This window comes from Electrona antarctica (genome assembly GCF_951216825.1).
Source record: "Electrona antarctica genome assembly, chromosome: 14".
NCBI classification, from domain to species: Eukaryota; Metazoa; Chordata; class Actinopteri; order Myctophiformes; family Myctophidae; genus Electrona; species Electrona antarctica.
In genome coordinates, this window is record NC_136795.1 from 30,090,264 (window position 1) to 30,162,352 (window position 72,089).

The window sequence follows — 72,089 nt, forward strand, 5'->3', positions numbered from 1 at the left end:
ACAAAGTTGGCATACAAAGTTATCCACAGATCCGTGCAGTTAGAGGTAAAATCACTTTTCGGCCAGTTATAGCGCCACCATGAGGCTGAGTTTAAAATGTTCACGTGGCATTTCTTCCTCGGCCTAGTGGGAATGTGCGTGCACAATTTCACGGAAATCACACGATGTGTTCATGATTTGCAGCATTTTGTTTGAAACTGAGCACTCCTGCGAACTTTGGAAGCCAATCTTAGCCAATCAGGATGGAGTCTGAGAAATCTGAAAGACCTGTTTCGTTGAATGGCTCTAGAGAGACTGTGTACCAATTTGCGTGATGTTTGGACAAAATCTGTAGGTGTACTGTCCAAAAACTTGTTTTTCACCAAGCGGCCTCCTGGTGGCGCTATAACAGGCCGTTGTGGAAATTTTGGGGCAGAGGTTCATCGTTGGCATCCAGGGAGTGTGTGTGCAAAATTTGGCATCGACCGGGTTAACGGTGGGGGGCTCAGAGTGCGTCCACTAAGGAAAGTAGGCTTTCTATTGACACAACCCGTCTTTGTATTGGTGAGTAGGTCAAACGTTCTTGAGATTTCCACTAAAGAGGAGAGGCTGGTCTGATTTCCATGTGAGATTTAACAGCGATTCATTGATTGATTGATTGAAATATAACAGTTTGCAGAATTACAGTACAATTCAAGCACAACTCAATACAAAGACTGTTAACTGTGAGTGGACGGTGCAGATTCTACCAAGTTCAGAGCTGAGGGCCTTTTCAACCTGCAGTTTGTTCCTGTCCGAGACCAGCAGTGCTGAGTCAAAAGCCCTTTGGAGGTTCAGCATGACCATGCCGCAGTATTTGCCAACATCCACCTCGTGTTTGATGTGGTCGCTCAAATAGAGGATGTGTCAGTGGAGTGGGATGTTCTGAAACCAGATTGGAATTCATACATACATTTTTTCGTGGCAAGATACTTTTCAACCTGTTCATAGACTATTTTTCCCATCACTTTCGAGATGGAGCTAAGAATAGAAATAGGGCGGTAGTTGCCGGGATCTAATTTGCTCCCTTTCTTGCTCCCTTTCAGGGGGGTTACTTTGGCCAGTTTGAAATCTTGGGGGACCTGTCCTTGTTTGATGGAGAGGTTTACTATGTGGGTGATGATGGAGAGGTTTACTGTGTGGGTGATGATGGAGAGGTTTACTGTGTGGGTGATGATGGAGCTACAGAGATGGCCGAGTCTCTGAGAAATTTGGAGGGAATATTGTCATGGCAACAAACCATGTGCAACACAGATTCGGACTAAATGCTCCTATGCCACCAAAATGTGGAACGCCCTAACAACAGTCATTAAGACATGCAAATCTCTTGACTCCTTCAAAACTGCTCTCAAAGGGCACCTACGGACGGCTGCAATTCGAAACTGGCCCCCGTAAATTCTGAATCCCCCACCCACCCCTGTTCCCCCTCACTGTATATGTTTCTTTTCCCTTTTTACCTCCTATGATGATTTCCTTTTTGACTATATAGTTGTGTATATTCGTACGTCTCTAAATGTTTTGATGAATTGAAAATGGTGGGCCCTATTTTAAACAAGTATAATGCTTTATAGTGTCGTCCACTCACTGTTAACAGTTTTTGTATTGAGTTGTACTTGAAATGTACTGTAATTCTGCAAACTGTTAATAAATCAATCAATCAATCAAGAGGACTGCCAATATAGAAAGGACAATGGACACGAAGGGGGCATACACCCGACCAGTGGGAGGCAGTAATGTGCCGGAAGGCATCTAGACTGCCGGAAATTCACAAGAAGAAGGAGCCTGTTTACGGAAGTGAAGACGCAGAGAAATGATTGAAAATAATCCTCATCATCACATGTTTATATTATTGTACTATAATAATGTTCCACGACTTTAACAGCGCTTTTAACATGCTTGTTGTCTAACGATACATTCATCATTCTGAACCAGTGGAAACTGAAGGAAAGCGAAGAGGAGGGAGAATACGTTTTGTGTGTGTGTAAGCTGTAAGGAGACACAGAAAACCACTTGCCCTGTTGGAGAACGACGACAAATTCAATGTAACCGTTTGTAACGGGTTACGGTTACATTGTAGAACACTGGCGACTTGCTGAGTAACAATAGTCATCGTTGCTGGACTAAAGATGGATCCGGAGGTGGATATTATAGAGTTCCAAGTTCCAGTGGAGAACAACAAAACTCTGTTTATCTGGGACATCCAGCCGTCCTTCACCGAGGCTTTCATCTATGTGAGTTCACATAATCTTAACGACTTAATGCGTTTAGGCCTCATTGTTGTAGTTTAACTATAATTTAACTGACTATCCTGGCACTGTCTAGAACAGCTGTATAGAGGTTCCAAACGGAACAGCAAATATTCCTAGCCATGGTTCACATGACGCTCATGGCGAAACTTCAGCCTGTATTTTGGGAAGGCTATATTTACAGAGCAAATGTGTACATACACGTTCAGATTTCAAATATAAAGTACTCACCACGGATGCCACGGGTGTTAGAATTGTCCTGGGGCAGCGATTAGAACTGCTGCATTCCGCGTTGTTTAATAAAAAGCATTTTTATCCGAGCTGTTATTTTTTATCCATAGGCTTTCAACTACGCGCCCCTATCGGTCGTGAGGTGTGTTGCACTCTGATACTGGGTGCGTTCTATATAATATGCACACTGACTGCACTGCCAATACAATAGGCGAGTGCGCTGCCTACCGGTGTGCAACTGTAAATTTCCCGAACGCACCCCGTTTGAGAAAAATAGCCGGGGCGCTTTGATAAAAATGCCAAATTAATATTAGGCCATATTAATATTATTGATTTCAGGCAGCTTGCATTTTTGTGTGCAATGTAAATAAAAGTGTTACACTGAATACAAATTGTCAATAGGCCTATATAATATATTATTACATTTGTGACTATCAGTATTATGGGCTATTTGAGTATATGTAAAGGAATACATGCAATGTATTGTAACGTTTAGCACCCTGAGCTGGAGTCGAAGTCCTCCAACTCAGTAGACAAGGCAAGCAACAAGCCAAGGCAAGAGAGCTAGCTCCCTTGGAGGAGCAAGTTATGGCCGGTGTATGGGTCTTTCGCAGGGTCGTCAGCCATTCTAGGGCTGTTGGACCTAACTGAAAGCTTGAACAGAAACATAAATACGGTCCCTTTATATTTTGTTTCCTACCCTTTTGTTTTTAAACATTTTCAAAAACATTTCTGAAAAAGGTATAATTTTTTTTTGTGCGTAGAGCCCAACCTTCATCATAATGATTCCCTGTGTTATCCAGGAGAGGTTATGGTCGGTCTTTTCGTCCTTCGGTCCGCTGTACCTGCTCAAAGTGTGCCCCAATGCAGCAGTGGCCCGTCCCGGCTTCTACGCCCTGGTCAAGTTCTACTCTGCAGTCCAAGCCTCCAAGGCGCAACGGTCCACGGATAAACGAACACTGTTCCAAAGCACCCCAGTAAAGGTAAAGACTAGAAAACAAATCATGTCGTTCCTTTAGTGTGTGTATTATGTATCATTAGTGTTTCAGAGCCTCTGCCTGATATCTCCCCCGGTCAGGGGGGAATTCCCCTTGAAGCTAGTGGTGAAGATGTTGGCTTTGCACGCGGGAGACCTGGGTTTTATATGTACATGTTCATACATACATGTGCATGATGTCACATCTGTCATTCATTTACTCCTAGCATATCAACCACGGCTCCAGAGTGAAACTATTTTGTTGCATTTTGCCAACCTATTCCAGCAGGAGGTTCCAGTGGCCCTTGCGGAAGAAGTTACTGAGTCTAATGTCCATTGTCATTGTCATGTCCCCCTCAAAAAGAACGATAGGATTCCCCCTTTAAGTGCTGCACAGGGCAAGGGACATAGTAGTTGGGTTTAGGAGAGTTCCCTTGCCCTGGCAAAGGAAAGGGTCCGTTGAAGGGTTATTGGGTGATTTCAGAATTTGGGACAGGGGACCCTTATTAGGGTTAGGGGGGTGCCATCCGGCTCAAGCAACACAACATTTGCACGTTCACTCATAACATTGTGTAATGTGTATGTTTCAGGTCCAGCTGAGCACCAAGCGTAACAACCCCCATTCAAACCCTCACAACATCAAGCCACTAAGTCACTCACGCTGCCAGGAACTAGCCAATCACTGTCTGGGGTTCAACGGATGGTGCACCCGCATCCTGACCGTAAGCCCGTCTTTGCTGATTGACGCTCATCGTCGCTGTTGAGCATAAACCTTGTATCTCCATATTTCATATTATTTAGTTAATGAAAGACATCTAATATCTATGCTATAGATACATTTTAGATTTGCATCTGCAGACACGTTTTGCTCCGCTTAAGAGGGTGGTTCATTCACCCTAATATTTAATAAATTAAAAGAAAGACTAGCGATTATCAGTCCAATGTCATTGTGCTGAAGAGAGGATGTTAAAAGCCAACATGTTATGACTTCTCCATTTCACATTTGTCGTCCTCAGCTGAAGGAGCTGTCAAGTGATCCAGAGGATGACCAGGGCAGAAGCCAGGAGGAGAAGACTCTTCGCTACGGATGTCTGGTGGAACTGTCCTTCCCTCAACATACCCCAGCAACAAGTCGAGGGGTAGCAGTGGTGGAGGAGACCTATAATAACACTGGTAGGCACTGGGCAGAGGGGAAAGCAGGAGACAATAGGAAATAAGTACTGGAGAGGAAGTTTACGTTTTTGAGTGGAAGATCATTTAAAGAGGAGAACAGATGGAGGATATGCGGAGGGATGGATTGCAAATGAGGAGTTAGAGCACGATCAACACATTGGTTTGGCCGATATATCTAGTGTAGTGGTTCCCAAACGTTTTCATGTCAAGGACCCCCAAATTGACACTAATTAGCCTGTGGACCCCCATTTGAAAAGATATGCCAGAGACCCCCATAAAAAGATATTTACGTCTCTAGCAGTGATTCTCAACCCGTTTAATTTCAAGGACCCCCAGTTTGACATGCATATTAGTCTACCGACCCCCATTTAATGGCATTTCTATCTCTGGGACCCCAATTTATATTGTAAAATCAATGTTGTAAAATCAATAACGGGTCCATTTGGTTCCATTTGTACACTCAGAGTTACAGAGCCATAAGTGTCCATTTGGTTCCAAACTATCATTTAGCTGGGGACCCCCTGGAACTCCCTCAAGGACCCCTGGGAGTCCCCGGACCCCACTTTGAGAACCACTGATCTAGTGGATGGGCTTTTTCTTTCATCATTAATTTTCCAAATGACAGTGACAATATAGTAGGACTGGAATCAAGACTACAGGAGGAAATGTTTGATAGAATGTCTAGCAAACTTGACTGATTTGCGTGCTCTGTCTGTCTAGGTCCTGAGATATGTGGCCAGAAGCATAGTAAGCTGCGGAGATGGGTGAGAGATAAGGCCGTTGTCCAGGCTTTCAGCACTGTGCTAGTGATCATGCTAGGTAGTGATATACCACTGTTACTGTACTACTACTACCTCTCACAAACAATTTTGTCACATTTATGCTATATGGAATCATGTGCCAAGGCGTCATGCTAACACGCCGCAAGTGGCAGCTGTGCCCCTTTGCTCTATACAATAGAAGTGTGCGGGGCATGATGGTTTTAGTTGCGCATGTGTGACTGACTGTACCCTGACACAAGGTGTGCTTACTGTAGGTGTAAAGATGGGCAGTGTTTCTGGTGGTTCTATCTGTTATGTCTCCACATTATCTACTTCCGAGTTTAGGTTATTGGGAATAACAGTAACCTGTCCAATGTAGTTGAACAATGGTAGTTTGAAGCAGGTGGTTACCGCTACCATCTCAGTACTGTACTTATAGTCACTGGGACAAAACAATGTGCAACATCTTTGGTCATTACAAAAGACCGATGTGTAGAATCTAGAATTATGTTTTCCTGTGCGATCAAAATAAGCACAGTCAGAGCTGCGCTGCACTCTGGATGGATGTTATGTAATTTTTCACATGTACCACTCGTTATTGGATATAATGATATGATTAAGGTAAGAAAACGGTTAACAATTCTCTGGGTTATAAATTGTGTCTCTCTGTCTCTGTTGCTAGGTAATGGTAAGGTCCTGATTGAGGTGAGAGAGGACAGGGACCAGCTCCAACCTGAAGATAACCCAGAGGGGGAAATTCAGGTCTCTCTCTCTCTTTTTCAGACATATCTCTACATTTTGGGTCATTAAAACCACTTAAAACATATACAGTTTGTTGACCGGAATCCCTAGAGCCATTTTTACCAAATGTTTGCCCTAGAATAAGATTACTAAAGGTTGCTCTCTCGCCACTTCTCACAGGTAAATGAAGTCTCCTGGAGTGATTTGAACCCAGAGCAGGAAGAAGAAGATTGGGAACTGACGGTATCCTGAAGACAGAGACGAGAGATTTTATCTTTATTTATTTTAATCAAAATAGGCTACATCCTTCAGCGGTCTGACACAGGAGCCCTCATAAAGTTTACAAAAGAACCATTGCACTCTGTTTTACGGCATCTCTTGGCTACTTGTTGTAGAACTGCCTTTGAAAATGGGGAATATAATTTAACTGAATTCCAATTGGAATTGCTTATTTTTGTCAGCATTGCTTTTGATCACATTTCAATCTATTGTTTTATTAGAAAGACTAATGTTCATTAGTTTTGTCACAAACATATCTTATCAATTTTATATTTGTATTGTTTTATTTGCAACTTGTTTTCTGTATTACTGCATGCTAGCAGCACCAATGTTCTTCTGCAAATTTAATACCATGCTTTACTGTTATACAGTACTGTAGTGTATAGTTAAGCCTCTTTCCTGAGACAATGGTTTCAAGCAGTGTTCATGTCTGCTTATTATTATGTGACTTTGGGCTTATTTTTCTGGAAGGTTGCTTGTAAATATTGGTAGTTGCCATTTGGTGGTTTAGGGTTTTTGGGCTTTTTTTCCAAAGTTGAGTAGCTTCCTAATGTTTAAACCATGGTTATCAAACATTTTCATATTCTTTTTTTCCCCCCAAGATATTTTTTAAAATGGAAGCAATGGCTTCCTCTGAGATACTGAGTGAGTTGGCAGAAATGGTGCCATAGTGAGGATGGACCAATTCATGAATATAATGTAATTGAAACGGGCAATACAATCTCACCATGTATAAAGAAATGTACATTTACAATAAATGAAGGAAATGTTTTCAATGTCGGAGGTACACCCTTGGGGCTTTTGGCCCCTTCCCATCTGAAAACAAAACAAAAAACATTATTTGTTTTTGTAAATCAGCCACAATCTATATGTTTTGAGGAATGTTGCCCGTGTTCTACAACCTACATGACCTGAACATTGACACAAAGATCACCATCAACATGTCTTCTCTTTCGAGTCTGGACGGAATTCTGCCATATCAACATAATTGACATACCCCAAATCTCTAAATGTTTTAACAGAAATGAATGGAAATTCTACTTTAGCCTGGTCCTGGTGTGTGTGACCGTTGATACGTACTGTATATCATGTTAAAATGGAAATCTGACCTGAACAGATAACTCTAGCGTCTGTCACAGTCAGGTTTTGTCTTTTGACAGTTCCAGACTGGTCTCATTGCCGAAACACTGGATCACAAGAAATGCAGCCTCCATCAAAATGTGTGTAATCAGGAGTGCTCCAAGTAGGCCTGTCACCATTATTACATAATCTAATCTCATTATCTCAATCATTAAAAAAACGGAAATAGCTGATCTACAAGATATTACAGCTATTAAAAATATGTACATATTAAAGTATAAAATTGTTAAATATGTCAGTAATTTCTTTGTATATTTTACTTATTTCTCATATCTGCCCTATGTGAATTGTTTGATTAGGAAGCCTAAAAGGCAAACTGAAAATACATTTGTATTAATATGTTCCAATGTTCAATGCCAAAAACAATTAAATTTGTATGACAATTAATGGTCAACTAACATTTTGTAATTGAGAGTGGTGGTCCTGGCTCTGAGCTGGTCCACAGCCAACCTCTACACACCACCTCAGCATCCTTCAGGTCCCAGGCAGTCATCACACTGCCCCCTGCTGGCCATCAAGATACACTTCCACTAGGCCAGAGAGCACCGGTCATAAGATGGTTTTGGATGAATTGTTGCAACTTTGTTTAACAGTACATGATGAATGGTGTCGCATGCAACAAGAACAAAAAATGAAGAACTAATATTTGACTGTGCGGGTACCAGGCATTCAGTACCATGAATGTACCATGGCGCCTCTAGTGGCTCCAATCAGGATGGGCCATCTTCCTAAATTAACAATATTTGGCTACAGCGAAGAGGAAGTGATGCCCACATTTCACACAAAGGCTCATGGGATACTGGAAACAGGTGGAGACATGACATGCAGGAAGAACCCAGGGTAAGTGATACCCTCTAGAAAACTAGACCCTAGCTGTACCAGAGCCTGCCCCCGAATTTCAGAGGCTGAACCAAGAAGACACGACACCACATACAGTGGAACTTATGAACAGGCAAAGTAGGCACATGGGGCCCAGAGCAATAAGGGGCCTCCAAAGGCTCATTCAAGGTGGTCAGATGAGCCCTATACAGATTTTCTGCACAGGGAAGGTGAGATAAAGTATGCGAAAGTGATATAATGCAAAAAATATTTATGTGAATTTTAAAATACCAATGAAAGCTCTTGACATAGGACCACACATGGTTGAGATTTCTGTTTTCTTTTGGTCAGTTTGTTGTCTGGAAAAGTCTAGTCAAATGATTTGTGGTGTGTCTGAAGGCATCGCTCCAAGTTCCCTTGCATCACCATCTCTGTGCAGTTGTTGGCAATAATGCAAATACTTAAAATACTGATGGCCGCACTTGCCTTTATTTCTTGTATGGTACACAGTAGTATACTGTACATATGACTGAGATTAATTTCCAAGGCTGGAGCAGTCTTGTCAAATGTTTGTGGTTTGTCATAAAGTTCCCTTTCTCCACCATCACTGACACATTCCTAAATTATTATTTCACTGATGTCCATCTCATTAGTTGTAGTTGACAAATATTACTAGCCTCTGTAGCCTGGTAGCCAATGAGCAGGTATCACATTTATGTGTTGATATGCTGCCACGGTCGGTCATTCCTGTACACTGCTGCTCCCCTGATATGATTTGTTGGGGTTCATATTCAAACCTTGTTAACTTGAGTATGAGGTGTAAGATATGAATGGATTGTATATTGGAATGTATATTGCTCCACAAACGACCGAAAAGCTCCTCATGATGGTTGCCCAGATGGCCACGTCTGCACATGTCAGGTCACTGCAGTACGGCCTGATGAATTAGGAGTCAGGCTTTAAAACACCTTAGCATGTCATTATTATCTAACTGTTACCCAGAAGTTCTATGCTATGGTTGTTGAAGATCCTGTGTCCATTTTGCACCATGCAAGTGCAGGAGGTCCTTCACGTCAGTGTGTGTGTGTGTGTGTGTGTGTGTGTGTGTGTGTGTGTGTGTGTGTGTGTGTGTGTGTGTGTGTGTGTGTGTGTGTGTGTGTGTGTGTGTGTGTGTGTGTGTGTGTGTGTGTGTGTGTGTGTGTGTGTGTGTGTGTTATTCCGTTTGGCTGTTAGAACAACTTTTCCTTGCCAATGTCTATCACAATGCCATGCTTTTGGCTACATAACACATGCAGCCTAAAGTGAATCCCACTTGCACTATTATAGCAGACCATCCTGCTCGGCAAGAAATATATACTTGCAACGCAGACTGTGCTGATTGAGCTCACTAGCCTTTAGGTCTAAAACTATTCAAATTCAGAATACAGACACATTTTCTCATTGCACAGTGTGTGTAAAGTACAATGACTGGACAACCTGTCAACTTTCACATCATCATCACCTTTTCTTCTATAAGTTAACATAATCCTCTTCCTCATCCTCATCTTCTATATTGACGTAGTTCTCTTCCTCCTCCTCCTCGTCCTCCCCCACTTCATCCTTCTCATCATCATGTAGATTAACATAATCCTCCTCTTCCTCCTCCATGTTTTCTGTATTGGTGTAGTTCTCTTCCTCCTCATCTTCTAAATTGATGTAGCTCTCCTCCTGTTCCCCCTCCTTATTGTCTATATTGATGTAGTCCTCCTCCTCCTCGTCTTCCTCCCACTCCTCCTCCTCCACTTCATCCTTCTCATCATCTAGATTAACATAATCTTCTTCTTCCTCCTCCTCATCTTCTATATTGATGTAGTTTTCCTCCTCCTCCTCATCATCATCATTTTCTATATTGACGTTTTCCTCCTCATCACCGTCATTGTCTTCTACATTGATGTAGTCCTCCCCCTCAGCTAATACCTTGATGTATTTCTCCTCCTCGTCCTCATCTTCCATATTGATGTAGATCGCTGACGACTCCTCATCCTCCACCACATCTGGCGCCAACTCTCCTTTTAGATGTCCCTCCTTTTTCCGCTCCTTTGTGTTCATGATCACCACTTCTTCATAGCTGCCTTCATAAAAGTCCCTTCCTCTGACGGTCACTGAAATACAAGTGTAAATAAATAAATGTAGTTCGGTTTAGTTTAGTTTAGTATATTTGCACATTTACAACATGTGATGAAACAAAATGGAAAAAGATAGAGCACTACATTTAAATGGAAATAAACACAAATAAAAATCTAAACATGATGTGCTGGAAAGGCAAAAGAAATATTTTAACTGGAACCTCAGAATATGTCTAGCACTGGCATTCATGTTGAAATGTATGAGTCTTGAAACCTGCTAGGCATAAATACACACAGTCTTGTGAAAACTACAGTCAGTCTAGGACTGGACTAATACCCTCACTACAATGTCAGTAGATTCTATAATTCTGAACAGATTTCTGTTTAATATTCAAGGTTGAAATATAAAGTGTTGGGAAGTGTTGGGTTTTTTCTGTTGCCCCACATTCGCTGGATGAGTTCTTCATTATTAGGCAACATGGGTCAGTGCCAGTGGACAGTTCACAGTAGGCTTGTCACTAAATAGACATATCGTTATAATCTTCACAAGAACAATGTTGATGTACCTTAGGGATTTGCTGACATTTTCATTTACATTATTAATAGTGCAACATTTGATGAAGTGTACGGATGTTTGGGGTTGGGTTTTTGAAGCTTATTTAGGCTACTGCACAGTGCACACACAGGCAGACAGACACACAGGCAGACAGTCAATTAGTCAAATAGTCAGCAGCCCCTGATTGAACAGTTCTATAGCACCTATTTCGAAAACGGATGGAATATTTATAGAAAATGACTATATGAAACTAATAAAACTATATATTTGCATATGCAATAATTACTTAGAACCAGACTTTGGGTTTGGTCTTGGTCTTCAACCTGTCTGGTGTGATGTCTTCTCCTGAAGAGCAGATAGATGGCCACCAATGACACCAGGAACAAGGTTGATGTAACCATGGAGACTAACACTGGGACAATGGGACTGGGAGTGGGAGATGTCCTGTTGTCCAGAGATGTCCTGTTGTCCAGAGATGTCCTGTTGTCCAGAGATGTCCTGTTGTCCAGAGATGTCATGCCAGAGATGTCAGGTTGAATGTTAACTGTCACATTGCTCATGTTGTTTGGCATGGATGTGTTCTGTCCTGTGTAGAAGGCAGAATGATGAGCTGCTTTGAGGTCTGGCTTGTCCAGGTTTTGTTCTGTTAAAGGACCACTTCACCACTTTTCAACCTATCTTCATATAATAGGTACTCCTCACTCCTCAGTAATAATCATGGTAAAATGGCACAATGTTTTTTTCTACTCAGTCTGTGTCTCATAGGAGGGCTGTGGGCAGTTCAGAAACCTGTCCACCAGTGACATCATTGATGGGGAATCCAAGCTAATAGAAACTGCAGGCTTTTATAGTCCTGAAAAGTTGCAATGCGAAAATGTAAGCCATCGTTCTCACGATACAATATATATATTTTTTAATATATTGTTAGAAAAAAATCTGCCTAACGATGATGTCACTGGTGGACGGGTTTCTGAACTGCCTACAGCCCTCCTATGAGACAGACTGAGTAGATTTTTTCCATTTTATCATGATTATTAGTGAGGACCTATTATATGAAGAAGTTAGATACATACAGTATGAGCATATTTCCCAAGAATCGCTATTATCACATCTCCTGTTCACTGCACACCATGCCAATCCCCCTGCCCCAAAATAGGGCCCATAGGGCTCCATTTTCGTTCGATCTTTCTAAATACACTGTTTGGGGATTTAGCAGTGGGGAAGGGGTGTTCCCCCACTAAAGTTGGTATTTTGGTTACCTGTCTAAATCCCTAAAACACCTCCATTACCAGTTATATTATGCATAGGTATGGTTTGGGAGTTACAATAATAAAACCAATCACCGGTCCACGTGCCATTGCCTTTAAGAGATCCCATATCCGTTGCCCGTTATGCCCAGTTCTATATTGCTTCATAGCCTTACGGTCTATAGCCCATGGAAGAGTGATGTGTTGCTGCCTTGAAGTCTCACTTGTGCTGCACCGTTGTTGGCAAAACAGATAGCGGGTGACGCTGGATCAAAATACCATTAAGGGACAGAGCAATCTCCTATATTCGTAATTTTCAGGCAGCGGCTGAATTGCGGGCCGCGTCATGGGTAAAGGTGGCGACTTTACTACAGTGTAAGGCCTGACTCACACGTGCAGTCAGATGTATAGCTGATGCATGAGACTTGTTTACTGATGCAAGCTCGCAATGCATTTCCAATGGGAGTCACATGGTTTGACACAACATTTTTTGTTGTATCAGGGGGAGGGGGGCAGTCGAAACACAGCCGAAAGCTGTACAACACAAATGTTGTGTCAAACCATGTGACTTCCATTGGAAATGCATTGGGGCAAACAAACCCTTTGTATACATCTAGCATGAATCAATGTTGTATGCTAGATGTAAAGGTGTGAGTCAGGCCTAAGTGTTCAGGGTTTTGAGTGATGCAAGGCTTTACTACTTAGTTCCTAGTGTGTTGCGAGGCATGTGCAGTACTAGGCAGTTTCTACGCCTATGGTTTAATAGACAGTCAGTATAAGTGTAGCAGGGTGTTGCTAGAAGAAGAAAAAAGATAACCATTTTCTGCTTTTCTTACCATCTGGTATGGTGGTAGCCTCGGTAACCAGGCTTTTATTTTCGTTCGCATTCAATATGGAGGCAAACAGCCCACAAGCTGCAGGAGAAATTAAAATTTGGCAAGTTAAAAAACAATATATATTGTTGATGTTGTTTTAGTGTTTGCATAAAATGAGAAACCAAAAAAGCACATTTGTGCCCACTGCTTGATGCTCTGCTCGATGGAAACTCCAAATGTCACCCAATTCCATGGTTAAACCATGGGGTGTGAACATTTTCACAGGTATTGATATATACGTCTATTCCACTCACAGTGCAATTGTTTGGCTTCAGAATACTTGAACATCACAAATTCATTTTAAGGTCATTATTTTAAGGTCACCATTCACTTAGAGAAAGCTGCTTGTACTGACAATCTCCTTGTGCATAATGGACAAAGATGTTTTTCTAATGGAGGGTGTAACAGTGGTGGAAAAAGTACTCCAATTTACTACTTAAGTAAAAGTATCAATACTGCAATGTAGAAATAGTAAATACAAGTAAAATACAAAAATACCAAAAGTAGAAAGTACGAATGACCCATTTCACAATTTCTTTACAAGCTCACAACATGTTGCATCGCAACTCGTTATTAGCAGGGCGGAAGTGGTTAATGCACGTTTTGTAATATGCCGCCTAGTAAAGTAGTTACAAGTAAAAGAGTAAAAGTAGGTACAATATTTGGATCTAATTTGTAGTGGAGTAGAAGTAAAAGTATTTTTTTAATTATGTACAATACTTGAGTACATGTAGACCTACTTTCCAGTTATTTTCAATTTCCACCACTGGTGAGTACTGCAGATAATGACAGAATTATCTTTTTTTAGGTGAACTAATGTCTTGAAGCAATCATTCAGCATTCAAGTAGTTATAGTTAACTGACAGAATTATAATGACAGAATTATCTTTTTTTAGGTGAACTAATGTCTTGAAGCAATCATTCAGCATTCAAGTAGTTATAGTTAATAGTTATAGTTATAGTTAACTCATTTGAGTCTAATGTTGGAAAAATGATAACACTATAGACTGCATGCATGATGCATCCCTAATATTATTAGTCCTTCAAAAGACTTAGCGAGGCAAAAGATTATTCATATTATCAGCCATGAGCATGACAATGTTAGTTAATCAGTTAGTCCTCTCTATAGGTATACCACTTCCTCTACGGCGCCTACAGAGATCTGTGGTTCACTAGATTGATCCTGTGAGTTCAGCAACTTAGTAATAGTAATATAGGGTTGCAGCGAAGAAGAAAAACGAAAAAACTATATATAATATACAGTAGTCACTTAATGTTCTTATACATTTGGGGACCCATTTAAACTGTATGTATAGACTATACAGTTTAGTAAAGGTTACTGTATGTTTTAGCATACGGTCCTGTTTTTCATGTTCCATTAACCAACAGTTACTGTAAATCCTCTTTAACCAAAACTAACTGTTGTAAGGCACACAAACTCACCATAGATGACTAGGAACAGCAGCGTCTTCATCCTGGACTGATGTGCAGACAGCTAGAGAACACTCACTGCACATGTAGTTCCTGTCACTTATCTGGGTGACACTCTTAAAGCATGGCTGACTGTGTGAACGAATCAAACTTGCTGCTGTTATGTGGGCCGTGCAGGCTGAGAGCATGCTGTGAGCACAACTCAACCACAACCGCTCAATCCTCCATATCAGCTTTAACCAGTGATGGAAAGTCACTTTCCATCACAAAAATGCTGTACTTTTGGTAACGGTGAGTATATTTTGATGCCAATACTTTTGTAGCCTACAACCGGACAGTATTGATACTTTTACTTAAGTAAAAATGCTAGTACCTTTTCCACCACATTTGTTTCTAACTCACAACTAAACAAACAAGTACAAAAGAAAATAAATAAGTTTTTTTCTCAAAATAAAAGATTTTTCAGATTCAGCTGACATATACATCATCCTCATCCTCTCAGGGAGGATATAATACGAGAGAGAGAGAGAGAGGATATGTCCTAGAACAGAAATTATTAACCACCTGTTATTTACGGTATATGTATAGCATATCTCAGAAATCCTGTAATGTCAGTGCTTTAATTTAGATTACATTTCATTTAGCATCAGTGCATGCTCTGAATGCTGTGTTTCTGCACAAAATGTGAGTGGGTGTAAAAGACATTTGAGTGGGTGTTAGGTAAAAGCTACTGTGGAATTATGTTTTTTAAAGCTATATACCACAGGAAGAAGTTGAACGGCGGCAGCTCGTCACTGCTACAAATAGGAAATTGGACTACACACACACACACACACACACACACACACACACACACACACACACACACACACACACACACACACACACACACACACACACACACACACACACACACACAATAACAACAGAGACATGCAGTTAAAAATCACTGAGGTAATTTATTCAGCTTCATTTCTCACATAGTAGCAAAGTGTTGATGTTGGATACATCATGGTTGGATTCAGTTGTGCACTGGGGGGGGGGGGGGGGGGGGGGGGACGACGACGACGACTATCTACTCTAATGGTCCTTTTTTTAGTAAAACAAAACAATATCCGTCTAGAACATTTTGTCACACCGGGAACATTCTGGAACATTCTGGTGTAACACCGAGACATTCAGTGTTGATTTCATCGACTAATACTATGACAAAAAATGTTCGTCGACTACCTTTTTTTTTTTCACTGATAAATTAAATGGAAACTAAATGAAAACTAAGCTACCATGACTAAAACTAAAAATATTGACAATTTCGTCAACAAATTAAAACTAGACTAAAATGTTAGGAAGGGACTAGTGGACAAGAGATCCAGTACAAGTCATTTTACACATGGTTGCATGCTAAAAATAGCAGATCTACAAGTGAGCTTATAGATCGGCTATTTTCATCAAGTGTAAAAAAGTAATTACGACGGCATCAAAGCCCGCCAAAATACATTTTAGTCGACTACATCAACTGTAGATTAAGTCAACTTTAGTCGACTAAAACTAGACTAACACTAAAACATTCCAGGTGACGAAAATGTGACTAAAACTAAATGAAAATTATTCAAGAGACTATGACTAAAACTAAAATCAAAAGTTGCTGTCAAAATCAACACTGGAGACATTCAGGTGTAACACGGGGACATTCTGGAACATCACTGCACCACTGTCTCGAAATGGGACAGTTATAACTATAACAATCCATAAATCCATGGTGAGACCACATTATATTATAATAACACAATGTGAATGAGGGAAAAGCAACAACCCCTACAGGTATTGAGTTGTGTTGTGATTGTGAAATATTATATTACATATTCACACACACACACACACACACACACACACACACACACACACACACACACACACACACACAGTGAGAGTGATTGGTCACACTTGAAACCAAGTGCGGTCAAGTAAACTCGCCATTCAGTTCTTGAAACAGAGTGAGGAAAAGTAACTTGTCAAGTCATGATTCAGTTTTAACTGCATAAAAAACCATCCAGTCTGGTTCATGTGTGTGTAGCACGCACGCACGTACGCGCACACAGCTTCATTCACACGTTGTCTGCATATGGATACACAGCACAATCCAGAGAGTAACACAAAGCATGTCATACATTTGTGATAAGCTGCCACCATGCTCGCGGTTTGCACTTGGAATATTTTGGACGAACTGCATGGATGGCTATCACAGGGAGTGACTTTGACCGCACGTTTAGCCATTTCTGTCATTCGTTGTACAGTTTATTTAAGATGCATATCGTCTGTCGGGTGGATTCATATTTAAAAGCAGCAAAAGTGGCAGATCGACAAGCTCGAGCTTACAGATCCGCTACTTTTGATGCTTTTGAGTGACGCTGTAGTATTATCATTCAAGCAGGCCAGGGCATTAAAAAACACAAAAAGTTTAAATATGGACATGTGAGGTTTCTGCCCAACAACGATATGTAGTTAGTATGTGGCTGGTAGACCAACGCTCACATCCGTCTATGTGTCATGATAGTATAGATGTATTTATATTGAGGCAGTGCTGGTTCTGCTACAGTAATCTGTTACAGTATTGGAGTAGAAACTGTTATACAGTGGCAGTGTTGTTGTTCATATGAAGAGTTTAATTCTAACGTCACATCTCTTCCACTTGGAAGGAACTATTATATACCTAGACTTTAAAAAATAGCTCACAGCACACATTTAAAGCAAATGTCACTTATCTATGTATAAAGATATTAAGTCATTTGAGACATCGGAAGCATGATACAAAACTTTGTAGACTACATCACCCATATTGTAGAAATATTGCATGACAAAGTGTGTGCGTGCGTATGTGTGCGCGTGTTTGCATTTGGTCCAGATGTGGGGTCAAATCACTTTCTGTTCAATCAATTCACAGAGATCTATTTTGCTGGTGTACTGCATATTATTGTCAGTATTCAGTGAAGGCGCTAGTGGAAAGGCCAATAGGCCACAGGGTGACCAAAATCAGTTGGGTTCATCAGCCTCACACAGTGACAGCACCATTGCAATCCAAATCATGTAATTGAGACAGTATGATATCTTGTTTGGGAGTGATGTGCCAGATGGACCAACCAGCACCATCCATGTATCTGCAGCTTCACGTCTAACAGGGCTAAAGAACTGTACTACATGTTATTGGCATAGTCATAGGCTGTTTTTCTATCCAATACCTTTGTTACATTAGTGAGGAAAGCTCAACAGTGTGGTGTCCACAACATAAACCAAGCCCTTCTACAAATTCAACAAGGGATTTTCCATTCTTCTGCACTAGGCAGATTCTCCATTCTACAATGATGGAACACCTAAGACATATTACGGTACGTTATATTTTATTTGAACTAATTTACTAGAGATGTACGGACATGTACCTGAATGCTGTACATTTCCCCTGTCCTTGAGACCTTGACATGAAAAGGTTTGAGAACCACTTTTATAGCAACATATGTTTTCCAGAAAACTACAGATTTAGAAGCCTCAGGTCTTAATATAATAGGTTAACACAATAATGTCCCCAGCAGTACGCTGTGGTTTACAAGACCCACAAACACTGTCACTCTTCATTGGGGAATTATCATGCCTGAGTTACACCTAGTTGTGTGTGATTGTGCGAAATGTAAATAGCTGATCTACAAGCTAAAAAAAAACTTGTAGATCGGCTATTTTCAGTAGATTGAATCAGGCTTAGTTTAGGGCCCATGTGACACTCATACCTGGCTGAATAGATCAGCTAGCTCAGCTGTGGTCTGGAGCAGTGTTTCTCAACCTGCGGTCCCAGACACCAAATTGTGTGGGGGGTATATGCCAAAGATCACAGGCGTGGGCGTGGGGCCTTGTCTGTTTTGAGGTAGACATAAAAAAAAAAATTAAAACACGTTGCACCAAATCACTTTCCTGAAAAGTCCAAAAAAAAAAAAAGAAGAAAAACATCCTCGCTTTCATCCACCATCACTAATGTGATATAATTAGTCCAACTCCTCATACAGTCATTGCAAAGTACAGTAATAACATGTGTTGTTTAATTGTCTGAGAAACGTGTGCGTGTGTCCGTGCGTGCATGCTGTGTGTGTGTGTGTGTGGGGGGGGGGGGTCTCAGCTGTTGGCAGGTGTAAGAAGGCGGACTCCAAGGACAAAAGATTGGGAAGCACTGGTCTGGAGACCCAATGAACGATTACTATACTAACACGAAACTATCTGTGATCTGATCTGGGTCTTCGGGATGGGTGTTGAGAACCACTTGTGAAGAGTAAACATGTCACTTGCACATTTTGTTAACACATTTCGGTGAACAACACTGGAGACATGTGAGTGATGCCCTTTGTGCAGCGTGCTAAGTGTGTTCGTAAAAGGCAGAAGTAAGAAAGATAAACCGACTTGTCGGTTTGGTGATCAAAAACCACAAAGAGAGCTAATCAAAACAGACAGTTTCACGACTCCAGCTGCGTGTGCGAGTTGTGTCTCCAAATAATTGCTTTCACTTTGACAAGAGGTGACAAGATGCGCTTTTGTCTGTGTGCACAAACTGAATCTATATAAATTGTAATATCTATTCAACTGGACAGAACAACAACAAAACAACCCATTGTGAAGAGAGGAGAGAATAACATAATTAGAAGGCACCTAGTCTCTCGAGCCAGACTGTTGGCTCACACAACTTTAAAAGGCTTACAGTCTGAAGCAACGGAAGGGCCGAAAATGAGACCGGAGTGAAGCGGATGTCTACTGTACCACCACCTCCGTGTAATATTTGCAGTAGCGCAAATGTGTCCTAATGTGAATCAAATTAGTTGAAGCCTATACGGCTCGCTGCTTAGTAGAAAAATACATTCAAAAATATATTTTTTAAGTTTTGAGCACTACTACGGTAATATAGCAACCCGTTTTTCAGAAAACTGTTCATTTTTAGAAGACATCTTTTAAGAATTGGCCTCAGGTCTTCTTAATGGGTTAAAGATGTTTTAAAATATATTTTAGTGAACACAAATGACGGACAGGTGACGGCTTCCGCCATCTGCCTTCAGGGAGACCAGATGATTATAGTTACAGACTCTTGTGTAGCATTCAGAGATTATGAAATGGTGGTCTGGCTTGAGAGACTAGAAGGCACCTAAACCATGGAGGTGAGCTACCTGATGGACTTACTTGTAACAAGTGAATGAAATGTATACATACTGTATTGTACTGTGCATTTGGGCCATGGCCTTGTTTTTCCCCATATATACAATATATTTCACGTTCTCATATACTTTACATGTTTTGTTTATTTCATAATTTCTTTTTTCTTCTTTTTTTAAATTGGAAACGAAACCTTTGAGTAAAAGTAGAGGAATGTTGTTTCCGACAACGAAGCTGTCCGTCATTCCTCTTCTAGACAACATCCATTCACTGACTGTATGAGGCCTGGTTTATGTTTGGCTGCGTGCTGTGCAAGCAGGCACACAAAAAAATAGCGGATATACAAGCCCAAAATTCTAGTGGCCTTGTAGATCATCTATTTTTCCGCGTATCACTGCGGCCGGCACGCGACCAAGTATAACAGGGCTTTAACTATGTACAATTCTGTATGCGCAGAAACTGTTCCACTTAAACGCCACGTGCAGGGGCCTTCCAGCTCTCCGTCGAACTGACCAGTACAACCAGTCCTTGAGGTCACAATGGGAGCACTCAACCAACCCAGTGCAGTGCTCGGTCCACCTCAAACAGGACTGTGGCCATTTGGGTTCTGGAGTTTATCAGCAAGGTGGGAATGAGCTTGGAAAACCGCCACTTTTTCCCCCACTATCCACACACACACACACACCTCATGGATTTACCAGCCACTTGTTTGATATGTGACCATCTTTAACGGTGATCTTGTACCGTAACCGTGAAGGGATCTCCACATTGTAGACGGTAAAAAGTTTGAACACACTTTATGGACTAAACTGGGGTCTGGAAAACGATCCACCCAGGTTCAGAACAATTGACACGTCGATCCCAGAGAATCGTCACTTTACTCCGGCTTCTAGTCAGGTGCTGTATATGAGGTTGAGATCATGACACGTCCAGCGCACGTCCCGGCTGTCAGAATAAACGCCAATGAGAGAATCAGTCGACTGTGGAATTGTTCAAGCACGACCGTTTCCAGTGTCACAGTTTCAACGTGTATAGCATCAACAGTATTTTGAAGTAGGGTTGAAATCAACCCTTTCCGGAGGTGCAAGTCCCTGGTTCTCCCTGACTGTGAGCCCGCTCCGGATTCTGGTCCAGTTTTCATTTCATTTTTTTCCAGTGCCACGTGTCTTCCAGACTGCAGGTCGTATGGGGGACAACTTATTGGTTCTAGTTCAGTTCAGCCCAGGGCTGCGTCTGGGCTGGTGCTCTGGAGCAGGGTTACATGTGTTTGTGCGTGCGTGCGTGCGTGCGTGCGTGTGTGTGTGTGTGTGTGTGCGTGTGTATGTATGTGTGTGTGTGGTTGTGTGTGTGTGTGTGTGTGTGTGTGTTTCAGGTGGATGATGACGGGGTGGTGGAAGGAGAGGGCGAGCAGGGCACCGAGCTGGGGCTGGGCGAGGAGGAAACGGGTCCGGGCGACGGGCTGGAGTGGCGGTTTCCGGACTTGGTCTTTTCGTGTTCTCCTCTCGCTCCCTCCTCCTTTTTTCCTGCTCCCTCCCCTCCTCCTCCTCCTCCTTCCCCCTTCCCAGCCTTCCCGCCCTTCCCCCCGCCAGCCCCCTGCCCCTCCAGGCCCTCCGAGTTCTCCAGCATCTCCTGGATGAGAGGAGGCATGGAGCCTGGGATCTCCATCTTCAGCGTGATCACCCGCTCCGCTCCTGGACCAACGACGGAACCAATGGAGACGGAAAAGAAAGTTATTAAACATAAATGGGTGACTGTGTGTACTGTCAATATGTGTGCGTGCGTGCGTGCGTGCATGTTATAACCCCATTGGCTACAACAGTACAACGCTGTCAGCTCTGCAAAACTTGTTCACGGAAGTGAAGACGCAGAGAAATGATTGAAATCCCCATGCATATCTCACCCTTCACGCTGATGCTTCTGAGGTCGGTAATCTTCATCAGCATCTTAGGAAACATGCTGGGTTTGTCAGGCCTCCGCCTCCTCACGTAGATCTGCACAGATACATATTATTAGCTGTTAGAACATTGAACATGGCCTGGGCCGTGGCTCAGCGTTCCAGGCACCTTGGCTGGTAATCCAGTCTGGCAGTGTGCCGCGGGTTCGACTCCCGATCCCGACGGCCTTTACTGCATGTCATCCCCCCCATCTCTCTCCCCATTTCCTGTCAGCCTACTGTCTGTCCCTCCATAAAAAAATATAAAATAAAGGCGAAAGCCACAAAAAAAACCTGCCTGGGTTCAGTCATAGTGTCCTTTGGAAACAAGTGCTCTTCAGTGTAACAGGTAGGTATACATAGAAGCAAAACAATAAATAATAATAAAATTAAATAAAGGAAGTTCTACTCGTTCTACTTGAGTGTGGAAACGTGTCGGTCATCCTCTGTTGCCTTGCTGAAAGAAATAGATTGCATTTTTCACCTAAAGACGGAGGAGGAGTGCCTAAGTTACTGTTTTCCCTATACAGTCTGACTCACCAAAAGCAGAACATCATTATTTGTTTGCTTCTATCAACATCTTCTTTAGAGATTTAGTCTATCGATCACTTTTTCTAATAATCAGATAATCGATATGTTTAAAATTGCTAATTTGGAATGTAATCATGCCAAAGAGTTGATAGCACAAGAGCAAAAACAGGTAACTTCAGGGATCGATTCACAACAATAATGCTGTTTTCTAGACTAATAAACATTTTCACATTTTTCCGATTCGACAAAAAACTCTGTCCGACCTTCAGGGCTTCCAACAACGGCTCCTGTAGAACGTCCACCTTGTCTGACTCCTCCAGGTCTTGACGGTCTGCACGAGCACACACACACACACACACACACACACACACACACACACACACACACACACACACACACACACACACACACACACACACACACACACACACACACACACACACACACACACACACACACACACACACACACACACACACACACACACATTTTAGTATTATGAAAAACAACGTCATGGCATTCAATATCGTGCTAGAAGTAGCGTAGCATCTCAGTGCAGAAATGACCAGGTCTGTTCTCACACACCACCATATTGTGATAAGTTGCAGTGCAGATAGAGCAGTTTGAAACCAAGTTATTGAAAATAAGAACTTAGGGAATTTATGCATGAACATAGTTCACCTGTATGTGCAATTTCCTAAAGATAACCTGATGAAGGATCTAGAGCGGTGCCCGTTGGGGCCTCTACAGCGGTGCCCGTTGGTCACTGGCCTACTTGGAACGATGCAAGTTGGAAATGCATGGCCCACCCAGATATTATGTCTGTGTCCCTTTTATGCCCATATATGGAGTTCTTTGTCAGGCATGCCCAAATATGGAGTCTATGCAAACGTCAGAATGATGTCAGAACAGGCCAGCTCCATATATGTACAGGGCAGGGGCGTACAGACGTACGTACACACACACACAGAGACTTGGTGCATTTATAGTTAGATTAGACAGCTGGTAAAATCCCAATTCTTTTTTTTATGACATTGCCAATTTGTCAGCCAGGTTGCAGTACCTCCGCAGAGCAGGCAGATGGCGCTGAGCAGTCCCGTCTCGGCGTCGTCCATCTCCAGAGGCAGCAGCTGGTTGGCGAAGGAGAACACCAGGTCTGTGAGCGGGCCGAAGCCTGCGTTATGCATCTGGGTCCGGTTCAGGGTCAGGCCGTCCGAGAAGGTCATGGTGTCCTGGTCCGGGGTGTAGCGGGTACAGATCCGCAGGATCTGGGATGGGGACGACAAGGGACAGAGTAGAATCAGTGTTGCAGATTCTGTGCGGAAAAACAAGCAACCTTAACCCATTTAGACCTGAGGACGATTCTACAAAAATGTCTTCTAAATACTAAAAGTTTTCTGAAACCTATGTTTCTATGTCAGTGGTTCTCAAACATTTTCATGTCAAGGACCCCAGAAATCGGCTGCCGGCCCCCCATCTGAAAATGTGTTGTTCCAGGGACCCCCCCCCCCCCCCCCCCCCAGAAGCAAAGATTTGAGTTAAAATCTAATATAATAGTTAGACCTACAAGTCTTTTCAAAAGTATTTCAAAAGTCGGCCTCCTGGTGGCGCTATAACAGGCCGTTCTGGAAGATTTGGGGCAGAGGTTCATCGTTGGCATCCAGGGATTGTGTGTGCAAAATTTGGCCACCGGGCTGGTAACAGACGGACGGACGGACGGACGGATGGACGGACACACACACACACACACACACACACACACACACACAGAGACAGAGTGCAAAACATACTCTCTCCCTATGCCTTCGGGCTGGTGGAGACAGTAAATACAGAAAACAGATATTATTAAGGAAAGTTTATGCATGCACTATGTGAGTGTACTATGTAAACTCTAAATTTCCATTTTCCAGCCATTCAGTTGCAATAATAATAATTTGGGGGTCGCGACCCCCATGTAGAGAACCCCTGCACTAGGACACGTTAGGCACTTATGGATGGCTTGGGTTAAGTGCAATTACACACATACTGTACACATCACACATACTGTACACATCACACAACACACATACTGTACACATCACACAACACACATACTGTACACATCACACATACTGTACACATCACACATACTGTACACATCACACATACTGTACACATCACACATACTGTACACATCACACAACACACATACTGTACACAACACACATACTGTACACATCACACAACACACATACTGTACACATCACACAACACACATACTGTACACATCACACATACTGTACACATCACACATACTGTACACATCACACAACACACATACTGTACACATCACACAACACAACAAGACACATTTGAAAATGGTTTCAACCATAATGGAAAAATAAATAAATAAAATAAATTCAGAAACAAGCCCAATAACCTGCAACCCACAAATACAATTTACAAAAAGCAACTTTAAGCCTGATGGAGGGGAAAGGAACTGGTTGGAATAACGTGTTCCTTCCACGTGCTACGTCCAACCAGGGAAACTCCCCCCTGTCAGGCATGAAGGAAGCATGAGTTCAAGTCCGTTGCTCTCCCCATGTCCCCCATATATGGGGACTAGGTTGGCGGAGGGTGTGTAGAGCCCAGGATCACATTAGATAATTGACACAGGGGTGAAAAATGGGTTACAAAATCGTGGGATAAAGATTATAAAAGTAAAAAAAGCAACTTTACAAAAAAACAAGCCCAAAGGCGCTCATAATAAGCAGACATGGCAACACTGAATAGAATATGTGTTCCATGTAGAGGAGGAACCCTTTTAAATAAGTAAACAGAACCAAACATAACATAAACATTGTCATTCTTGGTTCTATGGCCTTGAGTTACAACAGGACCATAATGGCAAGGCATATAACGGATACAGATCAGTAATCATGTGTGCATAAGTAACTATGTATATACAGTATACTTTATGTGTTGTATAACCTAAGTCATCTATTATTGATCCATGTCAGGCAGAGATGCACATATAGTGTATGTGTGCACGTGGCTGACTGTGATCAATAAAATATGACTTATATCCCTTATATTTCACTTACAAACATGTTTTGGGGTCATTTCAATGTCTTCTACACAGGCTTTTGTGAGCACCCACCAAACCCACCAGTTTTTAAGTTGCTTGATTCCGTATTTAGAGATTCGATTTTTGATATTTAGGCTATTTTTTTTATCAGGCACGCCCCACCTTCCTATACAAACCCACTGTACCTTAAAAGTTAAAACTCAATTTTAAACATGTTAGATTCATTGAAAACACACGTCCTTGGTTCTGGTGGCATATATTGCCCTTCCAATATGTCAGAGGGTGTTTTTTCCAATTACTTTTTTAAGCATGTGTGCGTGCGTGTAGGTGTAAAGTACACCTACCACCAGGGTGTACTGTCGAGGCAGGCTGCTTTGAGCAGGGTGATCTGGTGTGTGTGTGTGCGTGTGCGTGTGCGTGTGTGTGTGTGTAAACCACTCACCAGTATGTCGAGGCAGGCTGCTTTGAACAGGGTGATCTGGTGTGTGTGTGTGTGTGTATGTGTGTGTGTGTGTGTGTGTGTGTGTGTAAACCACTCACCAGTATGTCTAGGCAGGCTGCTTTGAGCAGGGTGATCTGGTGTGTGTGTGTGTGTGTGTGTGTGTGTGTGTGTGTGTGTGTGTGTGTGTGTGTGTGTGTGTGTGTGTGTGTGTGTGTGTGTGTGTGAACCACTCACCAGTATGTCTAGGCAGGCTGCTTTGAGCAAGGTGATCTGGTGTGTGTGTATATGTGTGTGTGTGTGTGTGTGTGTGTGTGTGTGTGTGTGTGTGTGTGTGTACCACTCACCAGTATGTCTAGGCAGGCTGCTTTGAGCAGGGTGATCTGGTCGGCGATGCTCAGTGTGGTGAAGCCGGGCAGCTGCTTGGCGAACTCCACCGTCTTGATGATGCACTTGGTGGACAGCTCGCTGAACTTGTCCCACAGGCTGTGGTCCAGAGCCACGCGGTGCTCCGAGCTGTTGTTCTGCAACCACCGGACAGAGAGACCATTTATTACTCTTTATACATGTACATGCTGGATGCACCAGGACCATTCAAACCCCTATAGTCTCTCCACTGTGGTGGGGTAGGAAGTTCCTACACCGCAGGGGTAGTTCCTACTATGGAACACGTACAGTATAGTGGAGTTTGACAGTTTTCCTAGTCCTCTCAAGAGAAATTGTTATCTTATGGAATCAATTGGCGTAACAACTAATTTGTGGAGAAAAAGGAGTTTAAAAAAATTAAAATAAACTAGTTTAGTTGACTAGGAATTATCATATAGTAAATACAAACTGCATCCATGCATGTGCATGGATGTGTGTGTGCGTGTGCGTGTGTGCGTGCGGTTGTGTACCGTTGTGTATTTGCCCAGCTGGCAGAGCGAGGGGAAGGTGTCCTGGTGTGCCCGTCTGACTCTCTCTATCATGCCCTCTTCATCGGCTGACAGGACGTAGCTCTCCACCACCTCCACCCTCCGCTCCTCCTTCTTCTTCTTCGCTCGGTCGTTCCGTACGGCTGAGGGTGGACAGAGGAACACATGCAGAAACCTCTTAGCTCCATATTCTAACTTTTAGTGTTTGTTTGCTTTTCTTCATACATTGCCCTATGCTATGTTTGATGTTTTTGAATAATCCTGAAAAGTAACAGTTTATAGTGAGGTTTCCACCCTGCAGAGATGATATATGAATCAAACTTTTTTTTATTAATCATGTATTAATCAAGTAATTGGTGTGTTGTTTTTACATGTTTTTCAAATATTGCATATTGTTTTTAAATATTGAAATATATGTTGACCTTTTTACTAAAGTAGCTATTCTTTGGAAAATCGCTAGTGTGGGTGTAGCTAGTGACCACCAGTAGAGGGAGACAAATATCAATAGTTTAAAATCAGGGGAGTGACAGAGGATGATCAGAAAGTGAGAAAGTGCTTTGAAGTGAGATCTGAGGACTGATGGCATGTGAACACACACACACGCACACGCGCACGCACGCACGCGCACGCACGCACGCACGCACGCACGCACGCACGCACACACACAGACGCACGCACACACAGGTGCACAAACACAGAGGCGCGCACGCACAAACACACACACACACAAATACTCACATTCTTTGGACATGCCAACGTCAAGACATTTCTGCAGCCGACACGACTGGCACCTGTTCCTGGTCACCTTGTTGATGACACAGCCCTTCTCCCTGTGACACGTATACACCATGTTCTTCTGGATGCTACGGCGAAAGAACCCCTGAGAGAGAGAGAGAGAGAGAAATTGTCATACAAATTACTGCGATGAATTCTTTCATTTGTGTTTGTGCCACTAAACCTTATCGTCGGGCAGAAGCCTCTTATCTCCACATTTGAACTTTTTTCACCAGTTTACTTGATCATGCTATAGCGTCACGCAAAACTATCAACAGCAGCACACCACTCAACAAATAATCACCATCATCATAATGGACTAAATATACAACATCGCTGTCTCCATATTCTAATCTTTTCAGTTTTTTAACGTCCTACTTGATCATACTACAGCATCACACAAAGGTATCAAAAGTAGCAGATCTGCAAGCTCAACGCGTTTGGTGCTTGTAGTTCTTTTTTTGCAATTTTTTTTATTTGAATCCTGACAAGTTAACCATTTTGGACATATGAGGTTTCCACCCGACAGAGACGACGTGCAGTAAATAGCCTTTGTAAACACAAATTGCACAAGGCAGATAAGACAATCACTTTAAATATACAATGATATAAAAGACAACAATGGCCAAAATAAACATAGTACAACATAAATAATGTACTATGGCCAAAACGGGCCATAAGACAACAAGCTATACATACAAGGTATTTTGGGAAAAAGTTTGAATGAAAAGTGTTCTGACATTGTGCTGTTCGACTCTGGCCTCTCCTTTACTCCCTAAAATTCCTGTCACCCATGGACTTAGAAAAGGTAATTCATGCTTTTATTTCTTCTCGTTTAGATTACTGCAGATTAAATTTTACTCATGACTTTTAAAGCCCTGAATGGCCAGGCTCCTAGCTACGTCTCCGACATGCTGAAACCCTACAGGCCTGTGCGCCCACTCAGGTCCTCAGACAAGGCCCTCCTGGAGACCCCTACAGCTCAGCTTGTCACTAAGGGCGGCAGGGCCTTTGCAACCAGGGCCCCCATACTCTGGAATGCCCTACCTACTGACCTAAGATGCGCAAAATCATTATCCACATTTAAAACTCTGCTGAAAATCCACCTTTATCTTAAAGCCTTTTCCTAACTGTCATTATTGTATTATGTATGTTTTGTATTTTTATGCCGGCCATTGCATGGATTGATCTTTTATTGTTCTTTTGATGTAAAGCACTTTGTGACTTTGTCTAGAAAATGTGCTATATAAATAAATTCATTATCATTATCATCATTTCTCGAACTGTTTAAACCCCAGCATCCGTATTGTGGGGAAAGCGGAAAAGCAGAAAATAGCAGATCGACAAGCTCACAATGCTTCACGATGTGACGTCTTGTGAGCTGCTATTAAAACGCTTTCCCCCCCAATACTAGAAAACAGAAAACAATATACAGAAAAATATAGCCCTGACGGACACCGAATTCAACCATATATGGGGGTTTAAGCAGTTAACGCTTAGACAGCCAGCATTTTTTTATAAACTGTGATATAATTCACGCCAGCATTTTTCCCTGTTCAGCTCTTATTTTGAAGAGCCAAAAATCCAGACCGGATGTTATGATCTTATGTTGGGGTGTGCGATGATATTTTAGCAGCCCCGGTTGGTAAACAGGGTCGAGTGATGATGCATCATGGAGGGCATCACAGCGTCGGCTCTGGGCCGTGGAATAAACCTTGTTTTGACCAAAAATGCCATCTGGGACAAGGAATAGGAGATACAGGCAATTGAAAGAAACAGATAATGGGTGTTTATGGGCACGGCGATCAAGATGGCACGATCCAGTGTTATTGACAACACCAGCTAGCAACCCGATGCTAACGTGAGTAGCATTATGACGTGATCAATCAAAAGCACTATAAAAGACCAATTGCCGCACATCAACGGCATTGGCATTAAGCGTAACATTTATTTATTAATTGCTTTTAATTGACGTAGATCTATGCCAATGGCGGACTAAGTGTTAATGGATTTGCCCTATTTGTTCCAAAATAGTGACACTAGGTTGAAAGTGGGTCGAAAGAGCATAGACAACGACGTGGAAACAACGAGGGAAAATGAAATTAATGGAAACGATTATAGCGATTATGCAAAACATATTTGCAATTAGCTCAAATAATTGGGATCAGGCGATTATGTAATAACTGTGACAGAGAGAGAGAGAGAGAGAGACATAGGAGACAGAGACGGGGGGGTAGCAGGAAAGTAATGAATTGGGTTGTGACATTGTTACAGTGTGACTCTTGTACACCATGTTCTTTTGCACCAGAAACCATATTTTAACTTTTAGGTTTTTTTCCGTAAATTAGCGCACTCTACTTGACTACAGCACCAACGAAAAGCATCAAAAAGTATTATTACATTTTCTATTGTGAACGGGAATCCCTTGGTGTTTTAAGCATTATGTTATACTTTAGCTTTTGAAAAATAGCAGATCTACAAATAGCAGCAAGCTCATAGCTTGTAGATCTGCTGTGTTTGGGGAAACATAACATTTCAAAAGTTATGAATCACTGACGTTTCTGAATGTTATCTGGTTTGGTGGGTGTGTAACAGTCCTGACTCATACATCCTCTTTAACGGTTACCAGGAGATGCGTGGCGTTTCTTCTAGCGCCATCCCCTCACACGGATGCCAACCGCTGTTTAGGAATAACATCAGAACCAATTCGTTGCTGTTGGGCAGAAACCTCTTATCTCCATAACTTTAACTTTGTTTTTGTTTTTCTTCATAAATGAATACCCTACTAAGTACCTACTTAGTGCCCTACTTACATCATACTACAGCATCACAGAAAATAATCAAAAGTAACAGATCTACAAGAACGTGTCGGTCGGCTACTTTTGCTATTTCTGAACTTGAATCCGGGCTGAAAAGTAACAGTTTTGGACAGACATATGAGGTTTCCACCCGGCAGAGGCGAAAAGTGTCATAATCGCCACGAATGTCACTGGGGCAGACATTCTTTCCCATTGTCATCGCTAGACTTGCATCTCTTGCCAACGGGAGAGCACAGACGGACAGAAGTTCTTGTTTATTGGTGGTCATAGAGACAGTGATAAACATGATGGGATAGTGTGGATACGGTAACTCACTGAGAGACAGAGCATGTACGCCAATGAGGAGCTTTATTACTAGAAGTAGAACACATGACTTAATTACCCATTATGAATATGAAAAACAGATTGACACACCACTCTCCACCACAGCATACACACGTCAATTGAGCAATATAACTCATATGACAGGTTGTGTGTGTGTGTGTGTGTGTGGTATACTTTTTTTTAGATATTGCGGTTAGGACTGGGCAATATAGCATATTGTTATTATATCGATATCGTGATACGAGACCAAATACCGTCTGGGATTTTGCATATGATAATGTTGTGAATGACAAAAAATATATATTTTCCTTGTTTTAATACATTTTTGGATAAACAGCAAATCTCTATAAGCTCACAGTGCATATGTAGACAGGTTATTATTTCCTATTTCCTATGCCCTAGTTGTGCTATATTTTGATTTGCGTAGGACTGAGCAATAGCCCTTAGCTGTGTGATATAATCAGGATTCGAGATTTTATTCCCACAACAATGATTGATTGCTAGGACTTTGTTTTCGTACATACTGACAAGACAGATAACATTAGCAAAACAAAGCCAGTGCATGTCATCCTTCTACGTGCAAAACTACCCGCAGCAACTTCATATAAAGTCAAAGGTGTGCACTGTGCAGGAGGCAAAGATTCATCAAGATTTTGGGAAAAGCGAGTCAAAGCAAAAAAGGCATGTTTCAGATGACCTGAAAGGCTTGTCAAGTCAGGTTACAGATCGGTTCCGACAATATAGCAATATATGGTTAGATACAGTACTTAAGTCCCATTTTGAACATCTCTAAAGGTTTTGACATCTTTTTCTGAAAAGTGTCTGTTGTCTGTTGACATGGCCAAAATAGGGACCAGAGTTAAAGCTAATAGCGAACTTGTGCCTATTTGGCAGAACATAAAATACAACGACCACTTAAGACATTTCTAAGACAGTACAGTAGGCGACAAGGGGATTTCTGTGCAACTTTCACATTTAGATTATTATTTTCAAGTTTGTCAATTTCATCTTTCCGCAGCTTAGAAAATAAAATGAGGCCCGGGCGGTTAGCTCAACCGTCTGGGCACCTAGGCTGTCAAGCCAGCCGGACGGCGTGCTGCGGGTTCTACTCCCGAGCCCGACGGCCTTTGCCACGTATCACTCCCCATCTCTCTTTGCCCCTTTCCTGTCTGACTACTGTTCACTATCAATAAAGGCATTATAAAAGCCCCAAAACAAATCTTTAAAAGATAATAATAATAATAATTAAAATGACACATGCACTGCTTCACTCCTTCATAGTTATACAGGCAGATGCAAAGATACAAAGATTCACAGCATATTTGTAGCTTTGTAGCTTTTGTAGCAGCTACAAACGTCGGATTTGCTTTGTAGCTTTACGTCGCTGGCTTCCATTGAAAATGAATGGTAGACTGTATCTTTGTATCAGCCCCTGTGAACACAGGATTCCTCAACAGAGGTTGAAGTTAACCTTACATGTTATCATCTTGTCCATGATTGTTGTTTCTAACATGTGCCATTTGGACAGTTTGTATTTTTCTTAGCTGTGGGTGGATATAAAACTGTGCAAAGGCATTAGATTTCATAGCTGTGGTATACTTTTTTAGATTATACCACCGCTAATTGACTCACCTGAAGAGCGCATACACCCATTAACACATTCCGTCCGTAGGACGTGTGGAAACGTCATAGGGAATCGAACAGAGGGGTGCATACGACGTCTGTAGACGTCCTAGCGCATCCTCAATGATACCGGGCGAGAGAGGAATATTCTGCATTTTTTATTTGTCAGTTCGCCTTTCGGCTACCGTATGCTACGCTCTGGGCTCATGTTAGCTTACCGTTGACTTAGCTGTTAGCGCGGCAGAAAGAATGACTCGTCTCTCCTAATCCAGGGTGCTCTCCGTGGTTTTGAACTGATCGATATACTAGCGCTTCATTTCTGCTCCTCATCCGTCTCTCCCGCAAAATATGAACGCTTTTTGGATCATATATCGTATAAATTAAAACGATAGAAATGTAAGCTAGCAATGTAAAGCAAACTTTTTTAGCAGATTGTTTCCGGGTCGTGGGTTTCAGAGTAAAAGCGGCCATGTCTTTCCGGCACCCCAGAGCTCCCATTTTGAAGGAATCCCGGCACCGAAAAAACAGATTAAATAAAAAAACAATAATGAAGCTTGCACACTAATCTCTAAAGAGTTTTGCAGTAATAATCCACTGACCTGATTTGGTAATAATATTCCTTCTTCTGGGTGTAATTTTTCACCAGGTCATATTATACCTCTACTCTCAAAACAACTTTAAATCATTAGCATGATTATTTCACACCTTTGCCTCGATTACAATTGGTAAAATTATTATAAAGAATAATGTGAGAATAGCAGATCTACAACTTCACAATGTGTCATGCGTAGTGAGCTTGTAAATCAGCAATTTTCACTATTTTTGCGATTGTCAATTATAAAACCCACAATTTCATTGTCAAACGTTTTACGCCCCCCAAAAGACTAACCCTGCACACACGTTAATTCGATTAACCTACATTCATTTGGTTACTGGTTCAAAATGTCTGTTTCGATATATTTCCGTTTAATTACCCAGCCCCTACCAACCCAACCACTAACATTGTGTGTGATTGGAGCTACCTACTTCATAAAGGGACAACAGACAACTCAATATATACAGTCCAATTACAAATACCAGGCCGATATGACCTTTGTGTATAGAAAACTAGTCCTATACAGCCAACAACAAGCTCTTGCACACACATTGACAAATGTCCACTGACACAGAATGCAGCACACACACATACACACACACACATACACAATCGACATATTCACACACAAAAACATGAACATAGTCACTCACACGCACACACGCAATTTGTTTACGCATGCACGTCCCTGCATTGACATCATCAGCGTGTGTGCGAGTGATCATGTGTCTATGTTTGTGTGCATCGATGTGTGTGCGTGTGTGCGTGTGTGTGCGTGTGTGCATTCATGCGTGTAAATGCAAATGCGTGAGAGCAGTGTGTGTGCAGGATTATGTGAACTGCAAAGAGGCTTACAAAGCCTAGGGGAAGTGTAAAGGTTGTGACCTGCTGGTCACTCCATCGCTCTGCTGTTTCTCATGGAATGTTTCTCTCTCTACTGTTCGCTCTATTCTGTTTCTCATGGAATGTTTCTCTCTCTACTGTTCGCTTTATTGTTTCTCATGGAATGTTTCTCTCTCTACTGTTCGCTTTATTCTGTTTCTCATGGAATGTTTCTCTCTCTACTGTTCGCTCTATTCTGTTTCTCATGGAATGTTTCTCTCTACTGTTCGCTTTATTCTGTTTCTCATGGAATGTTTCTCTCTCTACTGTTCCCTCTATTCTGTTTCTCATGGAATGTTTCTCTCTCTACTGTTCGCTTTATTCTGTTTCTCATGGAATGTTTCTCTACCGTTCGCTCTATTCTGTTTCTCATGGAATGTTTCTCTCTCTACTGTTCGCTCTATTCTGTTTCTCATGGAATGTTTCCCGCAATTTCATCGCATAAAATCACGTAAATACCTGCATAGTTCATTTCAAAATCAAGGATTTTAGGCCGCATAATCAAGGATTATAAACGGCATAATCAAGGATTTTTGCCCGCATTTTTCTGGAGGGTCTACATTACACACAATAAAGAAGATAATCATGTCAATTTAGCTTGAAGTGACATTTTCGGCACACACACACACACACACACACACACACACACACACACACACACACACACACACACACACACACACACACACACACACACACACACACACACACACACACACACACACACACACACACACACACACACACACACACACACACACACACACACACACACACACACACACACACACACACACACACACACTCACACACTCTCTGTGTGAAAAAGTTAAATATTTCCTGCTGTTGCGTGTTTACACTTGGGTGGAAAGTGGAAACCTCATATGCTTGTCAGGATTCTAATTAAAAAATCACACCTGTGTGATGCGAGGGGTGGTCTTATCATCGTACATCATCCATTCATTGTCATTCATTGTCATTGTCAATTTGTGTAGGACATAAATAACCGATTTGCTCGTCCACATATGACGTAAATTCTCCATTCATTGTCAATTTGTGTAAGACGAAAATCTACACTATAGCTGAATATAGGAGGGGCTAGCACCCCTCAAAAACAGAAAAAGTAGCAGATCTACAAGCTCGAAACGTGTCACTTTGTGACGGATTTCTAGCTTATGGATCTTCCACTTTTGATGCTTTTGTGTGACACTGACTGTAGTAAGATCAAGTAGGGCATTCATTTACTAAAACAAAGTGAAATATTTCTTGGTGTTGCATGTTGACGTTGACATTTAATAATGTCCCTCAGAAACAATCACATCACATCCACAATGGTATGTCTCCTTTCTTGTTGCGTTCACACGAGGCATTTGCAAAGATGCAAATATCACAGAATATTTGTCTTTGTATATCTGTTGCTCAGTGATGTCATCAAGTGTGTGTCGTGTCCGTAGTGAGGTGTGTCGGAGGCGCGGCGGCCGACGGGGGAGATTGAGAAAAAAGAACGACAACAAAGCTTTGTAGCTTTGCATCTGGGAGTTGAACCCAGCTCGGCTTCAATGTGTAGCTTTGTATCTGGGAGTTGAACCCAGCTCGGCTTCAATGTGTAGCTTTGCATCTGGGAGTTGAACCCAGCTCGGCTTCAATGTGTAGCTTTGTATCTTTTGCAGCAGCTACAAACATCGGATTTGCTCCACGTCGCTTCCCTTGACAATGAATGGTAGACTGTATCCATCTGCCCATGTGAACGCACCATCTCTGTCTCTCTACTGTATCCATCTGCCCGTGTGAACGCACCATCTCTGTCTCTCTACTGTATCCATCTGCCCGTGTGAACGCACCATCTCTGTCTCTCTGTGAACGCACCATCTCTGTCTCTCTACTGTATCCATCTGCCCATGTGAACGCACCATCTCTGTCTCTCTGTGAACGCACCATCTCTGTCTCTCTACTGTATCCATCTGCCCATGTGAACGCACCATCTCTGTCTCTCTACTCTACTATATCCATCTGCCCATGTGAACGCACCATCTCTGTCTCTCTGCCCATGTTAACGCACCATCTCTGTCTCTCTGCCCATGTGAACGCACCATCTCTGTCTCTCTGCCCATGTGAACGCACCATATCTGTCTCTCTGCCCATGTGAACGCACCATATCTGTCTCTCTCAGTATCTCTCTATGGCTTCCTCTCCCCATTTTCTTTCCGCCACTACTATTACTTTACACACACACGCACATGCGTGTGCGTGGCGCATGTGTGTGTCACTCTATTTTTAGCCAGTAAATCCAGGTCTTCTAGCAGTGACCTGCATCTGCTGGCCTCGGGCCAGCTTAACCAGAATATACTGTATTTGTGTGTGTGTGAGACTGTGTGTGTGTGTGTGTGTGTGTGTGTGTGTGTGTGTGTGTGTGTGTGTGTGTGTGTGTGTGTGTGTGTGTGTGTGTTTCTTTCATGTCTGTCAGACACTGAAATTGCACACGTCTCATTCAAAATCAAGAGTGTCATTGTTGCATGAAGTATATCTAGGTGTGTACTGTATGCAGGTCAGTGTGTGTGTGTGTGTGTGTGTGTGTGTGTGTGTGTGTGTGTGTGTGTGTGTTAGTGTTGATGTGAACGTGTGTGCACTTTTTGTGCGAGTGTTCATATACGTACATTATACTGGTACATACTGTACATATTTACATGTGATCTTGCAGACTTGCATGTACACACACACACACACACACACACACACACTTTGTTGCTGTCAGGCAAAAACCTTGTATCGCCATTCTTCAAAATCACACCCGTGTGAACTGAGTGGTGCAACTCCCCCCCTTGGACATAGAAGGTTTCCACCCGACATTGACGACTTGTATTTGAGCTCATACCTACCCCCTCCACATGGAGATTGTGGAGCAACTGAGCAGGAGGGGAAATGGTTATGTATCCCAAGGGGAAATACCGTATTGTGCCGGTAGCCATGAAGATTTATAATGAGGCACGCCGTTGGCTGCTCAGCTCGTTAAATAGTCTAATTGGCTCTGAAGTAACAACAGCTCATTGCAGTAAGGACAGATCTGACTTGGTTAGCCTACTTGTGTGTATATTTTGTTTCTCTTGTCCTGCATAATGCATACTTTGTTGAGGGTGTATCCTGGAAACCTCATATGTCCAAAACTGTTACTTTTCAGGATTAAGTTTAAAAACAGCTAGAAGTAGCAGAACCACAAGTTCAAATAAATCGCGTTGTGACATGTCATGCTCTTGTGCATCAAAAGACGGTGTAGTATGATCAAGTAGGTCGTTAATTTATGGGGGGGGGGGGGGGAGAAATAAATATGGAGATAAGAGGTTTCTGCCCAACAGCAACAATATTATACAGTTGTATATTTACTCCATTATTGATGGTGCTTCTTTTGTGTGTGATGTACTGCTCTGCTGTACAGTACATGTTCTTGCCCCGAAACTGTATCTTAACTGCTGGACTGCCCATGGTGACTGGATTTCCCTCGCGGGATCAGGAAAGGTCTCGTCCTATCTTATCTCATCTTATCTCACCTTGCAGCCCTCACAGGCGCTGACTCCGTAGTGATAGCCGGACGACTTGTCCTGGCAAACGAAACAGGGCTTGTAGATGCGAGGAGGGGGAGGCGGAGAGGGGGGGCTGGGCACCAACAGGTCCTCCCCCGAGCTGCTGCTTCCTGTCTCGATGGCTGCGAGAGAAGAGGAGAGAGGAGGAGGAGGAGACGTTACTACAGGAAGGAGGTGCCGAACGTCCACGTGAAGACGATCCTTCCTGAGGGAGCTAGCTAGCCACCGTTTGTAATTAGATAGATAGCGACAGACAGACAGACAGACAGACAGACAGACAGACAGACAGACAGACAGACAGACAGACAGACAGACAGACAGACAGACAGACAGACAGACAGACAGACAAATTAAAATATCCAGATATAAAGGGTCGTCTTATGGGATAGCCAAGGAACCACTCAATGTCTCCTCAAATCTATGCCAAATCTAGGATTTGATCAGCCATAGGATGAGATTGTGTCCTGCGCTTCCTACGGTAATGAGATGGAGAAGACCAATATTTCCCCCCCAAAATACCAGAATTACCTAGGAAGCTTCTTTGCAAATATTGCTTGTGCCATTTCTTAAATGTATATTGTTACGGCGACCAGACGTCCTGGATTGGACTAAACTGTTGCGGTTTCAAGCTTGGTGTCACCGAGTCCCGGCCAATATCTATTAAACACAATAATTGTCCCAGTTTTCACCACGGTTAAAATAATAACACTTGCTGCTTAGAGCTAGATGTTTACCATGTTCTGTTGGAAGCTACGGTCACTACTTATAACGGTTCTAAACAAATGTCAAGAAATTGTCAAAGAAATACAAGCGCTTCACTTTGTGCAGCACTGTGAGTTTGTACATCTGCTATTTTTTAAGTGTGCAAACTACTGATTTAGAAGGAATGTTGTAGAATCTTCCTCAGGTCTTGATTAGGGGTCCCAGTTTGGATTTTTGAAAACATGTTCCCCCTCTGTACTTTTGGGGGTTTCTACTTAATTACAACAACGTTAACACACACTGATGTCTCCACACCAATAAAGCTCTCCACGTGAACTCAGGGGAGCAGAAGGACATGAAGAATGGTGACATGGACAGAGTGTCCTGTTTACAAAGAGAGAGAAAGACTGACTGAAGGCAGGGGGGAAGGGAAGGAGAGGCAGAGGAGACACAGTGAACGGACATAAACAGAGAAAGGGAGGTGGGGGTGGAGAGAGAGAGAGAGAGAGAGAGAGAGAGAGGAGGCCAGGTTTTGTAAGCTATTTTTTTTCCCCAAGTTGCAAAGTGACATACAAGTTGCTTTGTCTTTATTTCCTTTACTCGTGCTTACATTTCTTAGTTATGATTGTTATAAGTTGACACTTGCTTTGGCAATGTGAACGTATATTTTCCTATGCCATTGCCAATAAAGCTTCATTGGACTGGATTGAATTGGATTGGAAGGAGGAATGAGACAGAGGTAGTCAGCTGTGCAGATTTAGTACTAACCTGGACAGGGAAATGTGTGCTAGAGCGTGTGTTGGGGAGGGAGAGACTTATGTATGCTATGCAAGTGTAGGGTATGTGTAAGTATGTGTGTGTGCGTGTGTGCGTGTGTGCGTGCGTGCGTGCGTGCGTGCGTGCGTGCGTGCATGCGTGCGTGCGTGCGTGCGTGCCGAAGAAACCATCAATCCCTGATGTAGAGGCCCCCTGCTGAGCCGTATTTTTCTACTAGCACACACACCATCCCTTCTGTAAGCCACCGTTTCTCCTGTTCCCATCACTCCCCCACCACGCGTGCACGGCTGCACGCACGCACGCATGCACGCACGCACACACACACGATAAAATAACACACCAGAGGTGAGGACTTTAGCCTTGTAAACTGTAAAGGACTCACACCTGCAGAGTACAGAATGTGTATAGTGTCAACACTACTACAATGTACAGGGTCAGCAGCACGTTAGTTAAACAATGTGACACACAAGCTTGTATGTCTGCTATATGTTGGAATAGCCAAAGTATAAAATAATGGTTAAAGTGGCTAAACTGTAAAATGACACAGATCCGGCTTTAACGGGTTAAATGCTAACATGAAGCTGCTAATTCACAGCAAGTGGATAATAGCTATGTGTCGATTCACTATGGTATTTCTGAAAGACTGGACGTGACATGGTAGCTCAGAGATGCTGCTGAGGGAAAGATCAAAATGCTTTAAGCACTACTTGACTGGGTTTAGTTTGTCCCCTCCATTTTGTTACCCTACCTACAGTACTTACTGTACTACACCTGTGGTTGTCAACCTGTGGGTCAGGCCCCACTGGTGGGACATGAGGGCCTTTTAAGTGGGGCCCCCAAATATTTGGCAAAACACTACGATTTTAATGATAATATAACATCAATAGAAAAAAAGTGACATAGAGGGTATGCGCATGCATAAAGTGAGTGGCAAATTTAGTGGCAAAGTGAGTGGGAAAGTGATTTTTTTTAATGCAATCAGATGACTTTTCTGTTTGGATGCATGTGCTGTCAAAGCCAGAAAATAGTTCAAAATCTCTCCGTGCCAAAGTAGCCGATCAACAAGCGTCACACAACGTATCGCCGTATGATGCCATGCGTTGTAGATCTGCTATTTTTTGCCAAATGTTCACCTGTTGTGACATGCCCCAGGACGGGGACGGCAGGGTTAACGTGGTTAAGTGAGAGATGAGAGCATGGCCTGTGGATAATTCAGGTCAGGTGTTTTCGATGTGGAAATGGGATCATGGGGTTGTTGAGCTACAGTGTAGCTGCAACTATATCCATTAGCTCTGCTTAGTGATGATTATATTGATGATTGATGACTATGATGACCTTGTCGGATAATCGAGAAGTGTGGATTCTTTATGTTTGCATGTCTTAATATTCTATTCTAACCACTTCAGCGTTCTGTTATACTTTGTCGCACGGCGGTGGTGAGTGGGGAATGGACTTCGCGTTTATGTAAGGACACGCTGTGATTGGCCAATGCACTTGTGCAAGGACACGCTGTGATTGGCCAGTAGGCACTTTGAGTGGCAAACGCAAATGGGTGACAGCCAATCAGATTCGTCTGGAATATGGTGCGTGACATTGAGGGAAGAAAATGTAACACTGAGAGGGACGAGACTAATATCCACGCAGTGATATTAGTATTGCTAGACGAGGCTAGGTGACAGCGCCACCAGGGGGATGGAGGTGAGGGGTATGGTGGCTGTGGTTGATATTAGTATTGCTACACGAGGCTAGGTGACAGCGCCACCAGGGGGATGGAGGTGAGGGGTATGGTGGCTGTGGTTGATATTAGTATTGCTACACGAGGCTAGGTGACAGCGCCACCAGGGGGATGGAGGTGAGGGGTATGGTGGCTGTGGTTGATATTAGTATTGCTACACGAGGCTAGGTGACAGTGCCACCAGGGGGATGGAGGTTAAGGGTATGGTGGCTGTGGTTGATATTAGTATTGCTACACGAGGCTAGGTGACAGCGCCACCAGGGGGATGGAGGTGAGGGGTATGGTGGCTGTGGTTGATATTAGTATTGCTACACGAGGCTAGGTGACAGCGCCACCAGGGGGATGGAGGTGAGGGGTATGGTGGCTGTGGTTGATATTAGTATTGCTAGACGAGGCTAGGTGACAGCGCCACCAGGGGGATGGAGGTGAGGGGTATGGTGGCTGTGGTTGATATTAGTATTGCTAGACGAGGCTAGGTGACAGCGCCACCAGGGGGATGGAGGTGAGGGGTATGGTGGCTGTGGTTGATATTAGTATTGCTACACGAGGCTAGGTGACAGCGCCACCAGGGGGATGGAGGTGAGGGGTATGGTGGCTGTGGTTTTATTCTGGAACAGACATATTCCTCTCACTCTCTGTCGTCGTGTGATGAAAGGAAGGAAGGGACCCTGGAGAAATAATCCCATGACCCACTTTAGAGTCCTCTGTTCAAGGAACCGGGTTCTTAACAGCATCTCTCCATCCGCCGCCGCCCCTCCTCCTCCTCCTCCTCCTCCTCCTCCTCTCTCTCTCTCTCCCCCCTCTCTCTCTCTCCCTCCCTCTCTTCCCCCCCCCCCCCCCCCCCTCTCTCTCCAACCCCTCACCTCTAACCTCACATACATTACACACAGGCAAGACATGCACACGCACGAACACACACACACACACAATACAGGCACGTACGCAAACACAGATCACAGGCACATGAGTGCACGCCACACACGCACACACACACACACACACACACACACACCTCCCTTCCCCCATGTGCTAGTATCCATACCAGACATTCCTCAGTTCAGGAGACTCAGCTCTACTCTACTGCACTCCTCTGTTTAGAGAGAGAGAGAGAGAGAGAAAGAGAGAAAGAGAGAGATAGATAACGAGGGGGTTGAGAGACAAACAGAGAGAGAGAGAGAGAGAGAGAGAGAGAGAGTTGGCTTAGATTTAGTAAATATGGTGTCAGTCGTATAGACTAAGCCTGTCTTTCTCTCTTTCACTATCTCCATTCTCCAATGTATCCTTCTGGTTTGTCATCCATATATCACTGTTCTGCTAAGCCGTCGCTCCCTTGTTCCTTCTCTCCCCCTCCCTCTCTCTCCCCCTGCCTCTCCCCCCCCCCCCCCCCCCCATCCCTCACACACTCTCTCTCTCTCTCCCCATTTCGTACTCTCTCACCCTCCCTCTGTCAGTAGTGGAAGAATTACTATGATTATTTTAAAGTAAAAGTAGCAATACCTAATAATAAAATTGTAGGCTACTTCAGTAAAAGTACAAAAGTATTGGCATCAAAATATCATAATCAGTTTTCAAAATGTGTCATCATGTACATTGGCTATTTTCAAATAGCCGAAGTATAAAATAGGGCTTACCAGTAATTGGTCTAAAGCTGCAAAGTAACCATTATCTAAAGTTCTAAAATTATTGTAGTACAGTCAAAAGTACAATATTTTCCTCTGAGATGTAGTTGAGTAGAAGTATTAAGTATCAGGAAAAGAGATGGACACACTAAAGTAATAGTAAACTATTTTACCCAAGTAAAAGTACCAATACTGCAATGTAGAAGCACTCTGTTAGTTACAAGTACGTAAGTCCGGCAATCAAAATCTACTTTTGATTATTATTATTATTTGTTTGCATATTGTGTCCAATATTTGATTAATTTCTTCTATTTTTGAATATGTATATTTGTATGTGCCTTTTATTTCATTGTTAATGGTACCGGGGTTGTGGCTCTTTCAGAGCGGGAACTCTGGGGGGAGAGAGGGGTAAAGAATTTAACAATTTTTGTATGCTATTTTTGAGTCATATGTGACTTGAAAAATTATTAAAGAGACTTTGATAAAAGAAAATCTACTTTTGAAATCTAGTTAGAAAGTAATGGCATGAAAATATACTTAAAGTACCAAAAGTAAAAGTACTCATTATGCAGAATGCCCCGTTTCAGAAGGTATCATTATGTATAAAATGTATTAAAATCTGTAGAGTGGCTATTTTGAAATAGCCAAAGTTTAAATAGGCCTGAAGTGGTTAATTGCGACCGTAGGTTGCAGTTTACTATGACAACCTGCATTTCATGTCAGTCACACTTCATGTCAGTCAGTCCGTCAGTCACGCCTCGTGACACACTCCATATATGGCCGTCTCCATTATGAAGATCACGACACCGACCTCGTCAAACCCTGGATAGCCATACATGGAGAAGACTGGATCATCACCTAGATCAGCATATATGGAGCCGGCCAGCAACTCTACATCATTCTGACCTCACGGACACCATATTGATCTCCATATATGGGGCTGACCTGTTCTGACATTCCATATGTTTATCCTATCCCACCCGTCCTTCCTCTTCGATGTCTCTCTTTTGACTGATACCTGTCCATTCAAACTCTAGATGCCCCAAAGTCATTAGCGCAGCCACACCCGGCGAAAACTAGAGTTCTCAACAGGCCCGAAAATTAAGGCCTGGCCCTACCTGGGCTGGCCCGAGGCCCCGCTTGGACTAATTAGCACACATTTTACGCCCTATCCGGCCCGAAAAACATAAATAAAAAGAAAAGAAGAAAAAAAAGGTCCATATATGGGCATTCCCAGACCTGTTGTTTTAGCGAGGTCGCTTCTCTCCCTCAGGGCGTCTTACTGGTCTATGTTTTGTGATAGTAATCCAAATCTACAAAGTTGTAGTAGAGTAAAAAAGTACAATATTTGACTCTGAGATGTAGTGGATGAAAAGTAAAAGTAGAAAAAAAAGGGAAATACTCCAGTAAAGTACCTCAGAATTGTACTTAAGTACAGTAGTTAAAGTACAGTTTACTTGCCATCACTGTACTGGAGTACAGTGCTTGAGTAAATGTACTTAGTTACTGTGCATCTCTGTGGTCTGTTCTCACTGACACACTAGAGTAAATGTACTTAGTTACTGTGCGTCTCTGTGGTCTGTTCTCACTGACACACTAGAGTAAATGTACTTAGTTACTGTGCGTCTCTGTGGTCTGTTCTCACTGACACACTAGAGTAAATGTACTTAGTTACTGTGCGTCTCTGTGGTCTGTTCTCACTGACACACTAGTGAGTAAATGTACTTAGTTACTGTGCGTCTCTGTGGTCTGTTCTCACTGACACACTAGAGTAAATGTACTTAGTTACTGTGCGTCTCTGTGGTCTGTTCTCACTGACACACTAGAGTAAATGTACTTAGTTACTGTGCGTCTCTGTGGTCTGTTCTCACTGACACACTAGCCAACAGTTCCCCGAAGCACTGTCTGACCTCATTTATACTCATCTCATCTCACCCCCCTCCATATCATCACTCTTATGATCTCTCTCTCTCTCACACACACACGCGCAATCTCTCTCTCTCTCTCTCTCTCTCTCTCTCTCTCTCTCTCTCTCTCTCTCTCTCTCGATCAGGGGTGGGCAACTGGCGGCCCGGGGGCCACATGCGGCCCCCACCTTTACTTAATGCGGCCCTCAGGTTAATGTCAGAATACTGATATAATATTGGTTTCAGCTGTTACAATTCCACAACATGCCAACATGACCCGCTTTAATTACTTCAGTCTAAATTAGTAGCTCAATGCTCAAAACAAGTATAATTAAAGGCATTTGAAATGACATAAACATGTTAATTTTCAGGATTCAAATTCAAAAATAGCAAAAATTCAAGATTTCAAATATAGCAAAAATTGCCGATCTACAAGCTCAAAACGCGTCGCAGCGCGACGCGTTTTGAGCTTGTAGATCGGCTATTTTTGCTACGACAGTAATATATGGCCCTAGGGAGTGAGTGTGGAAATATAGTGGCCCTCTCCATCGTCAAAGTTGCCCACCCCTGCTCTAGATAGTTTCTCTCTCTCCACCCAAACCGCGACTCTTACCACTTATAAGAAAATAGTAGATCACAACACGTTGCCTGGTATATTGGCCATTTTCACTATTTTATTTTTTAACTTTTTATTTTAAAACACACATTGAATTACGCATATTTTTATCAGGATGGGAGACAATTATTTGTGTGCTTAGCAAGCACACTATAATGACTGCACTTTGCATGATATATATACGTCACAACAAGTACTATTTTCATCGTGGTAAAAACCGGCCGGGACATGCTTAGAAGTGACTGTTGAAAACCGGGACATGTGTTGGGCCTCGGGACACCTTGCTTGAAACAGAGACAGTCCCAGAAAAACTGGGACGTCTGGTCACCGTATCTCTCTCTCTCTCTCTCTCTTTCTCCTCTCGGGTCTCTCCTCTCTGTATTTTGGGTTTGTCCTTCCTGCTTCACTTTGAACTGCTTAGTTTAATATTTCCTCTACCTGATGGGACATGATGAAACATAAAACCACATAGCTCTTGTGAATAATAACTTTGATACATCATTTTTGTTCATCGTCTAAAGCCTGTTGATTCACAACAGAGTGACCCTGGCTCAATTCATAAATTAACCTCAATTAACCACAAAATTAGTAACTTGAACCCCAGCATCTGTATTCTGGGGGAAAATAGGGATTGCCTTGCGACGTGTTGTGAGTGTATAGATCGGCTACTTTTGGTGAAGTCGTTTGGCATCCAGTGATAAAAGGAAAAAAGTACAGTTGCATCTCATCATGTCCGTTTTACTAAGTATAGAGGGTTTAAGTCAGTGGTTAACCACTTAAGCCCTATATACTTTTTGGTACGACAAATAGTAGAGATCTACAAGAAGCTACAGGAGAATATGTTGCAGCTTGATCGTTTGGGGGCTTGCAGATCTGCTATTTTTTAATGAAACATGTTTTATGATATGTTATGTTATCAAACATAACGGCCATGACCAGAAGATGATATTAAAAACAGAGATATGGATACGTCCTGTCCCCCTAGCAAATCAAATGAGTGATTGTCATAACTCATGGAATGAGTATATACATAAATACATTTGAATGCATGCTTGTACATGTTGACTGGGACAACAAGGTTACAGCATTAGCATACAGAGGACACAATGAAAGTGGGACCTGCTTTTGTCTATAATAAAACTTGAGCACTTGCACCTGCAGGGTTTGATGTCAAATTAAGCTTTCATGGCTATATTTATTTAACCCATCCTAGCTAATCATCATCATCATCATAGATTATTTTGGCTGTTATTTTTGATCATTTATCTATATACGCCATCTATCTAGCCGCCGTTCATGTAAAATGCTTTGTAGCCGTTTTAAATAATATTATCATATTACTATTTTTCAAGTCAACAATCAATATCGAAACTGATGGGTAGGTTCATATTTACCCATCGCACACTGTCATTTATTTTAATAGTTCAGAATGTATTTATTAATCCGCCTGACCTCTGTGTAAACAAAGGCCATAGTGGGGCAAAACGCTCCAATTACAGATTAAGCCTTAATCCGTTTAAGGATTAAGACATGCCACTTTTTACCCCCCTTCACCTTTCTGTCTCATTTCATTTATTGCATAACAATTTTATTTCAGCCAGGGGCCGTTTCCATTAACAAGGTTTTGACATTCTGATATGGAGTCCCATTTCCCTTTAAATGACTGAGTCAGAAAGGTCACCTCCTGATGACATCATACGCCTTAGTGAAGCCCAAAGAAGAAGAAGGAGTTGTGACAGAGTGACAGAGTCACAACCACAGAACAGTGGGGGTATTGGTCAGCATGACTGGACCTGTAATGACGGGCAGGTTACAGCTAGAGCTAAAGTGCACTCACTCACATACAAGTCTTTGGGTACGCTTGAACGGAATATGGATGATATGTTAGGGCTGGGAAATATGAATATTGATATTGACATCGATATCGTGACTGATCGTCTGGGATTTGTAATATTGTGAAATGGCAAAAGTGATGCCTTTTGCTGGTTTCAATCATTATTTATATATACTTTCTAAAATTGTTTAAAATTGTCCAAAACTTTTGACATTCATACAAGTATTTGGTCAAACACATGATAGTTGATTTTGCTCATATAGCCCAGGCATATGATAATAAGAAATTAATCAAAAACGCCTTTTAGTCTTTATTATTTGTAATAATTGCAGCAGAACTGTACCATCTCTCACCCATTCTCAAAACAGCAACAGCTGTGAAAACAATGAGCTCTTAAATTGTTCCAGGTAGGCCATATAGGCTTGCATGCTTGCTATGACAACATTTCAAAGGATATCGTTTGACGTTTTGAATTGCATTATTAGTCTGTCCTCAATTTTTTGAATCTAGGTTATTATTCCATCTTGATGAAACCGGCAGCAGCCTGATTCAGCAGCAGCTGTGTGTGAGTTCAAGCGTACTGTAGCTTAGTTTGAATGTAAGGGTAGAGATTATGCTACAGTATAAACCGGTTACACCAGAGTGAGTTCCAATGTAGAGATAAGATATAACGTAAACTTCACATCCACCCTCTACCAAGTATAAAATCATTCCTAAATCAACTGTTGACATATCCAGAACGGTTATACAATGGGGCGGCGCGCCAAAAATAGCTGATCTACAAGCTCTCATTAACTTGTCACAATGCGGTGAGTGGTGACAAGTGTATTTTTATTTTTCATGATTATCAGTGCTTTAAATGAGAAAGACCAGCCTCAAAGTATGTTACTCATTATGAATTGAAAGACTATTAAGGGGACATTCCTAAATTCTTGTAGGCTACTAACACACACTCATACACATACACACACTTACAGAAATATCAAATATTAATAACTGTAATTATAACCCCTTAATTGCATTGCTAGGATAGCAAAGAAGTAGTTAATAACCTGCTACTTGATGTCAAAATGTTTTGACGAGGAGCCCTGGAGAGCCCCTAGCTTCACTTGAGGGCACGAGTTTCATTTTAACCACATGAACCCTAGCGTGACAGCGTCCCAAAATTCTCTGCATGCCATAATGGGAAACAACAGGCAAAAATAGCAGATCTACAAGCTCACAATGCTACACGTTTGCAACGTAAAATAAAGGGGACCAAGTACTGACCCCGGTCATCCAAGTATAGGGTTTAAGCGGATTCAATGCACGCCATTAGCCCACAGACAAAAGGATCATGGCAAGTGACACCATTTTGATTCTAGAGAGTCATTAATGATGGTCCAAGTAAATAACATTACCAAAGGGGCTAGCTATAGTTATTTATCTTAAAAATAATAAGTTACAACCTTTGCTTTAGCGCCGTTGACATAACAACACCCTCCCAAACTTACACATACAGTTGGGTGCCACCGATATTGTCCCTTATCATTTGACCCATTTAGGCCCGACCTCAACATTTAAAAAAAATCCTTCTAAATCCTCCAGTTTTCTGAAATAAATATTTTCACGATTTTTCAAAAATAGCAGACCTACAAGCTCGTAGCGCGCCACTCGGTGGCGCGCTATGAGCTTGTAGATCTGCTATTTTTCAATAGCTAAATTATAACATAATGTTTTGCGCAGATCACGCAAAACTCAGCAAAAAGAAAAGGACAATATCGATGGCCTCCAACTGTACACTACATTGGAACAGGCTGCTGGGTTGGGTCATTGATAACAAGGGTTCTGGTCAACAGGCTGCTGGGTTGGGTCATTGATAACAAGGGTTCTGGTCAACAGGCTGCTGGGTTGGGTCATTGATAACAAGGGTTCTGGTCAACAGGCTGCTGGGTTGGGTCATTGATAACAAGGGTTCTGGTCAACAGGCTGCTGGGTTGGGTCATTGATAACAAGGGTTCTGGTCAACAGGCTGCTGGGTTGGGTCGTTGATAACAAGGGTTCTGGTCAACAGGCTGCTGGGTTGGGTCATTGATAACAAGGGTTCTGGTCAACAGGCTGCTGGGTTGGGTCATTGATAACAAGGGTTCTGGTCAACAGGCTGCTGGGTTGGGTCATTGATAACAAGGGTTCTGGTCAACAGGCTGCTGGGTTGGGTCGTTGATAACAAGGGTTCTGGTCAACAGGCTGCTGGGTTGGGTCATTGATAACAAGGGTTCTGGTCAACAGGCTGCTGGGTTGGGTCGTTGATAACAAGGGTTCTGGTCAACAGGCTGCTGGGTTGGGTCATTGATAACAAGGGTTCTGGTCAACAGGCTGCTGGGTTGGGTCATTGATAACAAGGGTTCTGGTCAACAGGCTGCTGGGTTGGGTCATTGATAACAAGGGTTCTGGTCAACAGGCTGCTGGGTTGGGTCATTGATAACAAGGGTTCTGGTCAACAGGCTGCTGGGTTGGGTCATTGATAACAAGGGTTCTGGTCAACAGGCTGCTGGGTTGGGTCATTGATAACAAGGGTTCTGGTCAACAATGCGGAAGTACACAAACACTGGTGCGCTCAATGGGACCAGCACTCATTACTAATATAACAACCACACATCAAAATCACTGGCAATCACTGCTCACCCCTGTGGTTGCCAGATGGCCACACTGGAGTTGAGGAAACGTGGTCATTGTCTTCGGCTCGGTTTCTAGTAACAACCGTCATCGAATTGAGGAAGTTGTTGGGTAATTCAACAATGTTTCTTTTATTTGGAAATCTTAGAAGATTATCTTAGAAAATACTACATAGGCTAAAGAGTAAAAGACGTCAAAAACATTGTGTAATATAGTGTATCAACTGTACGTTTATACTGCTTTTAAAAGCAGCCTGTCCAGAAATTCAGTTGGTGTTATTCATATTACTGTTCAGAATCACCATTTTAAAGATTAAGTTAGTCAACTATGTTTAGGGCCAAGTCATAATGGTAGAAATTCGTCTCTGTCAGGTGGAAACCTCCAAAACTGTAATTTTTCTGGATTCAACTTCAAAAGCATCAAAAGTGGCAGATCTACAAGCTCAAAGGTCAAAATGTGTCGCTCTGCGTTTCGATCTTGTGGATCTTCTACTTTTGATGCTTTTGTGTGTTGTAGTTGTAGTATGATCAAGTAGGGCGCTAATTTAACACAAAAACTTTAGAATATGGAGAGAAGAGGTTTCTGCCCGACAGTGACAAATTGCTTCTGGTCCAAATCTGGAGTGTTAATTGCAAAGGTGTTATGTTGCGTTTATGTAGCTTTGTAGCTTTTGTCGCTGGCTTCCATTGATAATGAATGGTAGACTGTATCTTTGCATCTGCCCGTGTGAACGCACCATTACGCTGTAGGCCTAGTCTGAGTAATGTCCAACATCACAGAGTCTCGGCTGTCAAGGAGATTTAAGCTTCATGTTTACAAACATTGCCGGGTGCGCACTTTAGGGGGCAAAACCGCTTTGACTGAACCGCACACGACACACTCTAATCAGCTGTGTGTGATTAGAGCCGCCTAGAGCCGTGAGCCGCAGTGCGTGACCACGTGACCTTAAGTACAAGTCTGTCTCTCAGACTAGAAAGATGTGTTCCAGATAACGATGTAAAGACTGCTGCGTTGTGAGTGTGACCCCCCTAGTTGAGCAGGAATCCCAGTGTGATCCCAAATTGCAAAGAAAGCACAACCTGCTTTGTAATATTGCTTTTGTAATATGTGTGTTTGAGAATATCACTGAGGCCGATTGGATACTAGTGTTGGCAATCAGAAATCGTTATTTTCATTTAAGAACGAACAGCACAAGTTATGGTATGTACTGTAGACTCAGACATTCATCTCTAACCCTTTTATCTCTACTAACTAGGCCTAAGATGTATAGTTTAGAGCAGTGGTTTTCAACCCTTTTCATATCAAGGTCCATTACCGGTATTTATTCAGCTTTTGAGCCACGGACCACCCTGATGACATTTAGCCTCTCAGACCCAAAACTAAAGAATATGTTCTTCTCGTTGGATAAGATTTTGTCCACAATTCCATGCTGTATTGCTGTTGGTACCATTAGGAGAGATAACAGGCAAACGTTGATCAAAAGACCAATTCTTCTACATTCTCTTTGTGTAGACTTCTTGTAAATTAAGTAATGCAGATGTTTAACAATAATGTAACTCTTGAGAGCATCGAATGAAACCAAATGGAGCCATAAGGGTCCATTTGGTTTCATTTTACACTCTCAAGAGTTAAAGACTTACAAGGGTCCATTTGGTTATCAACTCAGTCCATCATTTAGCTGGGGACCACCTGGAACCTCCTCAAGGACCACTGGTGGTCCCCGGACCACTGGTTGAAAACCACTGGTTTAGAGTAATGCATTCTTAATGAGAAACAAAATGATTGCATATGTGCAGTGAGATTTTTTTAAAAAGAAAGAAAATTATACATATAACCAACAATATAAGACAGGCGCTCATGTGGTCCCTTTTCACCATGAGGAAAACATCTCTATGCAGAGTTTATGACCTTTTGAGTGCCGAGGAAGGTCTCTTCTTACACGTGTTGATAACATTAGCCCACTCAGAGATAAGACCTTGAGGAACTCAACAAAGCATAGATCTGCCTTGCATTTAAGCCCCAGGCTAAATTTAGCACAGAAAGCAAATTAGCCGGGCTTCCTCGTGCTATCTTTATACCAGTAATTAGTCCATAAATAGATAGCGGCGTGGACGACGCCAACACTACTTACACAAGGGGGAATCTTTCAGTTAAGTTGATGGTAATTATTGATTGTAGTCGGTACTCAAGATTATTGAGGAGGAGGGCTAAAGGTAGATTATTGAGGAGGAGGGCTAAAGGTTGGTTTGAGATTTTGAGTGGACTTGTTTCACCTCTCTATCCCTATCTGTAACATCTGCGTACAGTTGGCAATATCAAATCAGGATTGCAAAACAGGTCGTTTCAGTCCAGGAATCTGAGTGGCCACGATACTCATCTGAAGACGGCATCCAGATAAGGCCTCCGAAGCACTACTATAGCCTTTAGTTGTTGCACGTACTCATATTCATGGAAATCGATAGATAACTTCATTGATCCCGTGGGAGAAATTCAGGCGCTAGAGATAGCACAGCAGTAAAAAGTTACAGATTCAGGGCAAAGAAGTAAAATCACTAGACACGCTCAAACTAATGTGAATAAAGGCCAAGGGTGCTACATCTAATTAGCAATCTATTTTTCTGCTTTCTTTTTTTCAGAAATATTTGTTGTTTGTTTTTTAAACTTTCACCTATTATAACTAGCCCAATTTGCCAAAGAAGAGACAAATACTGAAGAAAAGCTTTTCAGTCGGTGGCCTACACGTGTTGGCGTGTTAGCTGAATACAATCCAAAATACACTTAAGGAGGTTCTTTATTGTTATTATCAGCACACTAGTAACGACAACATATGCACAAAGTAGAGTACTTTGTTCTACTTAAGTAGCACTGGCATGTCAAGAACTTAAACTGCACAACTTAACCACTTGCTTGGTATTGGTTATTTTTGGCTAATGTTAACCGCAGACAACATGGCTGATGGGGTTCAAGTGACATTAGCATTAATTATACAAGTCCACCTAAGCTACAATACGTAAGCTTCATGTCCGTTGTTGTCTCACACTCGCCTGATGATGGAGAGGTGTTTGCAACAATGTCCGAACTACTAATACGGCATATCTAGTGTCGGGAGTGTATCTATGTTCCCCGCTTACCTAACCCTAAACCTAAGGTAATTGGGGAACATAGAACAGGAGGAGCATGGGGATGAGCTGTCTAGTGTCCAGTCTGATGCCTTTGACATGGTCTACATTTCTCAATTGAAGTGTAGGGAGAGAGCGCACCTCCAACCCCACTGCAGATGTTTTTGGTTATGCTGTAAAACATGCTCTATACAGATTGGTTAAAATAACCTTTTATTCATTCATGTTACTTTAAAGTAACTACCCTATTGGCCTGAATATAAGACTACGTTTCTTTCTAATGGAAAGTACAAAAGAAACAGGGTCATATTATAATCGGGGACTAAACTATTTGATATTCAATGTTCTTTTTCCACAAATGAGTCTTGAAAAATGGGAGTCAACTTATAATCAGAGTCGTCTTATAATATTCGGCACAATACGGTATTATCCAAGTATTAAGTACCACTTCATTTGGATTTTTTTTTCCCCACACACACACACACACACACACACACACACACACACACACACACACACACACACACACACACACACACACACACACACACACACACACACACACACACACACACACACACACACACACACACACACACACACACACACACACACACACACACACACACACACACACACACACACACACACACACACACACACACACACACACACACACACACCTTTCCAGAGGACTCTGTCTAGGACATATGAATTAATAAGCAGTTTTCCAGGCCTGCTGTTTTAGCATTTAATTATCTGATGACACTGCAGAGTGTGTAACGCATACAGGTGAATGTACACCAACACACACACACATGCACACACACACACACACATAGAGGCAGCTCCGTTCCCCTTTATACACACTCACTCTCAGGTCAAACTTAGCCAGTAGACCCTGACATTCCCAGACAAAGTGTGTGTTGGTATGTGACAGAAATGTGTGCGTATATGCGTGTGTGTGTGTGTGTGTGTGTGTGTGTGTGAGAGAGAGACAGAGGTCAGTCAGTGTGCAGAACTGATGACTGGGCAGCTGACACTGGAGAGGAGAGGGAGGGAGAGACAGAGATATAGGTCAGTTCCCAAATGTCTGTGAGTCATTGCTCTGGATCACACCCAATCACACACACACTCACGTCGTACACACACACACACACAGCTATCCCCAAACCCACCCCCTGCCTGAATGCCGGTGGAGCAATAGCTGAGTGTGTATGTCCGTCCTGTGTCCATCTGGCCTGTGTGTGTGTGTGTGTGTCTGGGTACATGGAAGGCCTTTTTATTGCAGTTTGACCCTTGAACCTGTTCCACTCTCCATTCCAGTGAGGAGGAGAACGAACACACACACAGTCACACAGTCACACACACACACACACACACACACACACACACACACACACACACACACACACACACACACACACACACACACACACACACACACACACACACACACACACACACACACACACACACACACACACACACACACACACACACACACACACACACACACACACACACACACACTGGGGGGGGGGGGGGTGTCTCCTCTCCCTATCTTTACAACCATAGTTTATGAGCACTCTCCTCTGTGTTTCTGTCTCTATTTAACTTCCTCTCCGTTTCTTTCTCTTCTCTGGCTGTTGAAGGAGGGTCTCTCGCCCAGCTTCCCAGTCCCCCCCCCCCCCCCCCCCCCCTCTCTCTCTCCCAGCTATTTCTTCCTCCCAGACTGATACATTCAAATACGAAGTTACGAACACACATTCGCAAACAAGCAAACAAAACAAACCAAATCAACACAAGAATGGCTTTCTGTCACGCTGCATTTAGCTGAAGCTGAGATTGGGATCAGAACTCTAGATACAACCGGGCCACAGTGTGTGCATGCAGGCCAGGCATGGAGGGCTCAACAAACTAACATGGACACAGCTTTCTTTCACCCTGGTGTGTGTCCCCATTTGATGCAGGTCATTATAGGCAAAAATGTTCAAAACAAAAATAGAAGATCTACAAGCCGCTTTGCCTATACTATATAATCGTCTCTGTCGGGTGGAAACCTCATATGTTCCAAAACTGTTACTTTCCAGGATTCAATTTCATAAAACAGCAAAAGTAACAGATCTACAAGCTCAAAACGCACCGCTTAGCACCGTGTTTCAAACTTGCAGATCTGCTCCTTTGGATGCTTTTGTGTGACGCTGTAGTATTAGGGAGCGTTAATTTAGCAAAAAATAATCACATAAAGTCGAACATGGAGATAAGAGGTTTCTGCCCAACAGCAACAATGATTGTTGATACTTTGCTGCTATACCAGCTGTGTTGTGTGTATATGTGACAATGAACACCTTTCACATTGAAAAGTTCCCATGAACAGACCACAGTTGTGTGATATATGCCGGTAAATGGTGCATTTATATAGCACCTTTATCCAAGGCGCTTTACAGAGATTGTGCATTACATTCACCCATTCACACACACTTTCACACATCGATGCTGGAGGAAACCATGCAAGGCACCAACCTGCACATCGGGAGCAATTAGGGGTTCAGAGTCTTGCTCAAGGACACTTCGACACTAACTCTGGGGGAGCCCAGGTTCGAACTGGGAACCCTGAGCCACTGCCGCTCAGGGGTGTGTATTACATTCACTATGTGTTACACACACACAGTGTAATCCATTGGCTTGTTCCGATGCGGTTTTCATTGGGTTGGTTAGAATCTGTGCGCAAGTTTACAAACAGTGCAAACTATTGTTCTCTCACACTAGTTACCAAGTTAGGCAAATTATAGGCTATGTTGAGATATCGACTGACGCAACCGACGAATGAAATCAAGAGGAAATACAGAGACCGTATAGATAAAAATGTAAACTGGTGTGTGATGTGTGGGACCGGGTTATATCATATGCATACTGTTACACTTCCAAAACATGTTTTGTGATTTATAGGGGAATATAGCCTAGTATAATTTAGTCCGTTAATTGGCATACTTACACTTAAAGCCTGTTTTATACCTGGTGCTGTAATGTAGCAGTGAAGAGACTAAATGCTTCGCCTCTGCCAACAGAGTTTAGCCTGTGTCAACTGGTGGCCCCCCACCATCACTTAATGCGGCAGAATCAGAATACTGATATAGTATTATTTTCTGCTATTACAATTCAAAACATGCAAACATGACCCGCTTTAATTACTTCAGTCTATGTAGCTTAATGGAGTATTCAAAATAGCAAAAAATTATTCAGGATTTGAATTCAAATATAGAAAAAATAGCTGATCTACAAGTTCAAAATGCGTCTCAGTGCGACGCGTTTTGAGCTTGTAGATTTTTGCCACAACAGAAATATGCAATGTGGCCCTCTGGAGTGAGTATGCATATACAGGTATAGTGGCCTTCTGGAGTGAGTGTGGAAATATATTGGCCCTCTGGAGTGAGTGTGGAAATATAGTGTCCCTCTCCATCTTCAAAGTTGCCCACCCCTGAGGTAGGACACCTTCTGGTTGACCATATCAGTACAATAATATTAATAATTACATATATTTGGAGCAGAAGGTGCAACGGAATGGACACTACTGTGAGCTTATACTGCACAGTCTGCACTGCCATCTTTATTCTACTCCATCTGCAGAGGGAGTACCGACATAAAGCATAGTAGCTCTAATGGCCTTATAAAAACAAAATGTGTTTCCAGCAACTGAACAAATAACCAAATCGTGTAATGCCCAACTATTCGACACAGTATTGTTCATTTAACTCTGAGAGTGTACAGTGTTACCAAACCAAACCAAATGGGTCCATTTGGTTCCATTTGTACACTCTCAGAGTTACAGAACCATAAGGGTCCATTTGGTTCCAAATTATCATTTAGCTGGGGACCCCCTGGAACTCCCTCAAGGACCCCTGGGGGTCCCCGGACCCCACTTTGGGAACCACTGGGCTACAAGAACAAGTAAATGTCAAGCCCAGCTGACAGTAGCACACAGACAGCTGTGTAAAGATGTTATGTCACTCCAACGGCATCAACTCAATCAGCCTGTCTCCAGTCACATCAGGTGACTTTGGGCGGCTGTTTTATAAGGTCTGGGTGTCGTAAACGACCCTATTGAACAGTGTTGCCATGTCTGCTTATTATAAGCATCTTTGGGCTTGTTTTTCTGTGAAGTAACAAATTGCTTAAATATTGGTAGTTGCGGGTGGGTTTGGGGGGGGGGCTTGTTTTTAAAGTGTGCTAACTTATTTGGGCTTGCTTCCAATGTTTTTAATTATTGTTTAAACGAGTTCTCAAACATTTGCATGTCGAGGACACACCAAATGAATGTATTTCTCCACGGACCCCCATCCTGAAAAAAACAATATGTTTAAAATATATTCCAAATATTTCACTCTCTCTTTTCAAGATGTATGGGTTTCAAGTGCTTATGTAGTAGCCTCGCTTCTTTTGGGCTTGTTTTCGTAAACCTAGCTGCTTATTTCTCTCTGCCAACAGTGCTATTGAACCGTTGAAAGTACTACAATGATTTCTAGAAGAAGATCCATCTGAGGTCTGTCTCTGTCCACTCCTCCCATGCAGCCCCCACTCCCACTCCCACTGAGAAGCCCAGCTCCAGTGCAGCTTGCAGTGGGGTCTGACCCCACTGTCACCTTTGACCTACAGTGGGCCTGATGACACATTGCCAGAATCACAGTTGGGGTGGCAGCTCCCTCAATTAAAATGTAAATGGAGCAGTAATTCACATGCTCTCCCTCTCCCCCTCCCCCTTCTCTCTATAATATCCCCCTCTCTCTCCCTATCTCGCTCTGATTAATCTATTACTTTGGACCGGTTAAAAGAAACTTAGTCCACTTCCAAAGCACTACATGTTTAAAAGTGAACACATAATATGTCATGGTGTTGTTGTTGTCAAGTTTCCAATTACAACAAGTTGATAACAGTCTGAAAAAGCAGGTGTCAGATGGAGGGTGAATGACACTCTTCGTTGTCAACAGTGCTAAATGCTCCTCTACTTCTGGGGTGCACTGCCACAGTCCCACTGCTGGGAGCTTGGTAGCTAAATAGGGGGTATCGTTTTTTATAGGCACCCTTAACCCGGCCACTGTTAATAGAAACATAATGTATGCATCTCCACAGTGAATCTATAGTGCGTTATAAAGTGACATAAAAAAGGCTATAGTACTACTCACAGTGGTTGGATCCGCTCCAGTGTCTAGCGCTCACCAGGGACCCTCCGAACGGCCTGCCGGGGAGACCTCCTCCGGACATGGACACCAGGCCCTTCTCCGGCCCGAGGCAGGAGCCCAGCCCCGGGGGTCTGTGGTAGTAGTCCATGCTCAGGAAGGAGCTGGGGCTCGGGCTGGGGCTCAAACCCACCACGTCCACGCTTTCGTACATCCCCAATCCCACGGGGGGAAAGAATTAGAGAGAGAGCAGAGAGAGAGAGAGAGAGAGAGACTCGCAACCCTCTTTGATCTTTTTTTTCTGTCAAAAGAACGAGAGGATCAAAGCAGCCCAGGCGGAGAGAGGGAGGGAAGATTTCACATCTTCATAACAGCCCGTCTCGCAGGATGGGAGAGATGGGGGGGGGGGGGGTGACCGGTCAGTCAGTCCGTCCTGAATGATGACCTCCCAGGGAACGTAGCCTACTGTGACAACAACTAGTTTGTTTACCAACTTTTTGCAGCCTGCGTGTCCGTAGCTGGATAAACAACAAAAACAGCCGAGTAGTAAGATGTGTTGGCGATTATGTTTGAGGGATAAACACAACGTGCCCCTGTGTGCTACAAGTCCATTCTGACCAGGCAGTGACCACTACTAGAACGCCCGAATCCGAGTGTCCTTTAAGGGCGAATTAAACGTTAAAAAAAAGAAAAAATGCCGCCGGGGTAAATTCAAATTATATTAATTCTAATTAAAAAGGTTATTCAATACGGTAGCTCAATGGCGCTTGTCGGCAAAACGCATACACATGTATGTTCACTATGGTTGTGTTGCTAGACACTTCAATGTGTCAGAAACAACAACAGCACAATAATAATAATGTCCAATCCTATGGGAGCAGCAGAGCAGAGCTAAGCAGATCACTGTGGACTGGAGGATCCAGTGATCCACTCACTCAGCCAGTGAACAACTGAAGCTGTGCGGCAGAACGAATGGAGCCGCAACGCTGCGAGTAAATCCCGTTTAGAGACAGAACAGAACCCCCCCCCTCCCCGGACACAACCGTCAAAACGCTTCTCTCCACTTCAACTTCCCGACGATATCTTCCTTTCTGTCTGTCGCTGTCTGTGAACGTTCTTCACGATGAGGCAGATGGACTGACTATCAACACATAGTTTCAACTTCCCTCTCTGTCTTCTTGTTGTGAGTGAGTTGTTTAAGAGAGCGCGAGAGAGAGATCCAACGAGGTTGTGTCGATGTCCTGTATTAACCTCTACCCTGCACTCGTTGGCTTCCCCCCACCTCTCTCTCTCTCTCTCTCGTCTCTCTCTCTCTCTCTCTCTCTCTCTCTCGCTGACGACAGACGGTATCTGCACTCTAGCTCCACCTACCTGCTGCCTGTCATGCCTTCTAGTCAACCTTCTAAAATCTAAATACTGCTGCTGCTACTTGAGTAGACTGTAACTGTTACTATTAAATATATTTACTAATATTACCAGTTCAATACAATGCAGATATTGACCTACTTATTTTACTCGCACATCAGGAGCCATTACTTTTACTAACACTGTTGCTAATGTCACTGCTATTAATATCACTGCTATATTAGCCTACTAGTATTGGTTACTACTAGGTATTACAAACATTATTGCTATTGCTACTAATATTACAATTGACATAATTATACTAGGCTAGAGTTATTACTGCTATATTAACTTTGCTGTTTTAGTTTCTATATTAGTGCTACTATTACACAAATAATTGTTACAATTATTTTTACTATCTTGAGGACCCAAAATATAACATGGCACCATCATGTTATATTTGCTTTTGAATGGTGTTCTCGTTCTCGATTACCTATTAATTACTATTATGTATAGGCTACGAGGCCTATGATTTTTGAAGGACGATAGCCCCTCCTATGTATGTAACCCACATTTTGTCCTCACAAACATGAAATGCCATTGAAAATTAATGGATAATTTTGAGTGTTTGTGTACACACAAACATTGTGTAACACAAACGTTGATGACGAAGGTGACAAATTCAGATTGTCCGGAATTAGAGGATGTATGATGATGTACAATGATAAGAGCGCCCCTCACTTCACATGGGTGTGATTTTTACAATTAGGCCTACTAATATCACTGCTAGTACTAGGCTATAACTACATTTACTTACATCACAGATACAAGGCTACTGCTACTGCTATTATTAATATTACTACCATTACAGTTACTAATACTACTACTATTACTCATTCTATTACATTCCTTACAGTACTGTATGTCTATTGTCTACCAATAGCCACAACTACTGTCACTATTAATACACCATGTAGCCTCTGCAGTTTTTCTAGACTGTAAATGTGTGCCTGTGTGCGCGTTATTATCTCCTAATACAACGCTCGCCCTAGGCGCTCGCACCAAACACTAATTTATTCTTACTAAGATGAAAGGGCTGCACACCACACACCACAAGACTATGCAATACTTTAATATATTTGGTGACTCTTTAGAACAGTGAGTGGTTCCCAGGCCTTCTATCCTTAGAACACCCCCTTCTTATACACAGTAAGATTCAAGGAGATTTTTTTTAAGGGTGGGTACTCGGGGCAGACCGGTGCGCCTGGTGCCCGCCGTGGTCCCTGGGAGTATAGGCCTATGTAATTTCCAGTATTCTGGTGCATTTAGGAAGTTTATTAGTTTTACCAGGCTTTACTATAGCATAGGATCCATTAAAAGCTAAAAGTAGGTCTACAGAAATTGATCTGATGACTGAAGCAATTAAAGAGCCATCATTAATAATGACCACTAATTAGACTACTTAAACGTGACTCTGTCTTTATGATTGCATTCGATTAAAATGTATCATATAAATCATTATATATACATGGGTGTATGTGTATCCTTTATATGGAAAAATACATAAAGTGACAGTATGGCAAGAGAGAGAGAGAGAGAGAGAGAGAGAGAGAGAGATGGCATGTGAGTTATTTCAGCAAATAATTGCCTATTTTCACCTATAATGTTCCCCCATCATCATGGCATGCTCAGAATAGGGATGCTATCGTCGTCATGTGGTTTCATTTAGCTGCGTTATTACAGTACTTTAAGATGTAGGAAAATACAAATGAGCTATGTAAAAAATAAAATTGTAGATACAGTTGGAGGCCATCGATATTTTCCTTTTCTTTTTGCTGAGGTTTGCGTGATCTGCGCAAAAGGACAGTTAACCCATTTTGGGGCGGGAACCCCTTTTGGTGTTTTAAACATTATGTTATAATTTAGCTATTGAAAAATAGCAGATCTACAAGCTCATAGCGCGCCACCGAGTGGCGCGCTACGAGCTTGTAGGTCTGCTATTTTTGAAAAATCGTGAAAATATTTATTTCAGAAAACTGGAGGATTTAGAAGGATTTTTTTTAATTTTGAGGTCAGGCCTAAATGGGTCAAATGATAAGGGACAATATCGGTGGCACCCAACTGTATACTGCATGCATGGTGATAACACACTTATTTAGAAATGCTCAGGAAAATGTATGATGGTTTCATAAAACACATTTTTGACTACCTTCACTCTAAACAGACAGGCCTCATGCCCCTCCATGTTATCTTTACTGACCTCCCAGGGGACCCAGACCCTATAGGTTGGGAAAAACTGCTTTAAAAGGGCAGAAGTAAACAGTTTAGTCTTAACGTAGATGTTGTGGTATGGTTAAATAAGGGTTAATGGGTGTTAACCTGTTAGCCTATAGTAGCCTGGGAGGCATACCATTTCGGGTTCATGATCCGGTCGGGAACGGATGATAACTTGCGTCATTTCGTAGTCATGGCCGGAAACCCAAACCTGAATCATAAATACCCCAAATAATTCCCTGCATCATAATTTTAGAGCCTATACCCAATAAAAGCCTTGATGTGGCATATAATCCGATAAGTTTCTTCAAGTACTTCTTGGAATAGTTTGTTTGGTATTTCCATCTTTTATTCCAACTCGTAGCAACTGGTGAGACTAAAAACAAACAGGGGGGACCATACCTTTATTATTTTGTATCATTCGGTCTAAACCACGCCTATAGACCGGATCACACATTTAGGAACACAGACCAGGCGTTCCTCTGAGGTGGAAAGTCTGGTGACGTGAGGTTAGCCTAGTAGAGAGTGAACTCTGTACGACCCGAGTCACCTGACACGGTGAGGTCTTGGGCTTCACCTGTACACACCATCACACCTTTACATCACCACACACACGCACGCACGCATGCACACACGCACGCACGCGCACACACACATGCACACACGCACACACAAGCACGCACACACACACACACACACACACACACACACACACACACACACACAGTAGCGTAGCAACTAATACCTATATGCTCCTACATACGATAGTATTCCATACAGAGATTGAATCCTCTGGTAAGTGTGTCTGCGTCCTTGACATGAGGTCTACGCTGTATTGATCAGCCGCTGTTTAAAATATGAGCGGAGCGGCTTGAAAGAGCAGCCGTCACATTCATCGCCTGTACTTAATCAATACAGGACATTAAATCTATAGAAACCACACAGGGAGAGAGAGAGAGCGGGGGGGTGCTGGGGATGAGAGGAGGTGAGGGGAGACAAGAGAAAATAGCAAGAGAGGAGAAACGCAGAGAAAAGAGAGATGTTGGGAGTAAAGGTGGATGTGGAGGTAAAACAAGAGGGCTAAAGAGAGAACGAGTGAAGGAATGATGGAGATTAGGAGAGAGAGAGAGAGAGAGAGAGAGAGAGATGATGATGATGATGATGACAGAAGGTACGTAAGGATGAAGAATATGAAACACATCATCACTAATGTCTACACATTAAAATGATTGTGGTCGCCACAGGAACGTGCACGTACGTGTGCACAGTCTGCGCACACACACACACACACACACACACACACACACACACACACACACACACACACACACACACACACACACACACACACACACACACACACACACACACACACACACACACACACACACACACACACACACACACAATTATGCTAATTTATCAACACAGAGTATCACATAGATGTTGTGATGTATACTGTGTCATACGATGGTGTCATGTGCAAAAATTGCAGATCTACAAGCTCCCACAGTGTCGGCATTAGTTATACTGTCAGAGGGACTCACACAGCTCATCTAGGAGTGTTAATTTTAGATGTGGGACCGTACCATGCACGCAAGCCCAAACACAGTGGTTCTGAACCATTTTAATGTCAAGGACTCCCAAATTAATGTAGTTCTTGGCTGGAGGCCCCCCATCTGAAAATATTTTGTGCCAGGGACCCTCATACAAGATTTGTGTTGTTAAATATTTCCCAATTGCCAGATTGTTAAAATGGCAATCTTATATAGGTCAGCTATTTGAAAAAGAAAATGTTGAAAGAAGAAGAAAACATTAAACAACGCTCACTTTTGAGCTGCTTGAAGAATTTCAAATAGCTGATGACCACTGAACACCTAACCCTAACCCTAACCCTAACCCCCACACACGCACACACACACACACACACACACACACACACACACACACACACACACACCAGTGAGTAGTGACCCCTCCCTTTTTCAGCTATCATTTCATTTACAAAAACCTCAAGATAAACAGCCTGATTACATCATTGAGCAAGTACACATCAATCCTGTATGTGTGCGCGTGTGTGCGCGCACGTGTGTGCGTGTGTCACTCACAGAACAGGAACACTTGTTACAGGGTAGTTGTGGTTGTTGATCCGCCCATCTCCAACGCCACCAGCTTGACGCACACATGACTCAACTACTGTAACTGCATCTTTACAGCCGGTCTCCCGGCCTCAACTTTAGGGATGCAGTTCAACTGATTGATCCTTTTAGGGCCTAGTTGATCAGATCAGATTAATTCAGAACGCTGCTGATCAAGTCCTTACCAATACCAAGAAAGTGGACCACATCATTCCAGTTCTTAGATCTTTATACTGGTTCCTTCTGTCAAAGAATTGACTTCAAAATACAGTACTACCATAGTTTATAAAGCATTGATTTAAACCGAATACCCAATATAGGAAACAGGCATGTGTGTGTGCTGGTACTCTGTGTTGAAGCCACGTTTTGATCACACCATCACAACAAAACAGTAGATTAAGGTAATTCGGTTTCGGCTCTAAAATCAACCGAACCGAATATGCATGTTTTGCCAGTATTTGGCCGAATAGTTTCGGTGACCGAATATTTGGTGCATCCCTAAGCTATATGAACCATCCCGACCGCTCATGTCATCAGGGACAGGTGTGCTTTCTGTACCCAGAATCAGGACTAAACATGTTGAAAAAGGTTAACGTTTCAGCTTTTATGCACCACATACATCTGTGCATTTATGTCTTAATGCTTAACGTTTTCAAATTAAAGGACTTTGAATGGCATTGTTGAAATGTACTATGCAAATGATGCTATACATGTACACTAGCCATATGTCATATGGGGAGTAGGCATCCATCAATATCTATTTATATCAGTCAAGTCAGGAACTGGTGTTAAGACCCAAGTGCAGGAATTCAAACGCAGGAATGAAGATCACATTAACTTAACTTTATGAACGATACAGATTAACAAACAATGATACAAATTACACAAGACACCCACAGTAGGCTATACTCACAACATAACTTAGACAACCACTCATGTAACAAACATAAAGACTCACTGAACGCCAACATAACACCCACAACAAAGAACGTGACACACAACTTATGAGTGACCCAGCACTACGCAGGACATAAGAATGCAGTCTTTATAGTCTCAGGAGATCATCACCCAACCAGCCTCAGCTGGTCCTCACAGGTGACGGCATTCAGGGCAATCATACTCAGTTACATCAGTGACTAAACAAGCCAGGATCATGACAGACAGACAGACAGACAGACAGACAGACAGACAGACAGACAGACAGACAGACAGACAGACAGACAGACAGACAGACAGACAGTGGCTGTGTGTGTGTGTGTGTGTGTGTGTGTGTGTGTGTGTGTGTGTGTGTGTGTGTGTGTGTGTGTGTGTGTGTGTGTGTGTGTGTGTGTGTGTGTGTGTGTGTGTGTGTGTGTGTGTGTGTCAGAGCTGCTCAGTAGGCAGGGATACAGGTCACTGGTGAAGGAATGTGTGAATGAGTGAGACAGGAAGGAGAGATCGACAGATCATGATGGACTGGTAGAGGGAGGAGGGGCCGGTGGGACAGAGCGAGGGAGGGTGGGAGGAGGCCGGGGGAGGGGGAGAGATTAATGAACAGGGGGAGGAAGGAGGTGTGAGAGAGGGAGGGAGAGAGAGATTGAAGTAAAGAGTGAGGCGGTGGGGAAGGAAGTAAAAGACAGAGGGGAGGGAGGTATTAGAGGCCTTAAAAGAAAATGAAGAGGAGGGAGTGGGACACATGATGGAGGGAGGAGAAGACAGATGGTCAGATAGGCCAATGAAAGAGAGGTGGAGGAAGGGAAAGACGGCGAGGTGAATGTATGATGAAGACATGCAGCCAGGAAAGGAAGAGATGACCAGGAGAGGAGAGGAGGGAAGAGGAGAGGAGGCACTAATCACATGGTTGGAGGAAAAGAAGTGAGAAAAGAAGACTGATGTGAAAGTGTGAGTTAGAAGAGACAGACGATCGAAGGTTTAAAGAAGTGTGAAGGGAAGAGAGAGAGAGAGGGAGTGAGTTGGGGGAGAGGAGGTGGGAATAAAAGAGAGAGCAACCAAACTGACAGCAAGAGAGAGCGAGAGGGGGGGGGGGGGGGGAGAGCATCTGAGCAGTACTCAGATGTAAATGTAGCAATACCACAAAATAAAAAAAAACACTTTAAAAGGCCTGTATTAATAATTCTACTTTAGAAGTATTGGCATCAAAATGTATTTTACAGTATAGCCTACCAAAAGTAAAAATTCTAAAATCTTTCAAAATGTATCAAACCTTTACGAAAACAGATCTACAAGCTATTTCATGAGCTTAAATAGTTGAAGTATAGGGCTTAAGTGGTTAATGCATGTTTTGTAAGCATCTTATTTTGAAATTGGCTAATGGGAGGACCATTAAGGCCGGCCGGGGAACCATGTCATCACGATCATGTCACTATGACTCAGCCATAACCATATAAGGACTGCCCAATGCGGCTACGACCAAATATGGAGAGGGGTTGTATAATCATAACGTGTCGTCATGGGGCATCAGAGGAAAACACATCAGGCAGCTCCCCATTATGTCCACAAAAGGGGGCATGTCCTAATATGGGCATGCAGGGACAAGGACCGGATCGGAATGGAATCGGATCGGAATGTAGGCGAACCTCTAGTTATCTAAATCTGCAAAGTAACTTAGTAACTAGATACAGTACTTGGTTACTCTCCACCACTGAGAAAGAGAGAGAGAGAGAGAGAGAGAGAGAGAGAGAGAGACTGAGACTGAGACTGAGACTGAGACTGAGACTGAGACTGAGGCTGACTGACAGGCAGATAGTTTATGTCCAGGTCAGAGAGTTTCACATCTAATAAGGGCTTCTCACAGGAGATTACAGCATTAAGAGCCAGAACACCCTGCGGATACGAGACACCTTCAAGATGCAGCTGAGAGATAAAGATAAGATCAAACTTTAATGAAGCCAGAGGGGAAGCCCGTAAAATAAAACGCAACACAGATAGAGCTAGAGACCGTTTCTCCAACCTACAGTATAGCCTTTTACCATCAGAACATATAGCATAATGATACCATTCACGCCTTCATGAGCAAAAGAAAATGGTTTAAAAAACAATGAGAAAACAAATGCCTATTTGGCCAGGACCCCCAAATAGCTATAGCTTCTGGCTGTAAAGAGCCTTATTGCGAAACAAAAAAGAAGAAGGAATAATATTAAAATAGAAAAGCTCACTATGCATCACATCATTCAAATGTTTGGCAGGTTGGACGTAGTCGAAACTGGCACAATAATGTTAGGAACTTTTTTATGATTTATCCTGATCTTTCCAATTGCCCTCCCCATCACCTCCTGGTGGCTCCCCTGGGGTCCATTCCCCCCATTTTGAAAACCTTGCTGTGGCAGTACGTGCCTATGCGTAGATGAGAGTTTTAAAAATAGCATGTATATATAATGTGCATGTACAATGTTTTCCAGCGAGGAGAGGAGAAGAAAGAAATGGAGATGAGAGCGTTGAAGAAAAGTTCAAATGAGAGGCAATGAGGCAACGGCAGAGACGAGAGGGATACAGGGAGAGTGGAAAAGTTGAGGGGGGTAGGAGGGAGGGATGGAACTAGAGACAGAGAGAGAGAGAGAGATGGGGGAGATGAAAGGCGGTACCCTGATGATGGAGACGTTGATAGTAACAGTCTCTCCTCCATTATTCAACAGCCAGCTGTGCTCTAAGTAGGTTAAACTTTACGCAGAGATGGAGAAGAGGTGAAAGGCTTCGTTCTGTGACCGTGTCCCTCGCTGAAAATTTCCGGAACGGTCACAGCCATAGCATAGGCCGACACGGCACGCTAAACTGCTGCTGAATAGCGCTAAAAGTGGTTCTTTGGTCCATAATCATATTGGGGAAACGTCTTTTAGTGACATAAATAGAACCCATCTTAATAGCCATTAGAGGTGCCTATATGCTACGGCTGAACCATGAAGAACCTCTAAAGAGGCATACAGGGGATTAAACCCATTCATTGTCCTCAGCCACCCCAAGAACCATTGAAGAACCGCAGAAAAACAAAACATTGTTGTGAAGAAGTAAATTAAAAGTCATCCACACCATTCATTCTTCGTTCATTCAATCTGTCATTCACTTGAGTTAGAACTTTAGAATTTCAAAACTATATCTTCCACTAGATATTCTAGATAGAACTAGATATCCCACTATTACGTTCTTAGCTTATACGTATGATTCATGATTCAACGACTTATGTATATGATGTATTGCCATGCTTATTGTTCATGCTTAATGTAAATCACTCTGGATTAAGAGCGTCTGCTAAATGCCTAAATTGTAAAGACAACGAAAAAGGGAGGTATAGAAACGGATGATCTAGCCAACCGTGACTGAACCGGGACGGTTCAAAGTGTCGCTGCGGGGGTGAATAGATGATGTGAATGTCAAACAGGAACTGAGAAATGAGCGCCTGCACTATGAATATAGCCGATCTGCAAGCTCACAGCGTGTCACATGCGCAATGCGTTATGAGCTTGCAGATCGCCCATTTCCGGTGCACGACTCCATCGTACAGCGGAGCTTAAATTAGGCCTACGGCTGACATCGTGCATAATCGACGCCGGAGAGTTGAACACATGAGTGAGTTCAGTGGGAGGCTGAACACGTATATGGCTACAGTTAACTTTCACACTTGGCATGCGAAACTTAAAGCAAACATATACAGTACGGTGTACAGTGTCACGCAACACAGGCACTGACACGCAAGCAAACAAAATCTGTCATGCACACGCCATGTGGAGATGGTGATGTGTAACCATCCGTGATCCAAGCACATCAAGCATGTTTTGTAATATATGGCAGTTTGTTTTTCTGTTTTATTTTTTTTAGTTTGTAGTAAATACATTTGTGTTTTATATCGTAACCCATTATAACAGGGAAAGCATCTGTGTCATTTTAGATTTTTGCGTTGGCTATATATAGCAGGGGTTCTCAACCCGTGGGTCGCGACCCCTCGGGGGGTCGCCAAATTATTTTAGGGGGTCCCCAAATTATTTTCCAAAAAATATATATATTCTTTTTTTAAATTTTATTTTCACGATTTTTCAAAAATAGCAGACCTACAAGCTCGTAGCGCGCCACTCGGTGGCGCGCTATGAGCTTGTAGATCTGCTATTTTTCAATAGCTAAATTATAACAATGCTTAAAACACCAAAAGGGGTTCCCGCCCAAAATGGTTTCAGGTTATTGTAGCAGTCAATTTATATTGGGGGTCGGGAGGGGGCGGGGCGGGGGTCCCGAGACATTGCCAAAGCATTTCCGGGGGTCCCCGGCCAAAAACGTTGAGAACCCCTGATATATAGCACAGCTTTACATCTGCTATTTTTTGAGAAATACAATAAAAACAAAAACTTTGAAACTACTGATTTACAAGGCATTTGTAGAATCGTCCTCAGGTCTTTGGGTTAAATAAACATGTGTAAAAACATTGTTTTGTTCATCACTTGTCTTCTCTCTGAAAGTAACAGAAACGATAAGATGGAGATTTGCACAAAAATTAATTTCACACATAGCTGTAGACTGTGATGTGATTCTGATTCTGAACTTCTGCATTCTCATCTAAGGGCAACAGATCACATCTGTAAGAGGACAACGTTGTCAGAATGGATTTGACTGCAAAAGAAAAGACTAGTTGTACAGTCGGCCTACAAAAGGTTGTTTAGTGGCCATAGCACATAGCCTACTGTATCTAAACTTTAAAAAGTTAGAATAAAGACTCACAAGAGTAGCCTATATTTAATACTAACAGTGAACAAAGATTTGACATGACATTATACAGTAACTTACAAAGGGTTGACTTATTTTAATAAGATACGATGTAGCAGGGCATATGAAATGCATGTAGCAGGAATTGGACTAATGCATGTGTGTGTGTGTGTGTGTGTGTGTGTGTGTGTGTGTGTGTGTGCGTGAGGGTGTGCGTGTGCGTGTGCGTGTGTGTGTGTGTGTGCGCCTGACATTCCACAGCAAACCACAACCACACAGCATGATGCGGAAAGTATGTCACAGCACATGGACAGTTGTTGTGCATGTCTGTCTGTGTGTGTGTGTGTGTGTGTGTGTGTGTGTGTGTGTGTGTGTGTGTGTGTGTGTGTGTGTGTGTGTGTGTGTGTGTGTGTGTGTGTGTGACTGTGCGTGCGTGCGTGCGTGCGTGCGTGCGTGCGTGCGTGCGTGCGTGCGTGATTGCACAATAAGCCACTCAGTGTATACAGCAGTGTGTGGAATGTGTGTCAGTGTGGGGTGTATTCATGCATGTACTGTATGTGTATGCATTGTTTATTTATAGCATGTGATGTTGATGATGGTGGTGCTTCCAACCTCTCTACCCCCCCCCCATGGATGATGTGTGTGTGTGTGTGTGTGTGTGTGTGTGTGTGTGTGTGTGTGTGTGTGTGTGTGTGTGTGTGTGTGTGCTGCGTGCGTGCGTGCGTGCATTTGTGCGCGCGTGTGTGTGGTGAAATGTGTTTTGAGAAAAGGGCTGGTGTGAGAAGGTGTATTGTGTGGTCAGATATTTTGTGCGTGCGTGCGCGTGTGCGTGCGTGTGGCCTACGTGCCTGTGTGTGCGCGTGAGTGCGTTCCGCGCTCCGCTGGTGGAAAATCCCATTGTTCTAATCAGTCATGGGTCAAAGACAGACAAGTCCCAGGGGCAGACAGAATACAACATGCAGCGACACACACAGGGCCGCAGCCTGGCATCAACATGCAATTAAAAACCTCATCCTGTTAGAGACGCGGCAATGAGGCGTCCACGGCGGCTCAGAGCGCTTTGTGCATTGACCGCGCAGGCAGCGTACAGGCACCGACATCCTAAGTTCACATCTGACGTGCATGGAGCTTAGTGCTGCGTGTCGTGTCCACTCTCTCTCTCTCTAGCCTCCTATGGTTTCTTGTGTGTGTCTCTATCTCCAAAGACCGTATGGACATGGTCAAATGAAGCTTAGATGCTTTCCATATGCTGCGTTCACACTGGCAAAACTGCAAAAGATTCAAAGATACAAAGCTATACAGCATATTTGTAGCTTTGTATCTTTGTAGCTGAAGTTGAAACCAGCTCAACTTTTTGGTATAGCTTTGTAGCTGTTGTAGCTTTTGCAGCAGCTCCAAACGTCGGCTGTCTCTTTGTTTCGATGTTCATGTCGCTGGAAATGAATGGTAGACTGTATCTTAATCTGCCCGTGTTATGATCTATCCAGTGGTTCCCAAACTTTTAAGGTTGTGACCCAAAAGCGAGATTAGACCGGGGCCCAAACTAGTGAAAAAAAAACAGCTACAAGCTCACAATGTGTCGCTTCGCGCTGCGTGTGAGCTTGTAAATCGCTTCTATCACAAAATTAACGATTGGTTTAGCTATGCTACGTACCAATGCCGCCCCACTATCACTCTGTAGTCAACTGACAGCATTTTTATACACAGCTGAACGAATGAACCTGGACTCTACAATGTCAAGGGGTGTGTTAAAGATACAACATGCAATAAATACATACATAGAGCATACTATTATACCTTTAACCTATACAATTACATAAGAAATCTCCATGAACTACCCACAGGTAAGTCATGATTCTACACAGTACAACATCCCCACAGGTAAGTAATGATTCTACACAGTACAACATCCCCACAGGTAAGTAATGATTCTACACAGTACAACATCCCCACAGGTAAGTAATGATTCTACACAGTACAACATCCCCACAGGTAAGTAATGATTCTACACAGTACAACATCCCCACAGGTAAGTAATGATTCTACACAGTACAACATCCCCACAGGTAAGTAATGATTCTACACATGTACAACATCCCCACAGGTAAGTAATGATTCTACACAGTACAACATCCCCACAGGTAGGTAATGATTCTTCACAGTACAACATCCCCACAGGTAGGTAATGATTCTTCACAGTACAACATACCCAGCAATCAAAGACCATCACAAACCACCCCATCCCCATCCGGTCTTAGCTCTAGCCCAATTACATGGAAGACACAGAACATGCAAATGTTGAAAGGACCACTTCACCACTTTATAACCTATATAACCATATAATAGGTCCTCACTAATAATCATGATAAAATTGCACCATTTCTTTCTACTCAGTCTGTGTCTCATAGGAGGCTGTGGGCAGTTCAGGAACCCGTTCACCGCAGTGGTCATTTAAGCATTCAAGAAATAAACCAAACTTAACATCATTATATTGCACTTCTCCATATTGCACTCAAACATATTACACTAAATTGTATCTCTCTCCACAGGTGGACCGGGTGATTTCAATACATATTTTATATAATGACTTTATTAACTGCATACAACTGTGCAAATTATGCTGGGCAAATAATCGATACTTCAATCAATCACTCTCAGGTTACAATATGCAAGGGATAATCGATGGGGAGTGGGTCATTATTGAGAACTAAACCTTGACAGGGTGATTATCACCCTGAAGGGGTTTATTTCTCAATAATGACCCGCTGCCCACTGATTATCCCACATATTACTCCACTACTTAATAAATAATACATTGACCCAAAAGTAACAACAAAGGATTTCATTGCTTACAGTAATGAGAGTATAGGCCTAGCAGTATTCCATTAATTAGTGCGTCCAAAGCGGTCTCTTCTGAAAACAACAGGAAGTGTTGATACATTAGAATTCATGTTCTATTGTCTATTTCCCGCTCCAAATGTTTAGCTGTAAATTACATTGTGTGTTTGTTGCGCGGCACACAATTAAGCAACGCAGATTGATATGAGTCAATTGCTCTGAGCCTTTGATTAGACAGCGGTCTTGAGTTCAGTGGTCATTAGGCTATTCAAAAATAACACACCGCTGAATTCAGTGATTGATCAATCAGAAAAGCATTCAACCAACTGAACCAAGCCGTCTACTAAACGTGTAAAGGATCGGTAATGATTCGAAGGACGATCTTGGTTACCTATAGTAACACATAGACTCAACAAA

At 42.7% G+C, this 72,089-nt stretch overlaps 2 protein-coding genes across 2 annotated transcripts; one reads left to right on the forward strand and one right to left on the reverse strand.

Annotated features, from left to right (window-relative positions):
- Positions 1-1,744: 1,744 nt before the first annotated feature.
- Positions 1,745-7,196, forward strand: rdm1 (RAD52 motif containing 1). Its single transcript, XM_079521087.1, has 7 exons — positions 1,745-2,249; positions 3,299-3,478; positions 4,062-4,193; positions 4,488-4,644; positions 5,365-5,463; positions 6,088-6,167; positions 6,327-7,196. The coding sequence occupies exons 1-7, from the start codon at positions 2,145-2,147 to the stop codon at positions 6,396-6,398; spliced, it is 825 nt and encodes a 274-aa protein (XP_079377213.1). The 5' UTR covers positions 1,745-2,144; the 3' UTR covers positions 6,399-7,196.
- Positions 7,197-19,913: 12,717 nt separating this feature from the next.
- Positions 19,914-58,747, reverse strand: LOC306937503 (retinoic acid receptor alpha-B-like). Its single transcript, XM_079521330.1, has 9 exons — positions 57,400-58,747; positions 37,220-37,374; positions 27,399-27,540; positions 26,643-26,803; positions 26,094-26,270; positions 23,304-23,508; positions 22,504-22,571; positions 21,677-21,767; positions 19,914-21,467 (listed from the first exon to the last, which is right to left on the reverse strand). Exons 1-9 carry the CDS (start codon positions 57,605-57,607, stop codon positions 21,145-21,147), a joined length of 1,530 nt encoding a protein of 509 aa, XP_079377456.1. The 5' UTR covers positions 57,608-58,747; the 3' UTR covers positions 19,914-21,144.
- Positions 58,748-72,089: the final 13,342 nt, after the last annotated feature.

Coding starts and splice junctions, on each gene's coding strand:
- rdm1 (XM_079521087.1), top strand. CDS start 2,145: ATGGATCCGGAGGTGGATATTATAGAGTTCCAAGTTCCAGTGGAGAAC. Junction 4,194..4,487: donor GGTGCACCCGCATCCTGACC/GTAAGCCCGTCT, acceptor TGTCGTCCTCAG/CTGAAGGAGCTGTCAAGTGA. Junction 5,464..6,087: donor TGTGCTAGTGATCATGCTAG/GTAGTGATATAC, acceptor CTCTGTTGCTAG/GTAATGGTAAGGTCCTGATT.
- LOC306937503 (XM_079521330.1), bottom strand. CDS start 57,607: ATGTACGAAAGCGTGGACGTGGTGGGTTTGAGCCCCAGCCCGAGCCCC. Junction 26,271..26,642: donor AGCTGGGCAAATACACAACG/GTACACAACCGC, acceptor CGGTGGTTGCAG/AACAACAGCTCGGAGCACCG. Junction 21,768..22,503: donor CGTTGTTGGAAGCCCTGAAG/GTCGGACAGAGT, acceptor GTATCTGTGCAG/ATCTACGTGAGGAGGCGGAG.